At 42.5% G+C, this 72,089-nt stretch overlaps 3 protein-coding genes and 1 long non-coding RNA gene across 4 annotated transcripts; 2 read left to right on the top strand and 2 right to left on the bottom strand.

Moving 5' to 3' along the window:
- Positions 1-23,212: 23,212 nt before the first annotated feature.
- frk (fyn-related Src family tyrosine kinase) lies at positions 23,213-33,005 on the bottom strand. The gene is made up of 8 exons (XM_079216064.1): positions 32,466-33,005; positions 30,347-30,468; positions 28,257-28,420; positions 27,966-28,134; positions 27,444-27,602; positions 25,602-25,783; positions 25,173-25,338; positions 23,213-25,017 (listed from the first exon to the last, which is right to left on the bottom strand). Exons 1-8 carry the CDS (start codon positions 32,852-32,854, stop codon positions 24,809-24,811), a joined length of 1,560 nt encoding a protein of 519 aa, XP_079072190.1. The 5' UTR covers positions 32,855-33,005; the 3' UTR covers positions 23,213-24,808.
- A 10,061-nt stretch (positions 33,006-43,066) lies between these two features.
- Positions 43,067-44,981, top strand: lyrm2 (LYR motif containing 2). The gene is made up of 3 exons (XM_079215133.1): positions 43,067-43,115; positions 43,865-44,005; positions 44,597-44,981. The coding sequence occupies exons 1-3, from the start codon at positions 43,071-43,073 to the stop codon at positions 44,675-44,677; spliced, it is 267 nt and encodes an 88-aa protein (XP_079071259.1). The 5' UTR covers positions 43,067-43,070; the 3' UTR covers positions 44,678-44,981.
- A 1,198-nt stretch (positions 44,982-46,179) lies between these two features.
- On the bottom strand, positions 46,180-53,397 carry ufl1 (UFM1-specific ligase 1). The gene is made up of 19 exons (XM_079214622.1): positions 53,284-53,397; positions 52,958-53,103; positions 52,767-52,795; positions 52,523-52,620; positions 51,970-52,084; positions 51,722-51,852; positions 51,048-51,106; positions 50,806-50,952; positions 50,515-50,690; positions 50,247-50,426; positions 49,760-49,886; positions 49,274-49,399; positions 48,910-49,030; positions 48,651-48,817; positions 48,225-48,355; positions 47,957-48,037; positions 47,794-47,879; positions 47,477-47,657; positions 46,180-46,614 (listed from the first exon to the last, which is right to left on the bottom strand). Exons 1-19 carry the CDS (start codon positions 53,358-53,360, stop codon positions 46,393-46,395), a joined length of 2,400 nt encoding a protein of 799 aa, XP_079070748.1. The 5' UTR covers positions 53,361-53,397; the 3' UTR covers positions 46,180-46,392.
- A 5,956-nt stretch (positions 53,398-59,353) lies between these two features.
- Positions 59,354-62,064, top strand: LOC306734961. The gene is made up of 3 exons (XR_013770979.1): positions 59,354-59,473; positions 61,758-61,846; positions 61,932-62,064. It is a non-coding gene; the product is annotated as an uncharacterized lncRNA (long non-coding RNA).
- Positions 62,065-72,089: the final 10,025 nt, after the last annotated feature.

Here is a 72,089-nt window from a genome sequence, read left to right as displayed (position 1 = left end):
GTGTCGGCATGTTCATACCAGCAGGCACTTGGTGGATGTGTCTCTGTGGAAGAGGTCTAAGTTCAAAACCAACCAAAAAGAGAACAGATTACAAAAAAAAGTACAAAAGAAACAAAAAAGAATTGACATGCATGTCTGAACTCAACTCATAAAGGTCTCAGTCACACAAGGTTACACTGTTTTGACATAATAAGTGGGCTGATATTCATTTTTGGATATTGGCAGAACTATTTAATAACAAATGATTAGGGATTGTGACAATGCAGGTTATCTATTCAAATCACTTCTAAATGTATATAGTAGCGACAATATATTGTGGAACACTACATCCTAAATATGGTTTTACTCATTTGTGGCTGCACTAAAAAGGTTTCATTTCGGAGATAGTTTATTAAGTTGCTGATGTATGATTTAATATTTTCATAGTAAATAATTCAATACATTCATATCGATACATCTATTTATACATTTTTCTTTTACAAAGTTAAGAAAGCGATGGTTACGTCAACCTGATGTCTCACACATAACACAATGATCCCAGTCACGTCCATACAGTGAGGGATACAGCTTATCAATTACAGTGTATCGGATCGGTAACTCTGTGGATCTCTCTGCTTTTGAAGTGCAATGCTTCAGGCAAACATCTGATTTCAAACCCAGATATAACCTCGAGATATATCACATTTTAGGATAGAACCACCACCTTCTGATTAATGCCTTCATCTGACTACACACAGACTTTAGATTCCTTGCAGCCGCTGGAAAGCCTGGGTAAGATTCTCGCTACAGGAGACGAAATTGAATAAAGGAATATCTCTTCAATCTATTTGATGCCATAAGGCAAGTGGCTTTGATGAAACCATTCACCTTTAGGTTTGTCCAACCTTTTCTGTCATCAGAACTGAACATTCCAACACAAAAGAATGTTGAGCAATTGAAGGCAAATAAAGACGCACACAAACAAATCCAGAGAGAGGAGGTTGTACAGGATTCTTTTTGGGGGGTTGTTTGCCTGTTTTAGCAGGTTTACAGAAAAACTTCTGGCTCAATGTTCATGAAACTCAATGAAAGAGTGTAACATGGGAAAAGTAAGAACCCATTACTTTTTGGAGAATGACAGGGCAAATACACAATTTATTTTGGACCGTCGTTAACATTGTGAGACGGGGCATGGCCTTGGCGGAGGTCCCTTCTAGTTACCTCTGCCAAAGAGGTTATGTATTCCGTTTAATTTTGTGTCTGCGGGATTATGTAAAAGCTACCGGCCCAACGTTCATGAAACTGCATGGAAGGGTGTTGGCAAAGGAGGAGCCCATTCAATTCCACAGCGGATCCGAATCAAGGGCGTACACACGCATTGTATTTTACAGAAGGTCTGCGGTCTCCCGGTGCCCTTCTAGTTAGTTCTTCAACTTGATGACAGCCGCACCATTTATTATTTCGAACATCCGAATCAATGGGACAAAGCACTTTTCGCACTGTCAATTTAGCCTTAAAACATTGAATTAACACCTCGGCGACCAATCACTATGCCACCAATTATTCATCGTATAAAATATTCCTCTGGCATTGACATCGGAATACGAAGAAGGGAAGTCAGCACGCCTTATCGACTCCTCGGGCCGGAGCCAAATGGACTGCCGTACTGGCAGCAGCCCAGTGCTCTCGGACTCTCCAGCCTGTTCCACAGGCTTCCTGCTAAAGATATTGCACACCTCAGCTGGCTGACTAATGAGAGAGCACTTTGACTAGCTTGGCCAGCAGAGAATCGCAGAGAGTGTGAAGGGAGGAGTTCTGATATTCGGGAGGGGTTTGTGTTAATTTGTCTAGACAAAGACAATGGGCCACACATTTGTTCGTTAGTGGAAAAGTCACTAAAGAAAATGTGTTGCATTCATACATTTTCTCATGTTTAGAATCTTCACTACAATGTAGTAGCCAACCAGATCTATGGAACCCGTTTGTCTGGTGTTAATTAAATGTCAGAAAAAAACAAACTTCTTGACTCAAAGCTGTGCTTAACAATATTTTCATGTTAATGAGGATTCAAATGACGGAGTATTTGAAAGGGATGGCTCATAGTGAAAAGCCCCACAGAGAATTATCACCTATTCTGCAACTTTATCTTTATGCAGCATTTTAGTGTCTTTGAGCTCATCGTTTTGGTTTTACAGCCCATAACTTCACTGTTTTGGTTCAGTCCCACCGTTCTCATTGCCCTTATTGTCTTCCGAAGCAGGCAGCGGCCACAGAGACAGATATTTTTCTCCAGAATTGGTGGAGACCAAAACAGAGCAAAAAAGGAGAGAAAATATTAAGATTACAACGCAAAATGAATGTTAATGTTTTAGGACGCTGATCCGACAAATACCTCGCGATTCGACAAATACTTCAAACATAATGATGCCTTTACAATAACAACAATTTGCGTACTGCATGAGGTCCAGTGTTGTAATCTTTAGCCTGTTGTGATCCTGGAACATCTGCACAAAGCACATGCAAGTTGTGCCTTGACCGTTTGCTTTACCATGAGGATGCATTGCAGCCAGGCTCGTACTTCCCTCTCTCACCACCGAAGTTTTATATTGCAATGTGATCTCACCCCTCGTCCTCATATTTTTCCGCTTGGGCAGAAGCCTGGACAGTGGGCTCAAGGTTTGTACGTGGTTGATGCTGTGAAATGGTGGCGGTTAGGATGAGGCAACAAACTACTATTTAGGGTTAGAAAAAAAACAACACAAATTAATCTCAATCCTTTTGTGTATGGTTGACACTTTATGTTAGCTGAGGAAACATTGTCACAGACACAATGTCGACCGTGAAAAATCCGTTGCCTTGAGCTTCTAAATAATGATGCGGATGGGTTTACATTGGAGTGAGTTGAAAGCTTGGTGTGTCTCTAAGAACCTAAAAGGTATAAAGAAAAGTGAAACCAGGCTGTGTATTGGCATGAATATTGTACACACACGAAAGGAAATAATTGAAATCATCACATTGGGATTCCCTTCCCCCCCTTTGCCACTTCCTAGACACGGTGTCAGAGACGCCTCTTAACTTGGGCGATGTCATCTCTCAGACAATCCCAACACTTGACCAGATGGACGTAAGGAGTGGCCACTCTGCTCCATCACTACAGATTGGATACATAATGGACCAAAAGTGGGAAATTGTCACCCTGTTGGTGTGATTTGTTTCGGTCGCAGTAGCTGCTTTTTTATATACATTTCTGTGATTTAGCTAGCTGAGAGAAATACAGCTCTGACACCTTGTGAAGCTTGTGATTATTCGTCTCACTGATGTGTAAAGAGAGACAAAAGGTTGAAAGAATGAGAATGCTTGCACCTTCTTTGCAATTCACCGTATTGATGTAAATAGGAGAACCTTGCAGGCAATCTGCATTCCACTCTTCCAGTAATGAATCATACCCTGAAAGACTCTCTCTTTTTTATTGTCAGCAGCCGGTGAGATATGACTACGGGGTGTGAGATTATTCCTGTGGCATTGTCAGTGTCTCTCCCCTCCACCGATCTCCAGCTGAAGAAAAAAAAAAGCTTTTCTCACAATCCCCATTCAGGCAGAACAAAGCGGGGCACTAATCATTCAGAAGCGGCCCGCGCTGTCCTCGGGGATCCGACGGGGCTCGTTGCAAAAAAATCTGTTAAAAGAAATAGTTTTGAAGACGCCGCCAAAGGTCAAGTAGATGGATTAAGTGATAAAAGTCTGATGAGATAGAAGTCAACCACACAAAAGCAATATACCTGGGACGCAGGCCTTGTCTCCGCGCGACCTTTTTCGGAGTCCCTCAAGAGGATCGACGGGCCCCAAAATGAGCGCAATCCAGTGTGACCTTAAACAAAAGTATTCTACTGCTGAGTTTATCAGTGGCAAACTAGAATATTTTATTGGTGGGCTGATGAGACTTTTGATTCTTGCAGGGTTTGTCTACGGATATCAGTCTCTTTCGTGGTCTCCTCTGAAGGAGCAGGAGCGCTGTGCTCTGAAGATCTCACCAAGTTGCCAATTAGAGCAGATGTCTACATGATGGTACCAGTTGCATCGGTAAGAGTGGTTTTGTTGGTCCTGAACGCATTGTAAGATCGAGGAGAAAAGTCATATTTTTTTATTTGTAGCGTGAAAATGATCAGCCACCCCGCCCCCTCGCCAAAGAACTGTCTCTTTGGAGCTTTACCAACGTAATAGGAGAGTAATGAGCAACACTTTTAACACCGTGGTGTACTTTGTATTTAAAATAAGCCTGCATCTACTGTATGTTACAAGCGAATACTGGTGTTGGGCCTTGTCGAAGAATTCTCTTTGCATGTCCATCAGATAGATGCAGAGCTGTCAGCCAAACAGGACAAGGTAAACCTATTGTAGAGGAGGCAGAAAGGGACATTTCTACATTACATTTGAATGAAAATTCAAGTTTTTACAACTTGCGTCGTATGAAAAGTGAAGTGGCTATCTTTCCTATCTGTTATAGTAACATTAGCATTATGTGATGGAGCAAGAATACATGTTAAAAGTGACACCTTTAACACCTTTATGGTAGAACAGCAGACCATTGATCTAAATTCTGCACACTCAGTTTAGAGCGCTTGTGTGTGTGTGTATGTGTGTGTGTGTATGTGTGTGTGTGTGTGTGTGGGCGTAGACTTTCTCTCCCCCAGCGCCTCCCGCTCTTGTCTGCTAATGAATACTAGTGGAATGAGGAGCTCTAATGGAATTAAGCTTTAATGATGTTTGCTGTTTTTTACGACGGTAATTAATTAGATCTGTGTAATCTCCTTCTCCCAAAAATCTTCCCACGCGAAGACGATAAGCGCCGAACAACGCGGCCCCCGCACGCACATCATGAAAGGCAGTAACGACGTACTCCCTGGTCGAAGCCCCCGCCTAATGGAGGTCCCCTCACAGTGGAGGATCCTGGACCGCTGGAGATGTTCACAGACCAATTACCTCACGTCTCCGTGTGCATTTTTATTTAAATTCTCCACTCGGAGCTCCAGTCTCGGCCCGATCAGAGTGTCCCAAAGCACCTCTTGAGATTGAGTACCGCACACAAATCCACACTCAAAGGAGGTCTCACCGAGCTTTCCCCTTCGTGTCACGTTGTATACTGTCAGGTGGTGGCACAACCCTGAAAGAAAGCACACACAGCTCTAAATGGTTAGATGCGAGGCGACAAGGTTTGAAAAGCCACGGTTGTCTGAGAATAGGAAATCAGTCCTAATAAAGACCCTCAGTGACATATTTGTTCTCAGAAGATAACCCCTATCTTTTCAGATATTTGGGAGAGCTCCATGGGTAAACGTTCCTCTGGGGGGAGACTTCCTTGGACTTCCTGAAAGTGGTCGATGAGCTCCTTTTGACAGAAAATGCTGCTTTCTGACGAAGATGGATTTCATATTTTTGCTTCGACTAAAAAAGAAACATCTTGGCATTAGTAGTTTTAATTATGTATTTTAAGCTGCTTATAGCAGCTTTTGGAAGTGAAACAGGCCTCAATTTCTTCTCAAATATATATGTTATATTGCTGTGAAAACATGTCCTTCAAACAACATTTATTCAATATGTGAATACAATATTTAATTCTAACACATGCTGATAGCGTACATTTTTCCTTCACCCAATGCTTATTTTTGTTAAATAGAGCTTGAATGCACCATAATGTAAGTAAACGCAACCTTCACTGTCGTTGGCTGTGTTATTTAGCCAAGCAGCAACATGGCTGTCAGATGAAGGAAGGGGAGTGAAAAGTACAATATTTCCCAGAATATAGTCAAGTAGAACTGTACATTTGCATGAAATGGAAATACTAAATTAAAGTACAAATACCTCAGAGTTGTACTTCAGTAATGTACCCATAGGTCATTTATCAAGTCGATATAAATGCAGGCTCTGAACTGAACATTTAACAAACTCAGAGAACTTCTGGAGAGTAACAGTGTGGATTAAGATGACAATGACGATGGCTTCACTGTGAGAATTAAGCTATCCACTTGTTCGTCTAACTTTTATCTGCTTGCATTGTTTGTCCTTTTTGATAATTTTTCCCTCCCCCAGATGCATTTGACTTGCTTTCAGCGGTCGCCTCATCAGATAGCGCAGAATAAATGTGATAAAAGGATTGACGGAGCAGCTTTCTTGGCACTGAAACAGATAGCGACTGCAGCCATCCATACAGCGGGGACATAGTAGATGCTTGGTGATTCATGGTCTCCTGTTTCCAATTTGCATTTACAATGCAGCCATCAAGTAGATGGTCACCCGGGGAAAGTGGAATGTCGCCCCCCTCGTTCATGCAATTGACATTGCGAGTGGCGCGCCAAGGCAGGTGGAAACAAACACTGCAAACGAGCGAAACACGTGGAGAGAACGACCTTGCTTTATGACTTAAGTGCTGCCCGCCTTCTCCTGTCTGATCTGCCACTTCCATCTATCAATCTAATGACGTGGCGAAGGGCCAGGTTAATCAAGCTCAATTACTTTTGCTCTCATTTGAGAGTGACAGTGATGCAGCGCTGCCCCAGCTGCTAGCAGGTTTTAGGACCGGACGACCCTCAGGGTCAGGATGTTGGACAATGGAAAGGCCCGCTGTTGTCAGGATTTTTAGGATTAATCATACCCAGAAGGGTTTATTTAATTTTTGCCTGACCAAGAAAACAAATGGATACAGATGTTCATATGGATTGTTTTAGGGTTCAGCTTCCTTAAGTCAATTTGCTTTGAGGAATGTTTGTCTTGCATTTTTCCCTAAGAAATGACATTAAAGGTTAACCGAGCGATTGGAGCAAGCAGTCAAAATCCTGCAGAGAGACTGCAGCATCCTGGCTGTTCGTAGTGCATGCTCCATCCATCCATCCTTGACCTTAATATCTTCACTCAAGTTCCACTGCGGTTCAAGCAAACTCCATCAACCGATCAAGTAGGGCAATATGTTTTATTGCACTCTGACATTTAAATAAAAAGAGCACTGCTTTCCCAAATGTTGTGCTACATTCCTAATGATGCACAAAATAGAGTTGCACCACATTGGGCAAAACATTTTTTGCAGTATATATATTGCGATGTGTAGGTATGCAGGAATATTCACCCCTAATTTTGAACATTTTAAAGTGAAATGAAATAATCTGGTGCACTTTGAGAGCAAAATAAAGGTTCTGAATGAACAATGTAGTGTGTTGCTACATTGGCTGTATGAATAGGATGGCAATGACGTGGCAAAAAAGTCACATCCACAAAGTATGGCTAAACAGATGGCCGGAGGGACGAGCCACCTTCACCCACGAGCCTTTTCCGCCCACTATAGCCGTTCACGGCACACATGGAGGAAAATGCCCTGACCTGCCGGGTTGAATCGCCCGGAGAGAGCAGACGGGCAAAACGAGTAATATCCAGGATATTAATCCTCTACCCTGGACTGCCATCATGACATTTAGAAAAGTTTATCATCAGCTGCAGCCGTAAGGCCCACGTGCAGCTACATGGCGGCTCCCCAGAAGAGAAGCCGAAACAAGATCGCCCCCTGGTGGCTGGCTGTTGGTTTAAGGCGCGTTTGATTTGATTGGAAGCACGAGTTTTCTTGGTGGAGCGCGCTTTTCGCATCAGCATCGCAACGCAAACAAATATCGTGATCATGATTAAGATTGGAATCAAAAGAGAGGCGGTTGAGTTGAGATGTTCTTTGTCAAAATAAAAGTAGACGGCAGTTTGTAAAACGTCTTCTGTGGCTCTAAAGCTCTGTCGAGTCGGAGAAAATGGATCTGACAGAAAAGGATCTGATGAAAAATGCAATCGTGTTGCATTATTGTAAAAGAAGAATCCACTTGCTCTCTCATGATTTTCTTTCCATCATATCATTTAGCCACACTTTTTGAATCACCTGACACTCCCGCTGATCTTTATTTGTCTACTTCTACCTCTTCGCGCCAGTCTCTCGTTCTTTGTTCTCCCATTCCGTTGTCCCTGGACAACCTGGCCTCATTAGTGGAAGTAACTGGTGACCCTCCCGTTACGGGGTTTTACTGCAACAGCCTGCAAGCTCCCCGAGGCTCCCATCAGCCCGGCCGGATCATTAGCGAGGCGCTCGCAGCCTTCCTGCCCGTATACGCATCCAAACATCTCCGCCTCCGTCCTTGAGGAGGGCGAGACAACGGGAGCATAAGGTTCAATAAATATTGCATCGCACTGTAGGCCCACCTTGAAACGGAAACGCGGGTGGAGTTGTAAGCACCAGTGGCAGTCAACAGATGTTCTTACATCTCAAAAGCTGTAACTCGAGACAATGGAAGCGAGAACGGTTCCTGTTTGATTTACTTTTGTTGTGCTGCGTGTGTTATTGTTCAGGCTTCCGCAGAAGCCACATTTAAAAGTGGTGATCTTGATGTTTTTTGGCACGACGCCTTTGGGACGAGGAATTGTTGCCGTGGTAGTTTGGCACTTGCCAGAAAATGTGTCAAACCGTGCAGTCGGAACTCTAATGTGCTACTCCGTTAATTTGTGTTGCAGTCGTGAGCGCTCTTGTAGACGCTGCTCTTTCCTCTATTTCTTTCTTTCAATCATTTTGTTTTCAGTTTATACAGGTTACACATTATTTCAAACTAGACAAGAACTAGAGAAGTAAAAAAAGAAATAATAATAATACAATATATATATATATACTTATAATTAAAATGTTCAATAAAAATAACACAGCATAACGACCAACTATACGAACAATCAGACTCAGACAGAAAACATTCATTCCTCTGCTTCTATCTTGCCGACGTTAATGGAAATAACCACTGTTTTTGTGGCCGAATACATCACTTCTATGTTCACTTTGTTGAGGAGAGTGCCGAACAGATATGAACTTCGTGCTGCACTTTTCCCCCCCAGCCTCAGGCCTAGCGGTTTCCCGTGTAGAAAGCAGTGTGAACCAGCCATCATCAGATGGGAAGCAACCACCAGTGAGTGTAGCTTAGCGCAGAGACTGGAAACAGGGAATCAGCTAGTCGGTCCCCGAAGCCACATTCGTGAGCCTCGGCAGATGGCGCGCCAGCTCCGAGCGCACGCGAAGGCATTCATGCTCGGAGCGCTGTTGCATTTTTTTCCTGAAACACCAGAGGACATACAAACAAAATGTCCTGTGAAGAGGCAAGAAGACAACGAGTGTAACGGCAACACCACAAAAAACAACCTCCGTGATGCTGAGGAGGGATCGTAATGAACTCATATGTCCGCCCGTCACCACCGCCGTCTTGCCGTTCCTGAATGAAACTGCTGCTGCTCCGCCTGAACCAGCGCTGGCAGCGGCCGTCATTCAGACGCTGTTGTGGGACTAGGGACAATATTAAGAACCCAGACACCATGGAGTTTGATGTTCCGACGTATGTGGAATTTACACAACAAGTATAAAGCAGACATAGTGGTTATTTCCATGGTGGATGAAGGAAACGGTATCCGTTTTACGGAGATAAGCCAGACACAGTTCCTGGAGGAGTTGGTGGAATTCACCGGGCTGTGTGCGGCTACGGATGGTGTTATGAACCCAAACACATCCTCATTATCTAGTTTACTTACGCAACAAAGCTTAGTTTAAGATTACATTTTTTGGTCATAATGAGTATCAATATTCGTATGTAACTGTGGTTAGTAAAGTATGGAAGTTATGTAACAAAACTAAGGTTAAATGTTGACTTGGTTTCACGCAGGAACCTTGTTGACTCTTTTTACCGTGACACGGTAAAAAGAGTCTCACTGTCACCGTCAACAACTGACAGTTGCTCTGACTGTAACATTGACGCAGATGTGTGCAGACATGAGATCGGTAATCATCTTACTTTTAGGCAGAAAGCTAAAAAAAGCATAATTTCCAAAATGTTAAACCATTCCTTAAAAAAAAAAAACCTGTCTTGAACCCCCGTTACAAAAATAAATTAAAATGTGGCAGTACAATCTAAGAAACAATCTAAGAAACAAGAAACAAATGTGTGGACTGCAGCATATTGATAGCGCATATTAATTATTGGATGCCTGGTTACTTGTTGCACTTGTCACTTTACTTGTGATCAAGGAAAATACAATATCGAGGCTATTGAGCATTTATAAAATGAAGTGCTTAAAAGAAACGTGTATGCGTTTCACTACAGGCAATTATTCATTCAGAGAGTGTCAGTGAGGTCGCAACGTGCAGGAGGACCAAATTAATCAAGATGCAGAGGTTAGACAATTGTTGCTTCCAAAGCCATTAGCCTCACCTCAGGTAATCAGTGTTCCTCCCACTCCACTTGCTGCATATTTCTAATACTTAGCATTAATGAAGTGACCCTCAGACCCGCCACCTACAACACTTCACACATATCACCATTTGATAGGATATGGAGAGGGGGGAGGGCCATTGGAGAGTTTTCTGCCTGAAAATGTATGGGGATGGAGCAAAAAGTGAGTAAAAGATCCACTGTTTGTGCAGATTTCTCTCATTCTACACTTCCTCTTCTCGTCCGAGCACATCGGTTATATACGTGGTTATGTAGCGTCTGCCGTCTGTGCCTCATTTCTGGATTGGGTCAGAAATTATTTCAGCTGAGGCCCTGTTCCGTCAATTATGTGAAACACATCAAGTTAAGCCTCTTCCAATGGGCGACGACAACAACAAAAAGGAGAAGAAGAAGAAAAAAAAAAGCCCTGTTGAAATGTTTGAGCGGTCGTAACAAAAATAAATGAAGTTCATTAAAAATGGAAATCTTGCAGGGGATTAGTGAGGGAGAGCTATTGGGACTTCTCTATGAAAGCCCCGTCGCTCACGGTCGACGTACAAAATGGTGTCAATGCTGTTAATTGCCCCCAAGTCCCTGTCCCGCAGTGTGGCTCTCAGCCGCCTCTCAGCTCCGACCGACTAATCTGCACATGGTGTTAATCAGTGCCACTGCGATTTTATAACAAGGCAAACTCTCGAACTGTGTTTGCAGACAGAGGACTTTATATTCCCTCCGTTCCGTCATTCGCTGGCTGAGGCTGCAAATGTGCTGGAGCTTTAGAGGAGCAGTTGTTCAATCTTGTCAGCGAGGAACCTGAATTACATGAACCCACTGTCGTTTTGGGACAGCAGTTAGAGAAAATATACTTTCAGTGCGGAGTAAGGAGCAGACTTTAATCCACTTTAGGTTCTGAAATAGTTTTTACCAAGCGGTCTTATGTTTTGGGAAAATAACTTGTTTCTGGGTCTTAATCAGACAAAGATGAGGAGATCGATATCAGTGTCTTCACTCCAGTTCAAATATGCAGGATTTAGGGGTGGAGCTAATCCAGTTGACATGGTGAAGGCACTTCAAAACCCATACTAACCCTTATGGACTATTGGGAAATTATCATCTGAGAACACATAAGTTTTAGGTTTAGGTTGTGCAACCAAACTACTGAAGACATGTTTCAATTTGGGGCCCAAATAAGTGTTGGTAGGTCAAATATGTATGTTTCTTATGTAACAAACATAACCAAACCATGTTAAAATAAGTCAACGTTGACTTGAACAACAGTTACCTACTGGGGGAAAGTCCCGTGTTGGTTTGACCCATCCAACCTTCTCAGACATTCCACATCACTTTCACAGATGCTAAAGGGTGTGTGTGGGTATCAAATGCCATGTGTCAGTAATCACTGTGTTTCGGCGTTGTCTCTGGAGGACATATTATTTCATTTTTAATCGTGCTACGCTAGCACTTTACCTGCTAGGCCAAATCAACATGACCCACAAAATCAGCCAACTGCTCATTGTATGCTCAAGATACAATTAAACTAAAACACCTTGGGAGTTGTTGGGAATATGTTTCTCTTAATGTAGACATACAAACAGCCTCTACCTGCTTTCAGTGCTTGTGCTCAGCTTGACAATGGACCTTCATACGTACTGTACTGGACACAACGGGATGAAATTGATATCCAATTGTGACTGAGAACATTTCCCAAAACGTTCGACTGCTCAAATATAATACAACGAATCTATTAATTTCTTTCAAGGTGTGATTTATTAAACCGGTTTGCTGTGGGTTTACTCATCATGCGCTCCAGCTACGTGATACGGGCCAATGGAAAACAGATGTGCTTGTCTCCATATTATCAAGCAGGAGAAAAGGCGTGACGAGGCCACTCGCGTGAAAAGGGAGCCTCTGCTGTATTCCGAAAGTCAAATAATTCATCCGATCCGGGCCCGGAGCCATTTGTCTGTGTCAGAGTTTATACGATGCTCCCAAACACTTTGCCTAGCCCCCCAACTTTCCTGTCTCCCATCCTTGAAAGCCGAATCAATCAAGCCTCCCCATGCAGGAAAGTGCCGAAATAAAGAGACAATGAAGTGGAATGAGTGGAAGCAGGATTGATAGCATTAGGAGGATTTGGGACAGATTGTGAGGAATTTTATGGGCTGCCTTTTTTTGGGGGGGTATGGGGGTATTAGCACACTGCGGAGTCCACGCTGCTGAATAGGAGGTATGCAGATAAATGGAGTCAGAGCGATGTAATCGTACATTCACACCCGTGGAAGCGGCCGCTGGTCTGATGGATGATTGCCTATCTTCATTTCTGGGAGCCAGAAAGACAAAGGTCCACTGCATAACGCAATCGATCATTTCTCTCTCTCTTTGCTTTCAGGGGCGAGGCAGAGCTCCTGACAAACTCCGAATACAGATTGTCGAATGTTTCTTCTTTTAATCACGCTCGAGGGGCCGTTAGAGGGGGATTACTGGAACTGACTTGTTCAATCTTTTCATATACAGACAGAGACATAAAAAATGAGGCTGTTTGTCATAAACAAGCTTTCATGTCGGCAATACCTGTGTTGTATTCTGCCTCAAATCGCCAAACAAGTGACAAAGCCACAGTATTGGATTCGATTGCGTCTTTGATCCGGTCAGCTTGTGTCCCCGCAGGCAAAACAGATGGCCACTGGTTTATTAAATTCCACATCAAAGCACAAACACATGATCTGAAACTGTAGCAGGTGTGTTAAAAGTGATTATCCAGTTATTTCTGAGGATGTTACATTCTGCTGTCCTAGTGCGAGGACACCCGAGTTGAAGGGCGATCTCTTTTTTCTTAACACTCAAAGTCAAAAAGGCCGTGGCAGATGAGAAAATCCGAGTGCTTTCTTGGCCAGCTTTGCCAATGGTCATGGCAGTCCTTGAACACCATTTGATAGACTTGTGCATCTGGTACAATGTCAAAGAGTACTTGGCAAGGCGAGTACTTTATTGTCCAGAGGTGAAGAGGGACATTTTTGGCTGTTGTTCAGGCGTTTAATTTCTTGGAAAAACACAAGCATCTGGTGTCAAGTTCATTTTTCAAATTGGTAGAAGCTGATTAGCACTTTCTAGAGGGCTGGTGCAGTCGGAGCTCCTCTGTCGGGCCTGGAGATCTCAGCCCAGATCTGTTTCAGTAATGTTAATCATTACTTTGATGCAAATCAGAAAGGAGGGGGGAGAAAAAAAATCTGACTTTGAAGCCGAAGGTAGGTAAGAAATGAAATTACTTTACACCATTTTTCTCCACTTCTGACAAAACAAAGCTCAGCTGTGGTCCGTCTCTCTCCCGGATTAATCGACTTCTATCTGCGGGACGTTTGCCTTTGATCTCAGACAGTTAGCAGCAGACTGCTCCTCCACGTGAGCCTCTGACAAAGGGGGTGAAGCATATGGGAGCTCAGTGGGATTCGCATGAGGATGAAGCCTTGACAGAAGAGGTGAGGAGACCGGGCTGAACTGACTCGCGTTACTCGAACATGGCCGTCATTGAACAGTGGCCTCCGACCATGCAGCCGAGTCCTCCGACACCGTGGAGATCTGTAAACACACCAAGCGCTGCTCTCATATATAAATATATCTCTTATAAGTCTTATAACATGTGTCAACACTAATAAAGCCATTAGTGTTAAATCACTTACTTATACTTCATAGTGCAGTTATAAGCACTCGTTTTGGGTTGCCAGGTTGTGAGAACTCTCACTGGATGATATGGTTTGGACGGTTTGCTTATCTCCCACCTCGGTTTTTTTTTTTTCCGATTTTATGATGAGGCCGATTTATATATTTCATCGTAACCTGTATGTTTATTGCTTTTTATGATGTTTTTGTTATAACCATTTCTTTCCTTTAGTGATGGCTTGTTATATCTGGCCACAGGGACTACGGTTGAAATTTAGCCTTAGCTAAGACTGACACATTTACCCCAGGGTTGATTGGTGTGTACGGTCCCTGTTCAAATAAATAAATGAAATTAAAAATTAAATGAAATTGGCTTTTAAAAATGTAGTATTAATGAAAATCATAGCGAATCAAATCAAAATCAAAGCTTTTTTTCTCGCGTTCAAATGATAGTTGGAATTTTTAACAAAATGTGACAGCTCTATTAAAAAAGTGGTGTCCATGTCATGGGGCATACCGACGAAACAATAACAAGAAAACAAGAATTACGACCTCCCAGGAGGGACCCGGCCTGTGGGGCTTCAGTGGCCCGTGCATGGAGCAGGTGGCCACTGTCACACACTGAGGAAGCGGCTTGACTCAGATCTCCGGACTCTGGGTCTCTGAGCAAGTGTCACCGTGATCCGGACATATTACACTTCCCCGATCGTCTCCGATCCCCCCTCCTCCATTTCACCCTGAGACATTTTCAACAAGATGAATCTTATTGTCAAATGATGGATACAACTTTAATGACTCACAGCATTAAATGGGCTAATATAATTCCAATTAAAATGCAAAGATTTCGATCTTTAAATGGGCATGTGAGTGAAAGGAGCCGGATGCTCTAAATGTTTAAACAGAGAAAGGATTGTGTGAGGGGGAGGAATTGTGGGGAGAAAAGATGATACTTTATAGGCTTATTACTTCTGTATCTACATTCATCAATCAGAGCATGAATCTTTAAAGCTGCGCTTAAATTACAAAGCGTGGCCGTGCAATAAGAAACGTGCAGAGGGGTTGGGAAGCAACTCAAGTTCTCATGTCGGTACAATTGTATTTTTCATTTTCTATACTTTGACTTACTTCATTGTACTGTCTTTACTGGTGACGTTGTAGATAATGATGTCCAGTACATTTGAGCAAATCCTAAAATATGACGATGCATTTTTTTGATATACTTAAGTATTCAACAGTGTTTGCACTCCAAACCAGAGCAGGAGGGATTAAAGTGAGGCTTACTTGGCCTTGATTCTAGGCTGAGGTCAGCAACAGGCAAGCAGACAGCAGAGGCTAACCAAAAGAAATGAGGTAGACACAAACAAGAAGCAGCAGCTAGACTGCAAACTATATATATATATATATATATATATATATGTGTGTGAAGGCAGATGGGGTTCTGGGTTCTGGTGACTGGGGGATGACTGGAATATCGTTTTTAAATATTATTCAAGAATAAAATAGTTTAGCTTAACATTGAAAGCATTCCAGCAAGAATAGTAGTTCTATTTGTATTAAACTACATCAATAATAATGATATTTTCATATGTGTGTATACAATTCAGAGAGGCACCATTCTGCATGGTAAAAAGCGGAAATGACTCAAGGCAATGTGAGGAACGTTGAACTGGTTATGAAACCCTGATGCCTCTGGGATGAACATAAGTAAACCAGATCAGTGTAAAAAAAACATTGCTATTTCTTTCATAGTTTACTCTGAAATAATGCCTGTCATCAGGTTGAATTTCATGCAAAATCAGATGAATCAATTCACAGCAGATTCTCCAGAAGCTCCTTCAGCTCAGGCTCCAGCAACAGACCAAGACCCGGCAGGAAAAACAGCTGCTGCTGGAAAAAGGGGGTTGACGAAGCCATTACATCGAATACGTCTTTTCTGAGGTTCCGGACAAACCCCAGTCCAGGACATCAAACCCCAGATGCCTGGCAGTCTTTTCTCTGTTCCTTTTGATCCAACCAGGCTCTCCCCCTGCCCCGTGTTCCTGGTTTCAGCTTTGACAAAATGCAGCACATGCTTCAGCCAGTTCTGCGCCCCTGCAGAGTGGAGATAATTAAATATAGAGGCATGAATGTCAGGTCAGGGCTACCGTGGCTCTGCTAATGAATCCCAGGTTTCCGCTTAAAAAAAGGAGCCCACACAGTTTCTCTCGCTCATCTTTACAGCAACCGCGGCGAGGCGTTTATGGCCGCCGCTAATTGACGCGTGATGGAGACGTGATGGAGACGTGATGGCCCAGGCCGGGGAAAGAAAAGTGGCTCCAGGACTTCAGGTGCGGGTCATTCGTCTCTGAGATGATGCCACCTCTCTCCCTGGGCCCGTGAGAGTTTGAGGGATCCACGTGAGGAGCCGGGGGAGGAAGTCCATCCATCATGTCACCCGCACAGCAGCACGCTCCGACCCCAACAGAGTGGGCTTCCTGAACCTCCCCTCACCCCACGCCACTAATATAATTACACTCTGCCTCGGCCTCCTCGCGCTAAACTGACCCGAAGGACACGCTCATCTCCCAGCCAGCAGGGCTCCAAGGATCTCCTCAGGTTGCCTCCGCAAGGACAAATGATGGGCAATCTGAAGACTTGGACTGTTCTGCATACAACTGACTGTATTTATGCTCATCTTCAAATATTAATAAAGCTCTTCCAGACCAGTGGTTTCCAAGCTTGGCGAACTTAAGTACAGCTTCATCAACCAAAGGTGCTTGACTGGATGCTATCAAACACAATCTATTATATAGAAGTTAGTATGGTGACACTTTTTGTCCCACAAAATGTAACTGTGTTTAGGTGAGTTTGGTCAGAATCTCAGAAAGAGCAGACAAGGACTCGAAGGAATGAAGAACAATGACCAAGTGGCACGAGGAGAAGAGAACTCTGGGAAATATACAAGGAAAGGAGGGTACTAACGAGGGCCGATGGACAGGTGGAACCAATCAGGGCGGAGCCCACGATCACGCAGACAGGAAGTGAAGCCGTCTGCGGCGACAGAGGAGGCAAGTTTTTAAAATGAAATAGGAAACGCAAAGCACAAATGAATAACATGAAAGGCTTCCTTTTAGCTATGTCGACCATTGACAGCGCTCTTTAGCGTAGCAATTACCCATTTCAAACCGTGTGTCCATTAGCCTTAGCTCACTATTTCAACTGCTTATTCAATACGTTTGCTGACGTTATCGACTTCAATCATGTGTCCATTGCTTTCAACCAGGGGTAGGCAACCTTTTGTGCCATTTTTAAAGTGACTTGTCAGAGGTACAATAGGGCGAGACTTCAGGCAATACTCTCATTGGCAGTAAGTAAGTTTTATTAAAAAAATATATAGACATCCAATGTTTCCAAGTACTCCCTGACAAAAGCATACAAGTGTTTGGGAACCGCCGCGTCCAATTGATACAAACAAAACTCTTCTCATGATCCACCGGCTTTGTGGCCTTTGATGGACCGCTGGCAGGGCGGTTATGAGAGAGAGTTTGGCCGTCTCCAACTCGATCAACCCACGGGACGTGGCCATGTAGAGCAAATGGGGTATTGACCTGCGCGTTTGTGGAGCAGGGCGGCTCAGGACCGTGTAGCGTGAGGATGATAGATTTCCACTGTATGTCAACACCGCCTGTGATTTTCTACCAGAATGCGACGCGTGACGGACTGATGTGAGACGCACACACACACGCATGGCCTTCCTGGCTGGGGGATAGAGCTATAGATCACGACGAGCTCCTTTTGAGACGCCGCGCTTGCTTTGAAATGTGCATCTTTGACAGGGAGCGTGGAGAAATAGTCTCTACCTTTTATAATTTTTTGCTCGCTGATAAGGAAAGGCCAGGGTTTAATTGTTTCTCCTCTTGAGAGGCTTTCCTCTGCTTACAGCCCGCAGAGCAATGATGGAGATGTTTATGTGCAGAGTCCAGGCTGCTTTTTTGTTGGTTTGAATTAATTTCACATTTTGCCTGTACAGAAATATGTCCTCCTTCAGTCTCTGACTTTGCCAATTGTCTGTGTTGACTAAACTGGTTTATCAAAAGATGAGCAACTGCGTTGGAAACGATCTGGTTCTTTGATCGTCGAAAGAACAAGCCTTTGTACTCTCCAAAATATGGAGGCAGTGAAGTTAATTATGACTCCCAAGATGCACTTCATAGGAGCTATCGATCACAGATTTGAACATTATGTTACAGGCAGAAAGCTAGTGATTGTACTTTCCAGAAAACAGATAATACATCTATATATATATATACATAATACATAGCAAATTTGGGCATTTTCAATTCACTCTGATTTGCACCTCTTGTTGACTTCCACTCCATAGAGAGGTTAACCATGAATAGATAGAATCAAATAGAGGATAGTATTACATAGTATCAAAAAAGTCTTATTTTACAAACTTAAGATTCATTTGCATATTAACAACTTATTGATATTGAGTTGCATCTCTATTTATGAAACAACAAGGAGCCTCTGAAGCCCGAACCACTTTCCACCTTGACAAAGGTAGTGTAGGCCAGATCCGCACCTTTTGTTCATACCTTTCACAATAAAAGCACTTTAAGGAGATAATATTCGCAGGCGAAGTATTTTGCATATTCACGCTGTCTATTAATTTCCCTTTCAAGCCTTTAAGCAACGCTAAATGGGGTACTAGGCACATAGAGAGCAAGAAATTGTCATATTGAAAGCCCCCAAAACCCCATTGGAAGGGATCTTAACTTCAATACAGTTTTATTGTCTTTCTCATGGCTTGTATGATATAAAAGGCAACATAAAACATGTAAATCACACAGTTCAATCGAGCGGTATGTTCAACAGAATGCACCCTACATTCTCCATATATACTGGGAATGAGTCACAGTCAATCATACGTAGATGCCTGCAGACGTGAGGAAAAGGAGGAGCGCAGACGGAGTCTTGACATCTCTCTGCAAAAAGGGGAATTAACCCTGTGCTCATAAATATGTTGGCTGCAAAAGGAATTACCGGTCCCATTCTCGGCAGCCCATCTTTTCAAAATCCCCTCTTTCTCTATGCAAACAAGAGCAATTCATTTGAATAATTCTCACTAAACCTGTCTCATCCACTTGTTTTCCCTTTGAGAGGCAATCACCCGTTGTCTGCTTGTAATTTATGACCATGGGGCAAATCTGCCGTGGTTTTTACAGGGTTGCATTAGAACACACTCTTGTTATTGCGAAGCATTATGGTAAATGTGGAAAAATACACTTTTTAATAGGCAAAGACAGGTGCTTTCCAAGGTGGATCCTCAGCCTCGTGCGTTTTCTGAGACACTAAAAGGAAGATGGATTATTTTGCACTGCTACTTATTCATTATCCAAATTATGCAAATAGTTTATCACTGTGAAATGTTTTTCAAAAAGCTTTCAAACATTCCAGCCCCGCCTCTCCAGTGAATTAAGATGCATCGGGACTTATGTTTGTTGCACTGAGCCTCTTTTAACAACTTGATTATCGGGTAAACGGAGCTTCCAGTGCTGCGTGCGGTTAGCCTCGTGACATAATAAGGCCTATAGCAACAATCACTTTCAACATGCTCCAGTGAGTACCAGTCCTGAGTTATTATTAAGCCCCGCCGTATTGTCTGCCGTCACCGCCGGAGACGGCAGATAACTCAAACGTAGTCACTTTTATTTTGGAGGAACATTTTCATGCAGTTATGTTGGCATGTCTTTCTTCCAACAAGGATCCTTAAAAGCGTTCACCAACAAGAAGAGTTATTCCCATCTAAACAAACACATGAAATACATGAACATTAGATCTAAAGCAACAATATCACAACCTTAGTTCATAAACAACATGTTCTACATGGGCGGTGGAGGGAGCGGCAGCTGCAAACCAGTGGTCATGAACAGATGGAGACATTTTAAAAGATGGGAAGATGTCATCACTGACATGTAGGCATCAGCACACCGGTGCCTTCATTTATATGACCTTGCTATCTAAGTTCATCAAACCTGTTTTTGGTAGTATGCACCTCAGCTGCAAAACAATTTAAAGTCCATTGACATTTATTGGAAGCACCTCTAAGTTCTACTGCAGATTGTCTTTCATAATGCTTGTGAATGCTGCACAGTTCTCCCCGTGTGTACACTACATCAGGCCCCGCCCCTCTCTATGACAGCAAACCTCTTAGATTTAAGGAGCAGCATGGCCTTTACTCCGGTCCCAAGACAAACAAGCATATCACATTTTTCACATTGCGCCAAGGGGACAAGAAAGGCCCAGACAATATTAGTGCAATAACCTGGCTTTCACTAATTTATAGTTTACAGCGCAGCTGATGTTCTACCCAGAACCATATGCTTGAAGACCCATTGTTCAGAGAAAACGCTTTCAAGGGTTCTCTGTACGACGGAGGATCAATAAGATGTTTCAACCAACCTTTCAAGAGTTCTTCAAGGATTGTTGAAATTAAAAGTTCATCTGTGAAACCCTTAGAATACAAAAGGGTTCTTGTAGAATCCCCTTAGTGGGATCTAGATGAAACCCTTGGAATATAAAAGGGTTCTCTCTAGAATCCCCTAGGTGGGTTCTAAATTAAACCCTTGGAATATAAAAGGGTTCTCTGTAGAATCCCCCAGGTGGGTTCTAAATGAAACCCTTGGAATATAAAAGGATCCTTGGTATAACTCCCTGGGTGGGATCTAGATGAAACCTGTGGAATATAAAAGTTTTCTCTGTAGAATCCCCTAGATGGGTTCTAGATGAAACCCTTGGAATACAAAAGGGTTCTCTCTAGAATCCCCTTGGTGGGATCTAGATAAAACCTGTGGAATATAAAAGGGTTCTCTGTAGAATCCCCTTGGTGGGTGGGTTCTAGATGAAACCCTTGGAATATCAAAGGATTGCCTGTAGAATCCTAGGGTGGGTTTTGTTAGTTACCCTAAGAAGGTGGAAAAGTTCTGGGTAGAAACTCTCCAAGTTGTTTGGAACCACTACACCATAGGGTTCTGTGTAAAACCTCTTATAATGGGTTCTGGGTGGAACCTCTCACAGACAGTTCTAGGTGTAATCCTTTGAACAGGTTCCAGGTGGATCTGACAGGAACTAAAAAGGGTTCTCCTACGGTGACAAGCCAACGAACCCAGTATGGTTCAAGTTAGCGCCTTCATTTCTAAGAGTGTATATTTGTGTGTTTATGTGTATATTCGTGTGTTTATGTGTACATTTCAATTAAGCGCAAGTCTAAATGGAATTCAGGTCATGTTACCGGAAGTGCAACGATATTCTCATGACGATATCTTAATTTAGCCAACCGATCTGTGAAGCATCCCCGGTGAATATTGTTCTGGCAACGTTACTGGCAATGGACATATCTCAAGTCTGATTAAAGGCGGCCATAAATATCATCGCTTCCGTCTTGGATGTTTTGATCTGTGTGATTTTCAAGGTTTTAAACATTCGTGGGCCCTGTGATGGATTATTTTTAAATGACACACATATGTCTCAACTCAACTCACAGTATAATCTGGAATTACCCACAAATTCAAGACCTGTTGATTCTGACCCAAATAATCAAATGTAGAACACATGCCTGTCTACGGCCAGTAAGTAAACCTTCATGAGGTCACCGGGGTCACCGCTTCCTGCCTCCAGCTCTGATTTCATGCTGCTCACACGCTGCCCTCTGACAGAAACAGCGAGCAGGAATACGTATCAGAAGGGTTTTACGTTACGTCGGCACTAAAGGTTGCAGGTTTAAACCGTCACATGGTACTGTGTTTAGTTGAGAGAATGTGGACTGACTCGGCTGGCGTCAGTCGGATGCCAGGAGGCGTGAGTGGGAGCAGGAGTGTCAGCGCCACCGTGTGGCCAGATTGAGAAATCATATGGAGATGAACTAGGAAGCTTTTATGAATTTACAGACTGATATTTAAGCATGCAGAAAATCAAACAAATTAACTAAGTTACTTCTTTTTTACGGTTTCGGTTTTTAAAATGTTTTTTTTTCAAAGAGTATAAAAGACTAATTCTTACAATGAAAATGTAGGTTCTCACAATACAAACATATATAAAAATACTTTGATTGTTGCGATAATTTATATTGTTTCACTGATTTGATTATAGGGATTCTAAGAATTTATTTCAGATATATTTAGTACATATCTGTATATTATTTTCATAATTGTTTTCTAATTTTCTTTTCTATACTAGTTTTTTGGGGATTTTTGCAATAATTTGCAAAAATAATTGTATTTTGTACTTTCTCTTGTTTGTGTTTTATATGTCTTATCTCTTGTATGTATGCTATGCAGCAATACGCCAAAGTCAATTTCCTGTATGTGAATTCAGATTGTGTATATTTATGTCAAGTCAAAGCAAATATATTTCTATAGCCCAGGCTGCGAAAACAACAACACTGCACAAAGTCAACAGTGTGAGATGTGTTTTTTATTATGTTTTAAGATACAAGACCCCCTTCTGGAATGAAATAACTTTGTAGTATTTGTTTTCTGGCATTTCATTTGACAGTCGACAGTGTAGAGAGACAGGAGACAGAGACAGAGACAGAGAGAGAGATGGGTATGTCACGCAACGAAACTCCCCAGCTGGAATCAAACTGAGCACTGGAGTTATGCAGTATGCATATATCCATCAAACCGCCACTGCACCCTGTCATAGTATTTCTATAGATCAAAAATCACGAAAGTGCCTCGGAAGGCTTTACAATCTGCACAACAAATTAGCAAAAAGACAAGAAAAAAAGGAAGATATCTCAGGAAGAGCAACAAATTAGGGAGCGGCAGACCAGATGTCGTAAACACAGGACAGACAGAAAAGACAAAAAGTCAAATCAGAATGTGGAGAAACAGAAAGACAATATTCGGTGAATAAAGTGAAAACACATACGAAGGTTGTGAATGAGAGACGACAACGAGCAACTTGAAGAGTCTCTTGATGGACAGAGACAAACTGGTGGGGTCTCAGAGCGCCACCTAGTGGGCCACGGAGGTACTGCCCTCAGGTTAGATTCAAGTAAATGAGTGAAAAAATTAGTTATATTTACATCTACATTTATATATGGTCAAGAATTCACAAATACTTCAAATTAAAATGCTTAATTTCAATGACCAGCTAAATCATCAGGTAGAGACAATAGCTAATGTGACAATAAATAATAAATTAATTTGTTTTTTTAAACAAAAAGGTGATGGGAGAGACAACCCTGCACCAGAAAAAGCTCCACAGGGTGTGATGAGGAAATATGAATACATCAAATTTGGATTCATGAGGCAGGCAGTGATGGGCAAGATGAATTTATTTTTGTCATTCCAGCCAACAGTGGCATAAGGCATATTTACAGTCCAGTTATTCATTTATCATGCCGTCTTTCTTTTAATCATATTTGGAAAATCCTGAGAGGCAAGTGAGAAATAAGAATGTTTTAGTCCCATTTAAAAACATGAGGTAGTGGTGCACCTCGCCATCTTGTGGACAAAATGTGCATTACATCCCTATATTTATTTCCCCCCCACTTGCCAACTCTTCTGTATGATGTCGTTTACTTGATTCAGAACATAAGCTTTACAATTGCACTTTTGCTCCAAATCAAAATCAATAGCCAAAGATTGTAGTAAATATAATTCATTTAATTATGCCATGTATAAAGGATAATTACGATAAAATACAAGTGATTATACAAACAGTGTCATGGTTAAAATGTACAATTAACAAGATTTTGTTCATGACAATAAAATACATTATATACAATTATAACACGAGATAATCCACCAGGTTCAAACACTTAAGTGTGTGTCATGCATTCGATTAGGATGGTCAGAATGAACGTGGCCACAGATCTGAGAGCAGCGCTGCAGCGTTTAACAAAAATCATTCAAAAGGAGGAATTAAGTCCAGTTTCACATTGTTTAGTCATTGAGCAATTATAAGACAAGTCCTCCATGTGTAAACCCAACAACATGCATTCAATTAATATACCCTTTAACCAGCTTTAAAGATTAGTTAAAACAAGTAATATAATTAAACGTTAGGTTCCAGTAATTTGTGCGCACAAATTATTTTAGAACCATTTTTAAAAGTAACTGAATTAATTTGTTTTTCTTCTGGGAAACTTGCAAGTGGCCAAAAATAAATAAATGAATGCAGACATGTGGTATAAATGAAACAGTTTCAATGTTAGTTAGTCATTAGTTAGTTATTACAGTGGCACAACAAGCTCTGAAGTGAAACTATTTGGTTTTGAATGGAGGGCGTGGACTGAACACAAGCTTAAAATGGTTTGTGTGCCAGCACTGTTTATGAGAAGATAATATCATTCTTCCTTCATTAAAAAAAAGGGCAGCTCTCACTGCTGGGGCCAAAGACGGAATCCTTCCTTTGAAAATCGCTTCTGGAATCTCGGTCGGCACATTCCAAACAGATCGAGCTTACGAGCAAACATGACTCACGGCTCCTCTCGGTACCTACCGGTAAATGCTCGGCAGGTGGTCAGTGGAAAGAATGCGCGCTGTGCCGGCTGCAAGAAGAACCAGTCCGTCGAGATGGTGCAGATCTCGCCCTCTGCCTCGTCTGCGTGCTTCTTAGGAAAGTGGCAAACAAAGTGCGAGGAGTGCTGCTGCAGTAAAGGCCTCCTCACTGGAGCCACACCATTCCTATCACGTGCAGATCAAACATTTTGAATCCTTCATTTCACCGCAAAAGGAGTGGAATTGGAAAAATAAAATTGAAAAAAAAAAAAATACCACATTTCAATCTGTTACGTCATAAAAACACCGACGTGTGTTCATGTTTGGATTCAGGTGATTTTGATTTAGCTTCAGTGCAGAAAGAATATGTTTTGTTTTGGTGGTTTTTGTCCTTCCACGTGTCCCAGCCTGGCCAGGGTGCTAGTAGCGGTTGGCGTCGTCGTAGGAAGTCACGTCAATGTCGAAGAAGTCCTCCAGCTTCCACTGCAGGGTCTCGAACGTGGGCCGGTCCTGTTCGTCCTCCTTCCAGCAGTCCGTCATGATGTCATACATGACTTTGGGACAGTTGGGGGGGCTCGGCATCCTGTAGCCCTGAGAGAGCTTCTGGACGACCTGGTAGTTCGTCATGGCTAAGGGGGAAATCACAGAAGGACATTATAGCTCATCTGGCAGGAGACATTTGTTTCACGTTAAAATGTTTGAGACTATTTAGTAGCTACTTAAAAACTGCGCTTTTTGTAAATGTTCAGAGAATCCTTTGAGACAAAGTTGACGAAGGTCTCACCTTGATAAGGCGTCTGTCCAAACGTCATGATCTCAAACAGCAGAATCCCAAAGGACCAAACGTCTGATTTGATGGAGAACTTGTTGCCGTGGATGGCCTCTGGCGCGGTCCACTTCACTGGGAATTTAGTTCCTTCTTTGGCTTCATACACATTTTCATTCTCTTTCTGGAAACAAAACATCCATCCATTATCAGCCGCTTATCCGGGGTCGGGTCGCGGTGGCAGCAGGTTCAGCAGGCCGACCCAGGCTTCCCTCTCACCCGCAACACTTTCCAACTCATTTTTTTAATTTTTTTTAATTAAGAATCATGGTATAATAAGTTGATTTACTTAAGTATTTCTTTAGTGTGCATTTGGTGTGATTAGGTAGAATAACTATGACACTTGCTGCACGCATTATACAACACCCCTTTGAATGTCAAACCCACCATGAAGACCCTGGCAAGGCCAAAGTCAGCCACTTTGCAGATGTTGTTCTCGCCCACCAGGACGTTCCTGGCTGCCAGGTCTCTGTGGATGTAGTTCTGCAACTCCAGGTAAGCCATGCCCGACGCCACCTGGGCGGCCATCTCAATCTGGTCGTTGATAGCCAGCGTGGCGCCCTTGTCCTCTGTAATCGAGCAGAGAGGCACCTAGTCAGTCGCTGTCCTACCATGTTTAAAAAAAAGGTATCATAGGTGGTGGAGAAAACATAAATATGATGAAGAAAGTTGTTCCGCCCATTGGCCAACCTGACACAGGAGCCCAACGTGGCTTTCCTCTACAAAATATAATACCAAGCAGGCAGATTTGGAAAAAAATACCACAAACAAAAAAAAGAGACATGAAAGCTACAAAGAGAACAAAACAATTACAACGACATGCAAAACCGCTAGAAAAAGACTCACCACTATGAAAAGGGGCAAAACAACCATTACCCAAAGCTACTACAAAATGACCACAAAGAGACACAGAACAACAACACAAAGAGGCTAAACAACTAGGAAGTCCGTGTCTGTGGTAGGGCCTTTTGTGTGTCCTTGCCCAGGGGCCTATTGTCTCATAATCTACCCACATTGGAGCTATTCGCCATTTTAATAACGGAAATCGAATCGCTGTTAGCACCGTTAGCTGCTAGCCGTCGCCGTGTTGAGAGCCACGAAGAGGCAATTAGAGATCTGCTCTGAATGTCAAATGTAGCACCTTTAGAGTAAAATCTAGCCAGGGACTTACTAAAGCTCACCTTTTACAGTCATGCTTTTATTATCCACCACGCTTATGAAAAAAATAAAGAAAAATCTAAACTATAGCCGCTACCGTCTAGATTGCGTGTTATAATTCCTTCCTGTGACTTTGAACACGTCCTAACCATGACACATGTCACAGCGGTAGCGTGCATGGTGAATTATGGCGGCTCGCCACGCAGACTCTCAGGGCCGCAGACATCAGTTCCACATGAGCGCTCGTCCGAGCGACACGCACTCTTCATGGAAGTGACACTACAGCACCTCACACTACTACACGTCATGTCTGTGAGAGGTGAGCACTACCCATGTCCCAGCAAGTACGAAAACCAAAATAAAGCAAATCAAAAGGCTTTTTTTATTAAAAACACTAATCTGTCTACGACAGCTGTCACTGTAAAAACCAGGTCACGGTCACCCAGCATTAGAACACGCTACCGCTGCCCTCAGTTTAAGTCCATCCTGTCGCGATTGTGTCCTGCTGCAACTAACGATAATAAAGATCATGGACAAATCTGCTGATTAAAATTCATTCATTAACAATGGTTGTCGTCAATAAAAATGTCTTTACATAATACAGGTACAATGGTTAAGAGCCCAATATAACAGACGTCCAACATATTTGATGAGCTATCCTGAATTGCAAAGATAAGCATCAAACCAATTGGAAACCAAGGAATAAGCAAACAGTTGCTGTGTAACCAGCTATAACGGGATTACTTTCATTCTGAAGATTCAGATTCTCAGTGAGGTTCTGGAGATATAAAAGGTTTGTCTTTAAAAAAAAAAAAAGAAAAAAAAAAAAAAGAGTGCAAGATGCACTCATTGGTAAATTGGGCAGGCCTGGAATTTAATTTGTACACAGGGTAACTGATTTATAGGCCACCGTGCTACCCTTTGGCCGAGACTAAATCATTCATTAAATGATGGGAAATATGAGCAGCTGGGATCAAAGTTTTGATTTATAAACTGTGATCTAAAACGGTTTTGTTGCTGTGGGATAAATCTCGTAACCACGGCGGAAGAGTTGATGACGGGCCGTCTTACTCGTGAGGAACTCCAGCAGGCTGCCGTTGTTCATCAGCTCTGTGATGATGTAGATGGGCTCCTGCAGGGTGCACACAGCGTACAGCTGGATCAGCTTGGCATGCCGCAGCCGCTTCATGATCTGAGCCTCTCTCAGGAAGTCCTCCGGGTCCATCGTACCTGTGAGAGTCGTTCAGTGATGGCATATTAGGAGCAGAACTTTTTTTATGTGACATCTGCAGTGTGGCGTGTAGTGTTTTGGACACTGACAATTATTTCCTTTTTTCTCCCTTTTTCTTTTCCCCCAAAGAAGAAACTATATATCCTGTTTGTTTGTTTGTTTGCTAGCTTTCTTTCATTTTTGTTCTGTTCGTCTTTGTCTCTTGTCCGTAATGTAAAGCGTCTTTGAGTATCCTGAAAAGCGCTATATAAATTTAAATTAGGGGATAACTAATAAGAGGATCGAATCCTCTTGTGCTTGTACCCATTCCTACACAGTGCGATCCTGTCTTTCGATGAGATAAAAAGGAGGCAATAGCGTACCCTCTTTGAGGGTCTTCACTGCGACTGCGGTGGTGTCGTTCCACAGGCCCTCGAACACCTCTCCGAACTGACCGGCTCCGAGCTTCTTCAGCAGCTTGATGGATTTGCGGTCAATCTCCCATTGGTCCACCGTGTTGTAGGACAGGCCGTGAGTCTGCGGCGCCTCCATCTACACAGGCGGGAGGAGGGAGGAGTTAACGTTTACTGAGAATGTCAATGGGACTTTATGCTGTACAAAAACAAAAAGGCAACGATGGAATTCGGACAATTGACGGGGATGCGTTGTCGGACCTTTTTGCACGGTTCACCGAGGCGCACACAGAGGCCATCGGCATTCTCGGAGTAATGTTTCACCAGCTCCTCCAGCATCTGAAAGGATCTGCTCCTCGACACGTAGTAGTGACCATTGTCCAGTTTTCTCAGCTTGTAATGCTTCACCTTCCCACCGTCCAGCACTGAAAGGCAAGTCAACATTGCTTACACAACCACAGCTTCATGGACAAAAAGTTTCCATTTTAGGTGCTCCACTGCGTCAAAAAAAAATATATATAACTGCCGTTGATAAAGTAAAAATGCTCTTCAAGGACGGGGCAAGTCGTTTTAAAATGACAAGCTTGTGCTTTGTAATAGAATGACTATTTTAACAAGTATTTTCTTTACTAGTTCCTTGATCAACTATGAGGGTGTTATCCTCTGATGAATCACATATACAGAATTAAAGGCTGCTGTTGGAAAGCGGACAATTTTCTAAAAGTAATAACGCAAACAAATTAAAAAAAAAAAAAAAAAAAAGAGCAGATATGTGTTCTTTCGATTCAATTTAAAAATCTGTCAAATTAGCACCCCGATTCTCTCACACACACACACACACACACACACACACACACACACACACACACACACACACACACACACACACACACACACACACACACACACACACACACACACACACACACACACACACAGAATTAACCTCGGGCTAGTGGCTCATCAATGGGCTTTAACGAACGAACACGGAAGGAATGTGGCCTCAATGGAAAGAACGATCAAGGCCGACGTGGAAAGACAGATTAGACGCACAGGGAGATAAAAGTGATCACGCGGCTTTATGGGAGCACAGAACGCCATTTATTTAACTTGATGACCTTCGAGCCATTAATCATTCCAGTCAATTGAGGATAAGAAGTGAGTCACTGAACAATCTGAAGCTGTTTGGAAATGTGTGTACACTGCAGAATGCTAACTGGCCACCGAGCGTGACTTCATCTGGGAAAGTAATATTGATCGAGTGGAATAACACACGAGTGTAATTTAAACTTGTCGGCAGTCCGGCTGCTTAAGATACGGAATGAAGTCATCGCGGCGTCAAACAGGTCGTTAGGTCATAACGTAATACATATTAATTATATAATAATTATACGCAGGCCTGTGAATTGGAAAGAATCTCATGAATACCAGTATAATTAAATATATTGTGGTAAACAGTGGCATCTCAATTTACATTCATCACAGTCCCTGTTAGCACTGGAAGGTATTGATCATTTTAAAAAGTGCATTATAGTTTAAAAAAAAAAAAAAATCAAAAGTTACTTCCTTAAGAAGTAAATATCCAAATAAGAAAATAAGGAGCCACTCATTGGTTTTCATTTGGGGGGGAAAAAAAATAAAAAATTTTGGATTTCTTTGGATACAATAATATTATCTTCCCAAACTGAACCCATTTAGTGGTTTTAAGGCTCCACACTAACTTTTTTCACCACTGTCCCTAAAAATAATTTCCCAAACAGTCAGTGTGAACCATCAAAAAAGTTCAAAATGTCATCCTTTACTTTTATTGTCATATTTGCATACAAACACATGCAAATGATTCAGAAATACATGATTGTATTTTTAATCAAATATTTGCTTCGATTAAACAATCAATCTTGGCATTAATAGCTTTAATTATGCAGTATAAGCTGCTTAGAGACAGTGTTGGGAAGTCAAACAGGTCATAATTCCCTCTAATATTTTTTCCAGATTGCTATGAAAAACTCAACTGTATTTATTCTGGTTGCTCGCCAAAAACTACCTCACAAGATTTCATTTGAACACATCATGACGTATGAATCAATATTGACTCACTCATCTAGCTGAAAGCGTGGGTCTTGTTTACTTTGTAGAAACTAAAAAGAAATGTGTTTTCATTTCATTCATGAGCCACCACAGGCTTCTGCCCCCCCAATAAGTGGTACTGCTGAATTGAACAAGCGTGCGTTTTCCTTACGTCCAAAGTCAACTTTTTTGAAAGAATATACCGCTTTTATGTCGTTTTATCTTTCTAAAATGTACACAGCCCCTCTAGGGGAGGTAGTCCGTCAAAGCGGTTCTTAGCTTACCCGAGAGGGACCGCTCCCCTTTCTGACTTTCACAGTTTCGGATGAGGAAGGCGCCGTGCTCGTTCCCGCCGGCCAACAGAATCTTCTCCGCATCCAGCCTCTTTGTGTCGGGAAAATACCATCTGAAAACAGAGATGAAGCGGAGCAGGTCAAACGGAAGGGCTCTCTGAATTTAAATAATGATTACATCAACCCGTCTGGGGGGCCCAAAGAGTAACTGGTCATTTGGATAGATTACTAAATTGGCTAATCAATTTTGTTGTTCTCACAAAAAAAACAAAAAAAAACATATAGATCAAAATCATCAATGTTTAAAATATAGTCTTGTGAGATTCTACACTCTACACATGCATAGGTTTTTTTGGACTCAGATCTCACATGCACCAAATGTGTATCAATCCACCGCAAAAAGAAAAGAAAATAGTGCCCACCAAATGTAATATTTCCCTCCAGTTTAAGCAGCAGCCGTTTAAAAGAGACAATGCCCAGCTCTTTTAAGAGGTGCTTTAGCATCTTCAAACAACAGCTTATATACACACACAATACCTGTTGTTATTGATTTATCTCCTCAGTGGGAACGAATGGGTTTGGGGCTGAGAGTCGCAGGCGGGCTGTGAAAGTCTGACTAATTATGGTTGGTTTGGTTTTTTCACAAAATCTGTTAACAATAAATAAGATGTAGAATGAGACCATAGCCTTATCCCCGGAGCCTTATTATTTTAGTCTGTGCATCCTTTAATCCCAAATTATTTCCTGACCACAAACTAACTTAAAAACAGACATAAACAGGCAAATGGCCCTGAATAAACTGAGAATATCTACAGAAGCCGATGACATTTAACCGGAAGCCTAGTCCACGAGCCCAAAATCTTCAAACTGATGATTTAACATGATTGAGCGTATAAATTATGCAACGGTTGTCTATCCGGTTTCAAGTTTGTGGTTTAGTAAAAATTGTGACACAAATGACGCCTGGACCCGCATTAGGCAATCGGAACTATTTTTAACCAAACGTGAAGAACCGGCGTGCAGCTGAGAGGAAACGGGTTCCGCCGAGAGCGCATCACAAATACGGGTTGGCCCTTTGGTTTTTGTGATGACGCTCCCACCCCTTTCCAAGAATTTAGCTACACATGATGTAAAGGTTTTTTTTTGGTGAAAACAGTGTGGATAAGTTAGCATCTGTAGCATGTTGAGGTGGCTACCTGCAGCTAAACAGGTTTGCTGCCAAACCAGTTCCTGTGACTTCTCCTGGCTGATGTCACAGGTATTACAACAGAAGGCAGTCTTTGAACCGTGAAATGAGTCAGCAGTTGTTTTTGCGCGTTCGGGTTTCTTGTGTCAAAGTCAATGGATTGTTTGTTACAAATGGAAAAATCCTATTAACTTTTTTTTCCCCTTCTTTTTCTCAAGGGAACTCACTGATGCTCACCTCTGGGTTGGCCTACAAAAACCCCTCAGTTCCTGCCACATTCCATTGCCTATTGTTATGAACTGGTAATGTTCTTGTGTGTGTTTTGATTGACATTTGCTTACAGCATTCCAGCAGTTTATATATGAAAAAAATATAGTAGAGAAGAAGTAGAAAAAATAAAAGACACACAGACACACACCAGTTCTTCGTGTCGTTTCAAAGCTGCAATTCGAAGTAGCCGGCACATTTTGGTTCAAGTGCTTGTAAAGAAATAAAAGATCATGCTCAACATTATAATTAGTTGTCAGAAAACATGTGAATGATTTGCATTCTTTTCACAACCTGTTCTACAACAGTCGGAGTGTACACTTTGAATGAATTGTTGGTGTGCTAAAGAATCTTGTGTAAATGTTCCCAGACTCCCTTCGTGGGAATTATTAACCTGTAAGCATAACCTGTAAGCATACACTTCCTGCTCAGAGGATCATTAACTGGTTTAACCCAAGACTTCCTTCAGCACTGACGACAGAACAACGAAAACAAACATGCTACAGCGTTTTAAACCTTTGGGGAAAGATAAAATAAATCAAAATCACATAAACCTTACATGCAAATATAGGGAACTGTGTTGTGATGCGGTGATTTACGACGCCGGCGAATGCCACACACAGGAATACGATAATGAAAGAGTGATGGGCCACTTACGGTTCCGCGTCAATGCTCTCCACGGGAGCCACGTAATTGGCCGGGATGTACCCCTGCTTGGACGTCGAGACCCCGGTGAGGGCTTTGGCAAACCACCAGTCGCCGTGACTTTTATCGAGCGCCTCCAAAGTATCCCCCGCGTTGAAGCTCAGGTCCTCCTCCGTGCGCGCGGAGTAGTCGTACTGCGCGAGGTAATAGTCACCGGGTTTCTTCACCGGCGGCTGTAATTCGGCTCCTGTACGGAAGCCCGGTTCCGATCTGATCTGTTGAGCGTGTTTATTCTTTATCACTGTGTCGTGCACGGGGGTCGGGCTTGGGGCCCGGTCCGGCTTCTTAAAACACGCCAAAAAGCTCTGCCAGCACGAGGAAAACCGCTGCTGTATCTCCATGGTTGCGGCCGTCAATCACTGCGAGCCATTCCGTGTTCGGGACTGAGAGGAAACGGTTTGGGGGAATCCCTTCTTCTCCTCCTCCTCACTCGCGCTCCACATCACACGGAAACAAAACTCCTCCAAAAAATTATTGATTGAGTGATTTTATAATCCCAGCCGGGTCGGACGGCAGCAGTCTTTGACCTCGGCACTCACCCAGCGAACGCGCACAAACAGTGCCGCTTGACGTGTGAAGTGTTCCCGGTCGGGGTTGCGAGTGCATGTGGCGTTAATCACCTGCACCTGCTGAGGAATGGGGAGCGGCTCCTTTCTGGGAGGGGAGCGCCCCCTAGGAGCGGGAACAAATGCGTTTGTTATAACTGTGGAGGTTCCTTCCTTCCAGGAAATAAATCAAATCAAACTTAAATAATCATGGTGTTGGACAATGTGGTACTCGGCAAAAGTTGTTGTACGTAAAAATGTCGCAAGTTATTCATTATCAGGTAACAAATCATAAATCAAAGCAGAGATGGGGAAGTTACTTTGAAAGTTTCTAACTGCATTGGAAGAAGGAGGAACTGCTTTGTGTAAAAAAAAGATAAAATTGACAAAATACGTGTGATAAAAAAATAACAACAACAAAATATAATGGAGCAAAATAGAAGTAGCATGCCAGCAAAAAACAACAACTAAAATGTAGTTTATTTATTTTAAAAAGTGCCCACTTGTTTCCTGGTCATACATAAACCAAAATAAAATGAAAATATGCCCCACAAAAAAGGATATATAACTCCTATCTGAATGTCCTGAATAGTGTGTGTAGAGCGATTTCTGTCCCTATGAATCTGTAAAAAAGTGCATGTTTTCCCTCAGTTTGGGGCCTCCGTCCTCACGGGGGCCAGATCCCAATGTTTCAAACCCTGAACCCTCAGGGACTCACTGACGTCACATTTGCTGCAACATATCAACGTCCAAAAAATATTGTGTCCAATTGTGAGTGTTTATTCAATACCTTGAACGTCTTCCGGGCTCTTTCCTCACGAGATGAGACGTATTTTCAAATGATCTATTTACTTGTTTTTGTCCAAACAGCTTCAATAATAAAAGTAAATAAATACGTATCCTCTGATTTCATGTTTTTATGTCCCAGCTTTAATCCTTCATGTAATTTGCCAGACTGAACACACACATGTGCCGTCTCTTTGTTTACCTTTCTGTGTTTTTTACATCTCCATGCTTCCACTGGTCACCCCGCGTTTAACGCCACATTGCTATGAATTGTGGGTAATTCCCTTGGGCAAAGGTTGCATATAATGCTGACTTATGGAAAGGGTTCATGAAGGACTCAAAATGTCTGCCAGAGAGCCCTCAAACACTCGACAATTTGACAATGGGACAGACCTAAACAAAGTCTGTGAGTCTGTGATTGTGGAGTTTGGGATTGGGAGACCCCCCCCCCCCCCTGAAAACTAAACTTTGTTAAACCAGGATGGAGCAACCCAGTGTGGCAGTAAGATAGCTTTCATCTCCTCCTGTGATCCCTCGTTTTATACGCCCATCACACGGTACAGCTGCTGGCAATAAACTGCGTTTATCTTTATTTTGTCAGATGATGGTGTCATGAGTGCCGATCAGCACTTTGGCAATGACAGGTGCGCCCGAGCTCACCACTACATCATATTACGCCCTTTGTGTCTCAACAGAAACAGAAACAAAGAGAACGGCTGCAGTGTGAGGTGACGACAGAGAGGAGACTGAATGGAGGTTTAACAGGCTGAGACTCTCTTTCATATGCAGACGTAGTAAATCGGTTATGCTCGTGTGCTCACCACTCGAGATGCTGCTTCTCTGTGGCTGAAGAATGAAATGCCAAGAAACCAAAGAGACAGAATGATGGTAACGGACGTCCCAGCTCTGAGCCTTTGGACACTAGCTCTACATTTCCTGTTTTACCAATAATATAACCTCTGATCAATAATTAAAGCAGGTCAAGCTGCAGCACAATGTGTAACATCACTAAACAGAGATCTCCATCATATCATTAGAAACCTTAAACACTGCTAGAGAAAGAAAGATCACGCAGAGAGATCAGAACACACACAGCTGGTTTATTCGACCGGAACGATATAATAATCACAGACAAACACAAACTGCTGGAACAATACATACAAGTCAGACAGAAGACATTAACAGCTTCCACTGAACAAGATTCAGGCCACATTTTGGAATTAACAGCAAAACAATCAGCATCCAACTATTTAATTTAAGTCCAGTAAGGCTTGTAGTACGGTTTGTGTTGAGTGTTTATAAAGGTTCAAGGATCGTATGTCATAAAGATATGTCATAACGTGTCCCAACGACATGAAGCGAGCGTAGTAACGCTCCCCTCGCGTCCCAAAGGACCCATGAGCTTTACTCATTGTAAACTAACATTAACCTCCTCAACCATTTCAGTTTCTATTGCAGATGAATAAACAAAACAAGTAGCAATCAATACAAAACGTTTATTTACAAAGGGTAATCTAACCTGCTACTTTCCCATTTAAGTCCCCACAAATAAAGGATAGGCGATAATACACATTCAATACATTTGTTGCATTTTTTTAAACAGAATGAAAACAGCTTTAACATTGAAACATTGAATTAAAATATCATCAACAAAGTAACCATCCATCCATTATCAGCTGCTTATCCGGGGTCGGGTCGCGGTGGCAGCAGGTCCAGCAGGCCGACCCAGGCTTCTCTCTCACCCGCAACACTTTCCAGCTCATTCTGGGGGACCCCGGGGCGTTCCAAGGCCAGCCGGGAGATATAATCCCTCCAGCGTGTCCTCGGCCTTCCCCGGGGTCTCCTACCAGTTGGACGTGCCTGGAAAACCTCTAATGGGAGGCGTCCAGGAGGCATCCTGACTAGATGCCCGAACCACCTCAGCTGACTCCTTTCGACACGAAGGAGCAGCGACTCGACTCCAAGCTCCCCCCTGATGTCCGAGCTCCTTACCCGATCTCTAAGGCTGAGCCCGGCCACCCTGCGGAGGAAGCTCATTTCGGCCGCTTGTATCCGAGATCTCGTTCTTTCGGTCACGACCCAGAGTTTGTGACCATAGGTGAGGGTTGGAACATAGACCGACCAGTAAATCAAACAGCTTTAACATTGAAACATTGAATTAAAATATCATCAACAAAGTAACATTGAATTAAAATAGCATTACGATTGCAACAGTTAATTAAAATAGCATCAACATTGAAAGAGAATCTAAATAGCATCAACATTCAAACAGAATTAAAATAGCATCAACATTCAAACAGAATTAAAATAGCATCAACATTCAAACAGAATTAAAATAGCATCAACATTGTGACATTGAATTAAAATAGCATTAACATGAATTAAAATAGCATTAACATGAATTAAAATAGCATCAACATGACTTAAAATAGCATTAACATGAATTAAAATAGCATTAACATTGCAACAGTTAATTAAAATGGCATCAACATTGTAACATTTAATTAAAAAAGCATTAGCATTGTAACACAGAATGAAAAAAGCATCAACATTGAAAGAGAATCTAAATAGCATTAACATTCAAACAGAATTAAAATATCATCAACAAAGTAACATTGAATTAAAATAGCATCAACATTGAAAGAGAATCTAAATAGCATTAACATTCAAAGATAATTAAAATAGCATTAACATAGTAACATTTAATTAAAATAGCATTAACATTGTAACATTTAATTAAAATAGCAATAACTTAGTAACATTTAATTAAAATAGCATTAACATAGTAACATTTAATTAAAATAGCATCAACATTGTAACATTTAATTAAAATAGCATTAACATTGTAACATTTAATTAAAATAGCAATAACTTAGTAACATTTAATTAAAATAGCATTAACATAGTAACATTTAATTAAAATAGCATCAACATTGTAACATTTCATTAAAATAGCATTAACATTGAAACACTGAATTCAAATACTAACAAGAACATTGTAATAGAACTGCATCACAGTCACAGAGACAAATTGCTATATCGTATACAGACAGACAGACGTAAAGACATAAAGACAAACATACAGACACACAGACAGACAGACAGACATACATCTTATTCCACATCAGGTCCAGGCCCAGCAAAAGGCGTGGTGGGATGTGTTGAGGTCGGCTTGTGCCGTTTCACTTGAACCAGGGGCGCCGCTGCATCTGCTCCAGGGTGGCACGACCCCTCGGGTTTATGGCCAAACACTTCTGCAACAAATCCTGGCAGTGTGAGGGGAGAGAGGAGGCAGAGCAAAGCAAACGTTGGGGGGATGCTGCAGTGATCGATTGGAACATGGAAGGAAAGGACTCTGCACATTATTATCATTACAAAACTCAGATACTGTATTGACACGAGCATCGTCTCACCTCGGGACAGTTCACTGCTGAGGGTGGTTTTCCTTTGGAGGAACTCTGAGGTGTTTAACTGTTTGTGTCCATCCAGCAATTCAAAGAGCAGCGCGCCAAGCAGCCAGACCGTGGTGGGGCCGGCCTCGTACCTCCCCACTGAAGAACCTTGGCCTGGTCTTCCCTCAGCGGACCGTTGTTGTTATCCAGGTATGTCAAGAGGTCAACACAGGGGACTGGCCTCTCCATGACCAGGATACCCTCCTGGTCCAGATCATACCAATCTATTATTGACACGGCGGCACATTTCCCCACAGATGCCCGTCCACCTCCTGCTCTCAACATGAGGAGCGCCTCCATGGGGGCCAAGGTTGTCCTCCTTTGAGACACCTGGAGGAAACAATATACATAACTAAATGTTTGAATAGATGTGCTTGTGTTTCCCTCATCAACCAAAAAGTAACTAGAAAGTTCAACAATGACGTTAACGGTCGGTGCTGAGACATCACTCACCGATGGTCGACCCTCCACATCAACTCTGAGGATGCGTTTGATGGCCACCTACAGGACAGAAGCTTCTTCTTCTTGTATATTATATGTATGTATATATATATATATGTATATATATATATATGTGTAAATCTAAAAGTTTGCTTTAAATTACAAAAAGAATATTTTCCCGTTTTGGGAACTACAATTCCTTGCTTTTCTGCTGAGAGTTAGAGGCAAAATGGAAACCACTCTCGCGTCTGTGCGGTAAATATGAAGCACCACCATTAGCAGGTTAGCTTAGCTGCAGACTGTAAGCAGGGGGAAATGGCTGCCATGGTGCAAATGTAGCAATAATCTTTTGACCAGAACCTCTGAAGGTTCACCAATGAAGACATTTGATCTGGTTTGTTTTAATTCGTACGGAACTTGTATTAAAAAAACCTACATCTTTTTATTAGGGAGTTATGTGCCAGACTACTCCTTGGCACTCATCTCATTTTCTGTCACATTATCAGCTTACGTTTGCATATCGTGACTGAGGTGGCCATGCTGCCATTGCTCTGCTGGGAGGCTGAAGGGCTGCTGCAGCTCTTGGAGACGTCACAGTCCATCTCCTTCCTCTTCTTATTGGGTGTCACACTTTCAGCGCCGGCCTTTCTCTTGGTGCCGTGGGCCATCCGGCCCTCTACTGTCACCTCAATGAGTTTTCCGGTGCCGACATTGTTTCTGCCAACCCTCTGCTTCTTTTGGGGGACCTCCCATTCTGTGCAGTACTTACCTTTGGTCCGTTTGGTTTCAGTGGGTCCTTCGGCACCCCTCTTCCTTTTTCTGGGTGGTTTTGGGCAATTAATGCCGGCCGATCTTTTGGTCTCTGTCAACCTGCAGTCTGTTCCCACGCAGTTGTTGGGTTTGGTGGTGCAGCCACTGTGTTCTACAAATGAATGCATTTAAATACAGTTAAACATTTAGCTTTGTACTCAACTATATTTATTTGACAGCTTTAGTTATGAGTGACTTTGCACATTACAATTAAAGATTTTAAGTACTCAGCTGTGACGTTGTAAATGAAGGACAACAACGACACTTAAAAGCCATTGGACCCAACAAGTACTTGTATTTTTGACACCAACTCCATTTGGCTGATAATACTTTTGTACTTTTACTTCAGTCAAGTTTTTTATGTCATGGAAGTATTTATACTTTTACTTGAGTTCCAACTCATTACTAACTCTGATGGAGGACACAGCCTTTCAGTAAAATCATATTATCATCAATCTGCAACTACAGTTCAGCTGATCAAGTTACCTCTGTCTGTAATTAACTGTGAATTAACACTATATAAGATATGAATACTGAAGATATAATCTGTTTCAAGAACTTTCCAGTCAGAAGAAAGAGTGAGGCAACTTACCTGTTTTTAAGGAAAACACACTAAACTACAGGCAAAGTGACTTGATGAGAAACTGTTTGCAGTGCATGAAAAGCAGCTGTTAAACAAGAGTTCACTCTCACCTAAATCCTTCTCCGAGTCCAAAGAACGAAGAGTCTTTAATGTCTTTGCATCCATGTTGTTTTTGTAAAGTTCCTCAACAGAAATATTTGTGAAAATATGTTGCAGTAAAGATCCAAGACTTGTGTTTCCATCTGCTAAAATGTTGAGAATGAGAGTGAATGAAATGGAACCCTGGTTATCAAAGACAAGAACAAGAACTTCAGAACCCACCATGGGTCCTGAAGTTCTGTGACATCACAAATATTAAATATAAACATATACATATAGAGGCTGAAATAACCATAGTAACAAAACAAACCTATAAAACATAAAAATGTCAAAGTCAAAAAGCTGGAAAGGTGAATTACAGTATATATTGGGTTTCACTGAAGACATCCAATTGACTTCAGTCATTGTAAAACCTCCAAAATACATAAACCTGGAGATAACTGACCACTCGAAACAGAGATATGACTTCAATAAGGTAGCCCTGTCTACAAATTATCATTTAGACATCAAGATGTACATAGTTTTCTAAAATTAAGCTGAAAGTGGATACATATAGAAATAAGAGTCATAATCTTGACAGTTCAAAGGTTAGAGTTCATGCATGAGCATAATATGTCCATGATTCCTTAATGCGTTTGCATTCTGTCGAACAGCTTCACTTGTTTAGCAGAGGAATATGTCCATCTTTGTTTTTCTTTGTGTAATTGGGTTGTCCTGAAACTAACATCAAATACTTGAAATACAAAGAGATAATTATTCTGTGTTTTTGATGTTGTGTCATATCTCTATTGACATGCATTTCATAAGGGATCTGCATGTCTTATTGTTGTTGTATAAATACCAAACTGTGTTTTTAAGGCAGTTAAAGCATCTTTGGAGTGTCAAAGTTCATCACAGTAAGACACATTCATGTTTTTGGTAAAAACTCCTGTATTAAAACACAAGATAAAAGGACTTAATAAGAGGCATAGGCTTTTATTTTACTTCCTTAATATTATTGGAGGCACCGCCAGTTATTTCAATTTCCAGAATAAGAGATCAACAGTTGTAAGACTCATTATATTAATTTATAAGAACAGGTAATAGCGACATCACATTTAAAACTACACAGGGTGTGTGTGTGTGTGTGTGTGTGTGTGTGTGTGTGTGTGTGTGTGTGTGTGTGTGTGTGTGTGTGTGTGTCTATGACTAAGAATTGACATCGTCTTGCATATCGTCAACTGATCAAATCATGTTTTATTTTTAACTCATTAAAGGTTCAAAGGTACAGGGCTGCACAACACAATTTAGATTTTAGTCCCAATTTGCTACAAAGGAGAGAAAACAAACAACTAAACGCTATATCCTAAATGGAGGGAAGACGATGAATTAAGGAATCTTACAGCTGATACTTCTGTATCTCTTGCCAGACGGCAGCAGGGGGAGCAGGCTTTGGTGGGTTTTGCCTGTTAAAATCACTTTGCAGGCTCTTCTTGTCATCAATATCACAGATGCTCAGTGATGTTGTGGGCAGTTTTAATCACCCTCACTAACCATACACATCCCATTGTAATGTTTCCAGTCAGGATGCTTTCTATTGCATCTCTGAAAGTCAACACCCCAATTAGATACATGAGAGATACATGTAATTATTGCTTATCCGTTGTTTTGGAACAATGGACAACACTGTAGCGATCCACAAACAGAAGGTGAGAGACAGAGAGAGGTTCTCTCTCTTTCCATCACAAAGAAAAGGTTGTTTCGGTAGCAATCTAACGTTACGTACCTAGCCTACATATTATCTGCTCTGTGATCCACATCGGTCTGCGTGGGCGTTGCTGCTCTGTTGAGTGTCTAGATTTACTGGACAGACTGCCCTGAAGGGACAGATGTGACAAACTACTGTCAAACTTTCTGGGACTTCAACAATTGGTTGTGTAACGATAGCTTTGATTTGTTAGCATCAGTCACTAGCTTGCTCAGGCCAGTGGTACGGGGAAGCTCGACTCCCCAGGCAAGAACTGATTCATTTCATTTACAATTCGTGATCTTGTTGTGACAGACAAATATAACGTGTTCTTTCACAAAACATCTATGTAATTACTCTGTTTAAAGCGATGATATGAACAACTTGATTTCATTTAGCAGAAGGCTAAAAAAAACTAGCCCATTTAACATCCTGACAATACAAATGACTGAGCAACACACATTTATCTGTTTGATTTAAACTTTATTTGAGTAGACAAATGAAAATATGAATTATACAATATTCTCCACAGTATTGTGAAATAGTTCCAGGAATAACTTGTAGCTTTGAAACATTTCAGAACTGTCTGACAATTAATATCATCTCACGTTTATATGAGATCAGTAATTTATTTTTGTCTTCTTCTCTGGGCTCTTTCAATCAGTTGTCACAAATGTACCTGTCAAGACAAACATCAAGCAGGGAGGATGTTCACGGTTTACTGAGTTTATGCATAACGTAAATACTGCGCTAACGTAATAGAGATAAGCAAAGCATACAAGCAAAATCATCAGGGAAAGCTGTAATCTTGATGTGCTGTGTTTAGTTTTGATCAATACTCTTTTAATTATGTTTGTTGAAAGGTGTGTATATAAATTGTGGGCCTTTCTCAATACCAAATATGCCCAGGACAGACTTGTGTACTTGGGAGAAGGACGGGAGGATGCAGTACGGTCATTCTGCACCTGGAACAGCAGCTCACTTGATGACGTCACCACCTCGGCCGGTCTTGGCTCCCTGACTGCAGCGACAACACACACGCTGAGGAGTTAACCTCTTGAAATGCGTCCTCAGAGAAAATCCATTGAATCTCAGTTGTAGGTGACCACGCCCAGCTGGGATGTAGCATTGTGAGTGTGTGAGAGTTGTGGGTGGATTTATTTGTCGTAAAGGATATTTTCTGGTGGAAGCCGATGGCAACTCAGAATCGCTCTCGTCTGCTTCATCAGATGACACCTGTCCAGCGTTGACCTTCATCGGATGACTCCTCTTGCTCAGCTCCCTCAGTTTCAAGTGGTTCTGCTGTTCGTGTGATGAAGAATCTCCAGTTACTTTCATCCTCTGAACTACTGTCAGAGTCTCTGTCCTTTTGCTTTTGCTGCCTTGTTATACCTGTGTTTGACTTCCTCCTTCTCTTGTTGATTCTCTTCCATTGGCAGAAAGTCACAGGGCTCTCATACTCTCATATATATATATATATATATATATACATATATATATATACCCAGGCTCTCTCCAGTTCACTTCTCTCACTCTTCCCCATTGTTGACTCAGCTACAGTGGTGGGGTCAAGTCCAAGGCCGAGGAGATGCTTTCAGGCTTCTCTGGTTATTGATCTGTCCTTTCTGCTTTATTCCTGGATTGTACTGACTGTCTTTTCCTTGTGCTCAGGATTATTCCTCGTCATGCCCGTTTGCCTGCGAAACTCGAGCCTAAACCACTTCTTTTTTTTCACCCAGCCAAGCCACTTCGATGTGTCACACAACTGCCTGAACTCATTTAGAGGGACGCTCTCAACGTAAAGTTACAAAGAATGCAGAATGTGCTCATGTGCTGCCAGAAACCCAGGGAAAAAAGGATAAGACGGGCTCAAAATACTTATTTTATTTAGATAAGGCAGTAAGGAAATGTAGCCTTAGAGCAGCTGGTGGCGATGCTATAGGATCCGTTACATTGACTATTACTTAATTTACCTACTTCTATAAAGCAATCCGGGGTGCGAGCTCTCACACTACATACTCCGGTACAGTAGGTGGCGGTAAGCATCTCCATTGGCCACCGTTGAAACCGGCCATTGAACGGAATCACAACATCCGACTTGTGACGTCGTGCAAGATGGCAGTCTCAAGGTTGCCGTCTGCAGCTCTCTCTCTAAAACAGGTAAAATAAACACAACGACAACAACGGAAGGAGCGGTGAACTTCATGCCGCTCAGAGCCGGACTGCTCGTCTCCCTATAGGCCACTGCGCAGCCGCAATGCGACCCCAATGCTGTCCTCCGAGCGGTTTTAGCTTGTTGGCTAACACTACGTTAGCCAACAAGCATCGCTAGCTACTATTTTTTTCCGTCTTTAATCGTATATACAATTCAAGGAAGACGTTTTGTCCGTTTTGCAACTCTTTTAGGTGCACGGCGACTTAAGTCTGTGAAACTAGTTGATAGTTGTTGTTTTTATGTGGTCACCAGTGTTGTTTTAGTGGCAGAACCTAAGCTAGCACCACGGAGGGATAGCAAACAATAACGCCAGTGCAGACACTCAAAACGTCTTATACACGCCCCATGTTTTGTTTTAAACGTTTTTATGAATGTGTCATTTTGTGTATATTATTATCAGGTAATGGAGTTAATTTCAACTTCGCTATGACAAGACAATATGATATTGTGTTTATTCCCTAGCCAGCCTTTCCACATGAAGCCCTGCTTTCCAGGACTTTTTTTACCCAGTTGATAACCGTTGACTGTTAGGTGGAGATGGGGCTGATGGTAGTGCTCATTTTGGAGCTTGAAAATGTAAACATTGCATTCATAAGCAGGCTTTATTTGAGCCATCAGTAATTTTGTTATTGTTAATTAGTAAAGAAAATTAGTTTTTTTTTTGCATCCTGCTAAACTGTTGGTTCTTTGACAGTTTTTACAGAGACAAAGGGTTTTGGGGATTTACAGAAATATGATGAGGACCATACGGAGGGTACCAGACGAGGCAGACAGGAAGTACCTCAGTGACTGGGCAAGAGACGAGTTCAAGAGGAACAAGAGTGCCACAGACAAGGTAAAGAGATAAATATACCCGGAAATAAACATCACGTGACTATACACGGACACTGCAGGTTTAAACAGGAAGTAGATTAGTTGCTTGGTTCCAGGAAATTACTCTTTTATCATAAAAGGTCGTGCTTGAGACGTAAGATATTCCTCTATAAACCCAGACACATTTCCAGAATAGTATTATTATTTTATTGATTTTTTTTTTTTTTTTACTTGGAGAAAGATCTGCAGCATTGACTATCTCTCTCAAACACACGCACCAAATGTTCTTTAAAATGAAATGACTTCTCTCTTCCTCCGCATGTCGGCAGCAGTAGCATTATGAAATGCTGAATTTAACTGCACAACAGCTGCAGCATTGTGTTGCATATTGTTGCAACGGGTTATAATTTGGTCTAAGTTAATTAATGAATTAAAAAGTGTAGTTTTCCCAAAAGAAACCATCTGAACTCAAGGTCTTCTTACTTGCCTTTTCTGTAGCTTTACACCACATGACAACTTTGGAGATGGAACACGTGTAGAGACATTGAACTTAGTTTCCCAGCATCCTCTGCTCTCTCCTTCACTGCTGTTTTTTTCCTCATTTTTCCTTCAGGATGCCATCCGTATGATGATCACGCAAGCTAACAACCATTTAGAGGAGCTGCAGAGCTCTCTGGCTTTGGCCGGCAGTTAAAATCCTGGGACCTGCTGTGGACTATGGGCTGATCTGGATCTCTGGAGACTTTGAGTGTGGACGGGGAGAGCCCTGATCAGGGCGTGTCATTGTAAGTGACCGATACGGAATGTATCGACACTCGTCTTCGGCTGGGCATCTTTTTGATGGAACTGACCCAAAGGCGTCATCCTGGAAAACTTCCTGTGCTGCTGTTCAGCATACGTGGTGAGGACCATCATAATGGAAACTCATTCATCTATTTGCCAGACTTTTATTTGTGCTGTATATTATATATATTGTAAGTATTAAAGAGGAACTAATGTACATGAACTCGGAATCTTTTTTTTTTATACAAAATGTTTTCTGGTATCGTCATACGAGGTGCATTAATTATATCCACAGAATCACCATTTGTGAGCATCACTGCATCAAACTTAAAGCAACACCTCTTTTTTAATAAAAGGGACAATGCTTCCTTAGGCACCATAACCCTAAATAGAGGATCGAATAGTGTCGCATGTATCAAATGTAATAATGCATTTATAGGACTTCATCAAGCTCGTTAATAATGCATGACAACTTATAACAAGGTTTTAGAAAGTATTATACATGGTGGACATAATGTATTATATGTCCAGCATTCATAAGTTCTTCATAAAACTGACAATATTAACTTCCATAACTTTATCCAGGTATAAATATATACGTATAAGGGCTTATACAGTCCAAGTTCCTCAAATGGAATCATGTCTTCTAAACAATGACAGGCCATACATAGCATGACTATGATTTCTTTAGTGAAGTGGCAGCACTGTATGTGGTTACACATTGAGGACTTGTGAGCAGTATTTGCTGGCTCTAGTGTAGTGAAAGACAAAAGGAAAAAGTCCCAAAGATTATTAAAGCCATGTCAAGTCTTTATTTAAAAAAAAAATCTCTTTTCTTGGTGAGGATGTTTGTAATTGTGACGTCTCCGCCCCGCATGGTCACGACGACTGAAGTCCATGCTCGTTATTCATGATCTCTAAACGTTGAAAGAATTTTGAAGCCTTCCAAATGTTCATAATGCATTATAGACATGAGCTTCATTTGGTTTTACTAGAATATCTTCAAATTAAATATAGAAATGTACACGCTGGATTGAGCACAAATGTCAGAGCTTTGGTGGCCGTGTTTTTGGGAGGGCGGATTAAACAGCAACAGTGGTGCAGCCGAAAAAAGAGACGCTGGCCGACTTTGCTATTTCTGGCGCTCCGACCAAAAAGAGTTAAAGCCCCAATAAATCCATGTTGGGATATGCGTTCTGGCCCATATGTACTGTATTGAAGTTCTGCTTTCGGAGATCCATAAAGGAAAGTCTGATACAATTAATTAATTTTTTTTTTCTAAATGAGAAAATTGGAGAACTGCGCAAACTCACACACGCCGCTTCAGAACTCGGTAAGTACCAGTGGTTCTTGCACGAGGCCCATTGACTGCACAACCGCTTCCAATAAATAAGTCAAACACAAGAGTTAGAGGAGAGCTTTAATGAAAGCATGAAAAATCAGAACCTCATTGAGGATTTTCATGTCAAATTGGCTTTACAGGATGTGACATCCCGGACAGGAATTTCCTTTTAACAATTCAGTGTCGAGTCCACATGGGATAAATCACACACAGAAAAACATTATTTTAAGATTCCTCCTCAATCCGGTTCCCGGCATCCTTTTTCTCTAAAACGTAGAAAAGGTTCAGTCCTCCGTGACGGACGCCTTCCGCTGGATCAGCATCAGATCCTTGAGTTGCGGCGTCAGGGCCACGAGCTGCGTGCGGACGTCGCGGGCCTCCTCGTCCTGCTCCTCGGCCTTCTCTGGCTCCTCCCCTTCCTCCTGATGCTGCTTCCTGCTCTGACTCTGGCTCACCAGCTGCTTCACCACCAGGCTCTGGTACGCCGACAGCAGCTGCTGCTGCTCCTGCAAACGAGCACACGGGGAAAAACATATCAGCGGTTTTAACCCCGCCAAAAAAATCTGCTCTACTGCGCCCGACACTGCAGCAGATGGCGAGGACAGGCAGCTGCGGAGTCTGGGGAAAACGGGCAACGTTTGTTGAAGCATTTAGACCAAACTGAATGCATAAACATGGCTGTGGTGAGGGAGCTAAAGCTGCACTATGGTGGGTTTTCATGGAGATACAAACCGGTCAATCACAAACTAGGCACTGGGCTCCAAATCCAGATGACGTCATGGGTTTCATGGTTTTGCTTCTTTCAGTAGGGAAAATTATTCTCTATGAAATGTGATGAAGTTCTGGAATAGTGGATCCAAACATTACAAAATAATTATAAAAAAAAAAAAATCGGATTGTCCCGCAGCACAATGTGCAGATAACACCGTCGCGAGATCTTGATCAACACCACAGAGTTTATATTTTTTTTAAATGAAAAAATAACGTTGTTACTGCCATGAGATTCCCTGTGATGCAGACTCTATTGCGCACTAAACCAGAGGAAGTTGATCCGGTTTCCCCATTGAATCCTTTGAAGTATCGGACACCTGGAGAGACTTCCATCCACTCAGCCACAGAGTACATGAGGGGACTGACGCTTGGAGGCAATTTGAGCAAAAGTAAAGTGTGATTTTGGTTGTAGCTCTCGATTCTAAAATAGATCTGGCAACCAAAGCGGCAAAATGTCGAGGTTTTTTGCAGAGTGTTAATGTCCCCCGCAACGGTAGTCTGCAACTACCACGCAGAACGCCGACAGGCTTTCGAGTCACCCCTCGCACAGAGTGGACCCGTCTCAATATACGCCCGTTTTCGTGCGCCGAGACGTACCGTGGATATTCGTCCCGTGAGGGTGCCGATGATCTGGGGCACGCAGCGCCCGGGGGCGTGCAGCATGCAGTGGGTGCTGGCCTGGAACAGCAGCACACTGGTCAGGTGGAGGACCAGGGCCGGATCCTCCGCCTCCTTCAGCTGCTCGGCGAGAGCCTGGCGGTGCAGGAAGAGCGCCTGCCTGGACGACACGCAGGGCACCACATACGTCAAAAAACTACAAAATGGAAGCATTTCTGGTTTTGAAGCTAATATATACGCTAATCAAACACTACAAGTAAAAAAAAAAAAAAACACGACAAAAGCGTCGTCCTTACCTCTCCCTTTTCTTGTCTCCCTTCTTCAGCATGAACCCGCACACCTCTGCACACGTCTCTATGTTGGTCAGAAAGTCTTCGACGGTCTGCGAAGCACAAAGAGCGAACAGCTTCCCATCACTGCGTCTGAGCCGACGGCGGCAGCGACAGGAGACATACTCACTTTGCCGCTCAGGCTGTTGTGCAGCTTCGTGAGGGGTCCTTTGGTCTCCTCCGACAGTTTGCCCAAAATCTTCACTCGGACCTGAGGCAACACATCAGAGGGGTTTAAGATCAAGTCAGAGCTCTAATAAGTCCCACAGTGCTTTTCAAACAATGACACAACAGTCCTAATTAGGATTTGATTTAAATGTGATCTCGGCTCTTTGCCTCCCCACCCGGCTGAATGCTGTTATTTAAAAGCTACGAGAAAAACAGAGCAGGAACCCCACCTCGTTGGTGATGGTGCCGGGATTCTCCACGGACATCATCAGGTCGGCGGCCAGGAAGTTGACCAAGATGTTGGCGACGTCGGTGCACAGGGTCTTGAGGATGTGCTTGGCGATGTTGACCTGGGTTTCATCTGCACGAGGAAAGACATTTTTTTATGAACAGATTCATTGCAGTGTGACGCGTGGGATTGGCAGCGTATCAAGTTACTTTTATTTACTCCTTAATATCATTACTTTACATAATATTGCTACCAAATTACACCATTGCGCTGCCAAAATCAGATGCTTTGTGCAAAATTGACGACGCATCTTTGAAAAGCGCAGAGACATGACAATAATTCCAGCGGTCCAGGTGCACTGATGAACTGGAGTGTGGGTGACTTAGTGGCATTTCCACTTGCCCAACGAGACGAGAGCAGACCTTACCAGAGAAGAACTTGTTCCCCTTCTCGAAGAGCCGGATGTTGTTGTACAGGCTGCTGATCTCCTCCTGCAGATCCTTCATGCTCTGCTTCTTGTTGGCCCTCGACGGAGCGCTGGTGGAGGACATGAACACCGTCCGCAGCACCTCCTGGTAGGTTTTGGCCAAAGGCCTGGAGAGATGCTCGCGGTGAGATGACTGACTCGTAGTGTCGGCAGAAAAGGAAAACGCTAACTTTCGACGGGGAGCCGTGTATTATATTACCTTACTAAATGCTCTGCCAGCTCGGAGAGGATTTCTTCGGGGCAGTCGCTCACTCTCTCCTCTAAAACTGCGACGATGTCCTCCTGGGCCATAAAGGGGGCTTCAGACGGTTTATTGCGATCTTCGCGGAAGGTAAAGCAAAAGCTAATTAGTCTCACAGGGATACCGCAGTTACCTTTGTCTTCCATGAAAAAAATACAAGTAAAAAAAGAGCGCTTAACAACCCTGGGGAGAGATTTCTAGCCAACCAGCCATTACGCTCTTGTTACAGTAAAAACGGCTCGCTGAACAGGCCTAATGTGCACACAGAGACGCTACGTCCCCGTGAAGATTAAAAGCAAGCTTGGCGGGGACGGGACCCTACTTTGCTGCGACGGCGGTCCGGTTTCCTCGTCGCTGTCCTCGTCTTTCCTCCCTTTCTTCTTGGTTTTACGGATGCGGAACTCTCTGGCGTTGCCTCCACCGCCGGATTTCACGCTGCCGCTGCCCTCTGGGAGACAACCGGTGCAAACGGGTCAGTGGATTTTGGTTTTGGCAAAACAAAAAAAAAAAAAAAAACATTTGAAGACATTGCTTCGGCTTTAGCATCGTTTGCTTTTTGATGACATTCTATAAAACAAATGATTATTATAATCTTCAGTGATAAATATAAACCAGTGATTAAAATAACATTTTCTTTTCAGAGCTAGTTTGTTAGTGTGCCTGCTGCACAATAAATTTGATGCCAAAAATCAGATGCGTGTCAGAATGTGTCTGGGGACAGGCTAATTGTAGCAAAACCATTGAAGTCTTCACTGGATTTCACAGTGTTTCCTGTGTGTGTGTGTGTGTGTGTGTGTGCAGGACCAACCTGTGGTCTTCTTCTTGCGCTCTGCGTCTCTCTTTTCCTTTTTAGAAGTGGCTGAGCTCTCAGTCAGCATGGATGCTTGCTTCATATCATCTTCAGTGATCAGAAACACCGGATTGTTCTTGACTTCCTGAGAGAAAAACACAGACACTCTAGTTTAAAGTGTTTTTAAACTAGAGTATCCTATATAAAGTATATATACACACCTCCTGCTGGGGAACGAGGGAGCATTTTGCCCACTGGCAACTTTAATAACGTTTGGTCTCACACAACTCTCTCGCTGTTGCTGCTGCTGTAACTGACCTGGAACCAGCAGGCGAGTCCTCCAGCTCAGACATTTAATTTGCGCTCCCCATAGAGTGACTGATCGCACTAGCTTGTCTCGCTAACATCAACACCTTTTGCTTTTTTTTCCTCGGTTAAAAAAAAGAAACAGACTATGACGGAGATGAGGACATCTTATAGAGACGCGTGACCACGGCGGCGCTACCTTCTGAGCTTTCTGCTGCATGGCGTCGTCGAACAAAGAGAGGCAGTTGCTGATGAACTTCTCGCTGACGACGACCGTTTCTCCCAGCACTCTGGCAGAGGACTGGACGTTGGTGTTCCTCATCGCCTGGTTGATCAACATCCCGACGTCCTCCATTGACAGGCAGCTGGGCAAAATCGGCTGAGAGAGCGAGAGCGGGAAATGAAAAACGGGAAGCAACTACGATTTTTCACCAGAAACAAAACAGTGACTCAGGTAGAGGCGGCACCTGTATGTCCGTCCATGTGGCGGAGTTGACGGCTTCCTCCACGGAGGCCTCCACCTGGTCCACCAGAGCCTGGCCCACACAGGCGGCTCTGAGGAACAGCAGCTTGTTGGACTTGAAGCGCTTCCTGATGTAGGCGGTGGGGTCGGGGATGCCCAGTCTGACCAACGCGTCAAACTCTGTCGGAGACGGACATCAGCAGTGTCATTAAGACCGCAAGGTTACCACCAATCATGGTAACAACCTGCATTAAAACTTGACTTTAATAATGCTAAAAATACAAATAAAACATACCCAGATATCCGTTTTGCTGGAGGAACGAGTCCACCCAGGCGTTCTGCGTTTTGGAGTAAATGTCAGGGATGTACACAGCTTTGTCCTGCCGACCCCCAACCACGCTGCCCCTTAGGCGTCCCGTGTTCACCAGCTCCTCCAGGACAGCTGGCGACGACAAAACCCAAACCGCAATGTCAAGAAACCTGAGCTGCATCACACAATAAATCAAATAGATAACCAAATCAACCGGCTCTCCTTACAGTACAGGAGATGTTCCTGGAATCCGAACGCTCCGATCATGCTGCTGACGGGCGTCGGCCTGCAGGATGAAGGACAACAGGAGGGAGGTTCAGTGAAACGTTCAAAAGAACACAGTTAAAAGAGGAGCCTCACGCAAGAACATCTTCATAATCATATCCTACATGATCGGCTTGTCAACTCTGCTCGGGTCAGATTCACTAAACTCTCTTAACGGTGCTTTGTTGTAAACCGCTCAGTTGAGTCGTCGCCTTTGTGAGACGGCGTGAAGAGCAGAATGGACTTTTTCTTAAAGAAAGCACGGAGAATTTAAAAAAAACTGAGATGATCCCGGCTGAATTGAAGTGAATGGGGTCGCCGTTTAACGATAGCAAAAGTTTACAAACGCGCACACAACTCATCTAGTTTAATCCCAGTCGTATGCTCACTACTTCCCAAACACTGGGATTTCGCCAAAAAACGTAGCATTTAAAAACACCTATGCAGGTGCATGTATTATACCTTGATGCCATTTACCTCAATTCATCAAGGACTTTGTCTGCGGTGAGTAATTTGAACGCAAATCTGTAAAAAAATTGAGGGTGAAATATTCCTTTAAATCCCAGATTGCCCTCAAACCTTACTGTACGCGTCGTTCTCGCATGAGGCCCAATGTGTGAACTTCTGCAAAGTTGACCTTGTAATGGCGCTGAACAGCCCTCGTATCCTGGCTTTGTGACGAGCAACAAAAGCCGGAGTGAATATCACCCCCCTGTTGTACTGGTCCATTTCTCCTTGGATGAGCTTCCCAAAACGCTTGGACAGCTCCTGAGATACGTTAGAAAAAAAAACACGCACGCATTCATTTGAGTCAGCGAGCGGCCACACATAAAAGCTGAGGTCAATTGTCTCAATAACCGCGTTGCCGAATTTCTCTGGACTCACCTCGGATAAGAAGTCTCCCGGGAGGTCGTAGTTCTTGCACAGTTCTGCGATGCTGATCAAACCGGCCTCCTGCAGCTTGTCGTTCACATCCTCGGCCAACCGGTTCAGGTACGTGCTGCAGGAAAGACGAGACAACCGACACACTTACCTTCTGAGGATAATTTGTGATTTGGGGCTGTACAAAAAAAATTCAGCATTTGCGTTTCAATTTGCTTGTTGCCTTTTTGAATTTAGATCTGCCTAAGGTTGGTACTCTATTGATCATACAAGTTAACGTTTGTATTCTATTCTTTTTTTTCTTATTCATCTGTTGAAATCTTAGATCAAATCAAACTAAAATGAAATGATTGTGCCAGTGATTGATCGGTGTAAAAAAAAAAAAAAGATACCTTTATTGATTGTTCACGTTTAATGTCTACCCGTGAAACAGACCAGATGTCTTTTATTCCCATGTGTCGTCATATCGGATGCTTTGACTTTACGGCCAGACAGACGGACTCACATTGCCTCGGGTTTCGGCACTAATGGGATTAAAGAGTCCCTCACTACTCACTCGTCAATAAGTTGTCCAAGCACAAGTTGCAACCCTTTATCCGATTTGGCCATGTCACTTGCTCGATTTTCAACATGGACCCAATCCACATTTAAAATCTGAAAAGGAAGGAGACAGAGACACGATTCTGTCACTTGTCGTCTTGTTTTTTTAGAACACACTAACAATGTGTTGCAGCTTCCTACAGGTACGTCACACACACACACACACACACACACACACACACAAACTTGCTAATACACACCTGCTGGAGGTCCACAATGTTGATTCGCCCTGTGAAATACAATACCATGATGTGTTCACTGTCATAAAGCCCAGATCTCAATTGACAATGATTCAGATCTCCTCATGTTAAGCACTAATGGGTATGACAACAGACAGACCCGGAAGTGATTCATTCCCATATATGAATGCTACTTTGGCTGCGGAACCGACCTCCGTGGACGTACAGCTCATCCCGGATCTCCCTGCTGATTTGCCCCGGAGTGATGTACTCCTTCCCGTCCAGCGTGTGCATCACATCCAGCTTCTTGTCTTGGACCAGCTTTGTAATGATCTCGATGCAGTTCCTCTCTGACAGCCTGAAAAAAAGGGTTAATGTTGTTAAAATGTCACCAGGGCCATTTCCCCCCATATTCATTAGAGGCTGTATTGCTAAAGACGGCGGGTAAAAAGCAATTAAAGAATAAGATAATTAACAACTGGCTGAAAAGTTGAGTGCAAGCTGGCGTTAGCTTCGCCGCTAACAGCTGTTAGCTTACCTTTGCACCGTGTCTGCAAACTGCGCCCTCTGAAAGTCCGCGGCAAGCCTTCGGATTTCTTCCCACTCCGTCGCCATTATTACAAGTTTTAAGTGTTTGCACAAAAAAAACTGTCGATGCTTTAACAGTCCGCTATCAAAGGAGCAGGGTCCGGCTAAACCAGCTAGCAAGACAGCTCTCCTGCTTAGCCACACGTCAACGTTTACAGTGACGTGCAAGCTACCGAGAGCCAGAAGGACCAAACTTCCTAAAACGCGCTGAACCGAAGATGACGCGCAGGTAGTCTGGAGCTGGAGCAGCCCAGTTATTTCTGATTTAACCAGTGATTCACTTTGGGGACAAATGTTTGATTACAACATGATATTTATTTATGTTTTTACATCAGCATTTTAGCAACACAGTCTACAGATATTGAATCTCTAAGCAGAGGGAACCTATCAGTAAATAAAGAGGGGATACGAGTAATGCATGAAGTGAAAATGTTATATTATGAAATATAATAATATAAACATTTTCAACACACATAGGAAAACAAAGGCACTATACACTTGCTGCCTACATAACCATCCAAAGCCTTATTTTAAATATATGTATAGTCTTTCAAATCTGTTAAAGATGTCTTAAATTTTACCAGCTCCAAAGCAATTCTACTTGAAATTCCCTGACATGAAAACAATTTTGGAAAATCCCCCTCCTTAAAACTGCATTCCTGCCTTTGCCACATACGTGAAACATGATATCAAAGCGAATGAGGCACGAGCTGCAGTGCACGCCTGTGACCGCTAGGGAGCAGTAGACTACAAGCCATGAAGCTCCTTCCAGGGAGCTAAACAGATGGCTCTGTGCTGTATGAAGCACTCCATCATGCCGGCAAAGGACCTGGGTAGGAGTGAAATACTCTAATTATATGTCATATGCACATTCACTGCAGGCTTATATGTAATTAATTGCAAGATGATTTTTCAAAAAGCACAATCTAGATGAGAGAACCGCCCCTCTCTCTCTCTGTGTGTGTGTGTGTGTGTGTGTGTGTGTGTGTGTGTGTGTGTGTGTGTGTGTGTGTGTGTGTGTGTGTGTGTGACAAAAGTGTCTCACAGCCGTGAAGACTTTAATAACTTCTTGGAATGCCCCCCACCCCCTTATTCATAACCAGCCTCCATATAGTGTGTGTATATAGTGTGGCTGTAGCTGCATACTGTATGACATACACACTTTCTATGAGAGTCAAGAAGAAAGGAAACCAGTAGCCTGGGGCCAAGTTTTAGAATGAGGAGAAAAGTTGTAAGTGGATTTGTTCAAACTTTAGGATATATTATATGATTCTCTGCCTTCAAGCTCAGATTTAAATGACCAGTCAAGGTAAAGGAATATTATTAGATTAAAGTAAGTTATGGAAGGGAGGGCTGGTTTCAGAGGAGTGTGTGGGTGGGATTTGCAGCCTCGCTGGAAGTAAAGAAAACAGAACAGAGGAATGTCGCAGTCCGACCCGTTTGAATATTAGATCACTTGTTAAAAAAAAAAAAAAAAAAAAAAAAATGGTGGTCCGTTGCAAAATTCGGGCCTTTTAATGGAATAGCTTAGAGTGTGCCGGACCCACCGAGGGGCGGCTAATAATTGATCATCCCATTCCAGCGGCTTTAGAGCAGCCAACGTACATAAACCTGGTCTGAGGGGACGCACTAACTCAGGGGGAAGATGGATGTTTCACGTGAAACATCTTGATGTTTTGTGGCTGCGCCGAACTGTACGCATCTGTGAGTCAATTGCCACAGGTTTGTGTCAGCACAGTTATGGGAGGGTTCAATATTTATATAAAAAAGTAAAAATGAAATCCACCACAGTAGGAAAATATGCACTTTCGTACACTGCTGCAGTTTCTCTGGGATCTCTGAGGCAGCTGAGAGGGAAATGGGCTTTTAACCCCTTTAGGACCGACATGGAAACAAGCTTTTATTAGCTTTACTGCGTTTTGTGCTCGGTACTTGTAACACTACGGGGCCGATTGCAGCCGTGCGTTTACCTTTATTGCTGGCAAACAAATCTTTGAAGGAGTTTGTGAACAATTTTGAATATAACTTTGCTCAGGGATCAGTCATGTATGTAACTGATCAGGCACTTTTAATTAGCTTTTATGGAGTGTGTTTTTTAACTGTGTCTTGCTAATGTTTTCCTGTTGTTATTGTGTTTGCAAGAAGGCCAGTCCAGTCAAGCTATGTGGCATTTGTGTCTGAATGAAAATATATTAATTAAAGAAATTGCCCACAGGTACAGAACAATTCAAATTAATTAGCAATTAATTAATTACAAATAATTGCAAATTAACCTAGTTATCTGTTTTGTAGTTCAGGTCTAAAGTAGACATGAAAGATGAAAACCGATTCTATGTCTCAAAAGTAAAAAAGAAAGAAAGAAGTAATATGCAGAGAAATAGCCACTGATTCTTACATTATTATACAGTCTTTGCAGCTATGATAGTTATTATATAACAGCCTATATCATTAGATTATTATTACCAATGCATTGGTGTGTCAGCCTTTTATTATAACAAGTAGTTTCAGCTTGTCAAATACATGTATTCAACTAAAAGTACAATTATCAGCACAAAATGGAAATTACAAATACAAGTTTATTCAATTAAATGCAGATTTACATTTGGGATTTTTTACCCCATCTTGTCTGACTTAAGTGCAATTTTCCCATACATCCCTTACATGCAGGACTATGGAAATATGTTTTTCGCTTTATTACATTAATATCCTTAAAGTATATTTGTACAATTAAAGTCACTGTAGAAATACATCAAATCCTCCATGCCCAGTTAAACTCCATTATTCTGGGATTTAGTAAAGACACCTACAGATGTCTGAATTGTCTATTTGCACAGAGAATATGTGGAATATTTGGACTTTGCCTCTCTTCATCCCCCCATGGGAACCTTACGTTTCCCTCCGTCATGCTGGTTACAGCAGTGTAACCAGAGTGGCCCCCTTAAACAGATTGGAGTTAGATTGGATTTATGCACACACCCAACAACCAGATGCTCCATGGTTTATGTTGCTGTGTGATGGTGCGAGAACCCTGAATGATGTCATTCACAGAGCTGTAATGCTTTACGAGCATGCTCCATCCCTGACACAGGCTGTTTATGCATCCGATGAGATAGTGGGCGGTAACCACTTAAACAACCAGTTTATACCACAGGCCCGTCTGCAATTCAGCTCATACGACCCTCTGTTACATCTCAGCCTAAAGTAGCTCCGTAACAAGCTAATTGAGTGCTCAAAAGCTTTGATATTGAGAATTAAATGAATAAAAAAGTGTATTTGATTAGCCATCTTCTTCTTAAAAGTTCCTCAGTCTAATTTGAAACTTCAAAGCTTTCCCTGATAAGAATTGAGGTCATATTTCCTCAGTGAATAAGCACGGCGAGGCTGCTTCTTTGAATTGTAATCAAGTTGTCCGTACGTAAACACAATCGTCTCCGCAGCGGCAAACGCGTCTCTCCTGCGAACTTGGGATACCGTTGATTGTGTGGAACATTTGCTTTGAAGGAGTCACTGAGAAACAAGCAAGATGCTTGTTGAACAATTATCTGATTTGTTTGGTTAAATGCATGAGAAATGTGTTACATTCAGTAGGATTATGCGCCCAGATGAAGCCAGGCTGCTGTGAACGACAACCTGGATACTGTACAACCCATGTGTACATGGAGCAGACCAGTGATCATGTTTCTCCCCTATAGCCCTGGCTTTAACCAGCCTTTTAATATACCACAGCAATGTAGCTGCACTAATCAACATGCAATGTTACAACTGTACTAATGCTTGATGAACCCACGGATAATTAGACTACCGCCTGACATGCAGTTCCCCTCAGCTCTAATTTGGACTTTTTATTGCTGCATATTTCAGCTCTTTGTTTGGGTTTTGTGACCCCGCAACTGGATCATTTTTCACCGTTCTTATCAGTGTTGTTTCCAGGCAATTCCCTTTCTCCTATAAAAGTGCGCTCCATACAGCTAAACGACATTTTCAGCTACATCTCGAGGGATTGTCCCGCATTGCCGTTTTAAACACATGCTTTACGTGGCTAATTGAAGAGAAAAAAAGCGCAACGTAAATTAAAATAATTCAACGTTGACTTTTGGTTTCCCACTGGACATGAGCAGCGTTTTTTAGACCCGAACCACCCGAACGTCCTCCCTACACGGACTTCTGCAGATTGTGATTATGATTACAATGTATTTGGGATACATCAAAAACTAAACTTATCTGGGAGAAAATACTTGATAATGCATTTATTATGTATGGAAACAAAATTATGAACAGAACAGAGTGTCCAGCAGCAAAAAAAACTCTAATGTGCCGTATACCTTGTGTTGGAGGAGACCAAAACAGAGGAAAAAGAAGAGTGGATATTGGATTTAAAGTCAACTCCAAATGGTTGTCTGTTGGACAGGAAGCTGTTTGCTAACATGTGCACCACAACAAGGCTATACACTGATAATATGTCAATGTTTACAGTTTGTTGTGCCGCTCTCAAATGGCCCAAAAAAAAAGAAATCTCATTACTGCACAAAGTCGAGAGCAACACGATAATTATGATTTATTACATTGGGTTTTATTTGTGTATCTCCGGCCATGGATTGTATTGGTAATACAGGAAGTAGTTATGTTCAATAAGCCAACATAGAACCAGGAAGTCAGGATGTTCACAATAGAGAGTTTGGGGAATACTTTTTTGAAAACAAAACCCCAACTTGTAATGAACCACCGTTTGCCTTTGAGTGCAGGTAAACACACAGATTTCCATGGTGTGTTGTTTGCTCATTCGACTTCTGAAAGTTCAGCCAACCGAAATCTGACTCAATCTCGCCCCCATCTTTGTAGGCTAAGAATAGAGCAGGACTAGCGTGAAGCCCGATACTGACACCAGGCAGCTCCAGGTGGATTCTGCCTACTCAATGGTGTTGACATCTCTCTCTCTCTCTCTCTCTCTCTCTCTCTCTCTCTCTCTCTCTCTCTCTCTCTCTCTCTCTCCTCGAGGTGGAGGTGGAGGTGGGTGGTGCTAGCTCCCTGACAGTGATTATAGCGGTGGAACTTATTCATTCAGGCCAAGTCTATTGGCGAACAGACACAAACCGAAATTCATTTCCTGTCAAAGAAAATAAATAAATAGGTGCAGAGACAAACAAGTAGAAAACACATTTTGGAGCAATTTAGAGTGTTTCTGTCAAAGTATGTTTTCATGAAAGACTGAGCTCTTAGTCAAGTTAAATTGAGGTCCTTTCATGTATCCACTTCAAAAGACAGCAATGCAAAATGTGTGCTGCCCTACGGCTAAGAGCCCCAGATAGGTCAGAGTTTAAAATTGATAAAAAAAATAGAAAAAAGCTTCAGAGTGCCTTCAGCCCTCGGCTAATTTCACTGATTGCAGTACAAAAAGGTGTGCCGAGGTCACGGCATATACAAAAGGAGCCCTTCCAGGAGAGACAGTCGGCTGTATACTTAGCTAATTTAACAGTATTTCAATCTCGTGTAGCGTATCTGCCGAATCAGACCGCGGTGGCGGTATAGCTGGCAAGAGGAGCAGCGAGCCGGAGAGAGGAGGGGCAGACAGAGAGAATGCGTCAGCTGTCCAAGAGGTTATGGTTATACACGCTGCTGCCAAGTGTAATGAGGGCGCTGCGCAATGACCACCAGTGCACACACACACACACACACACACAGGCTTCCAATGATTTCACTAAACTTTCTCTTTCTGTTTGGGAACACTCAGTGACCTCACAGCACCGAACACAAGCGCTTCTTAAGAGATCATTCCATTCAAACCGCTAAAAGTACCCGCTCATTTGAAGATGCCATATAAAGGAACAGCTTTCAGTCATCTCAACGAGCGACTGATGTCATCTCACCTCGAAACAGGTCTCCAAAGACGCATTGTAGGGTTGGATTTTCATTTTTATGCTGTCCTCGATTCCCCAAATTGTAGAAATGTTATTTCATTTGTAGCTATCCAGATTTAAGAACATTCTTCTTTCCTCCTGTCACCGCTTTACAGTAAATTATCCCAGGAAAGGAAACCTATGGGAAGGAAAAGAACGCAAAAGGACAACAGGCAAAGGAAAGAGGAGAAAGGCATGGAGAGAGGAAGGAACGTCTTCAGGGATGGAGAAGAAAAGAAAGACACGGTGAGTCAAATTGAAGGAAAGTATGTGAAGAGAAAGAAAAGAAGGAACAAGAAAAGGTAAGGAAAGGTGTTGAGACGGTTTTCAGCACTTCAGTCCTGGTTCATGAGAGGACGAGTCTATCATTCTCCTTTGGCAAGGTTTATGTCCCGTGTCCTTGGGCTCTAGATTGCTTGGATCTGTCATACTGGGCAAGAGACAAATTCCATCAGCAGATGTCATGGTACTGTTGTGGGTAAGGGACCTTGAATGGTGGGTACATAGTATTCTGTTGCACTCAGCCCACTGGAAGGTGAGCCAAAACCACAGTGAGGCATTTGCTAGAAGAAGAGCGAGCGGATCGTCCGAAACGCGACGGTAAAGAACTACCCAACCATGGATTACGCCCTCCACTGACCACCAGCTCAGACCACCACTACCATCTTATCAAATCCAATAACGATGCAAAGCCTGAGCTAAAACTGGGCTGTAGTTACTTATAAATAATTTACTTTTCACCCTCTCAAAAGATGCATTGGCTCAAAGTTTCATTTGAAAATGATAACCGAAGTACAGACACTGAGATTATTATGATGACACTTTCTCCTCTTTTAGTTTCGGAGCAAAACGCAGAGAATAGTTTATATACACATAGTGTGCTCCCCAGATTGCTTATCATAATGACATCAACTGTTAAAGAGTGCGTACAGGGATCGTGACTGACTGTATAAAGATGGCCGACGTGACAACTCCCCCAAAGTGAAGCCAAAACATCTCCGTCGCCCTCTGGTGGCTGGCTGCAGTTTAGGTCATAAAGCCCCGCTCCCTTCCATGCTAACTAATGAGACATGCATGGGCCAAACTAAACAAATCAGAGTCCGTAGAACGTAGAAAGTAAGATATAGTGGGCGTCCAATATACAAAGAAAGAGTCCTTATTGCCGCGGCCAAGGTTGAACTCCAACCCACGGCCTTTTGCAGCAGCATGTTGTTGCACCCCCACCACACGCTGGTGTATTCATTTCGGTTATTTGGTGCCATACGAAAAGGGGCCGGGACGTCAGTATTCCCAGCCTTGATTGACAGCCGCTCTGAGTGAAGTGGTCCCGGCGCCAGAGGCTCAGAAAATGTACTTAGAACAGCAACGTCGAGAGGAGACCTACTTTAACTTTCCACTTTCCACAACCGCCTGTTTCTAACATAGACTGTGTATCTAGATCTCTGGCTCACACAGTCACTGACCATGTGGCGAGCTAGCTTAGCACCATCACCACCGACTTGGAAAAGGTTAGCCGGCGCTGTCGGCCTCCGTCTGTGTCCATATCGCACACGTAGAGTATGTGTGAATACATGAATATATTCATACAGATATAATGGCTGGCTGATGGTGCGCCGCTCCGTCCCCCGATCACTACTGTGCACACTCCGGCTCCAAATGACGTCACCGGTGCAGAATTGCGGCGTCCATATCCAAGATGTCTTGGCTTTACTTTTGCACATTGGGAGGAAGAAGGAGACGCGGGGTCCATCTATTTATACAGTCCATGTCAGAGTCGGTGATACTGCTACAGGCTGATGCAATGTTGCCAATCCATCTCAACAGAGCCAGTTTAAAAGTGCACCCTGCTGTGAGGCTTGTGTAACGCTGCGAGCAGCATCAGGCCCATAACATCTTTTTTTGTAAGGAATGGATACAGATTTGTTGCCTCTAATTCCCCCCCAAAAATGTCGAATTTTTGTTCATTACCATATTTATTGCATGTACTAGTAAATAATGTATTCTGGCACCTGTCGCCTCGCATACAAACTAATTAGGAGCTCAGCAAATCTAACTGTGATTTGGGAGCACATACTGCCGAGTGTCTCTACAGCACACTGAGGCTTGGCTGTTGATTTTTTAAAACCTTTTGTTCCTCTTCTGCTAATGATAGTTTGGAATTAAAGCTGAAAGCTCTCTCTCTTCTCGCCTGCTCCCTGTGCTGCTGTTGCAATTGATCTTACCCTGCAGGATCAATTAACTTGTCTTGGAGAACTGATCAACCTCTCCCATGATTTGGAGAAACTCCACGTTTATATTGCTTAAATAATACCAGGTTCACAAAGGTTGGTTTAATAAATTAGCAATTCAAGGTAAACCACTAACTCCAGCACCTCCATTGATCTCCTTCTGTAGTAGTTCATATGAATAGAGTCCCGCAAGATTCAGGACCTTACTACCAAGGAAAGGTGTGGCTATAGGTCTTCAGACATGATTAATGTGAGTATATGATGATAAATATATTTCTTTCTTTCATATAATTTTCCTCCAGAGACACGAAGCAATTAGAATATCCAACGCCAACAGCTTACAGGCTAATGCCTGTGGTTGTGGGTACCAAAGTGACTTTCCCAATACAAGGTAATTAGGCAATAGAGGGATTCATCTTCTGATTTTTTGTGTTTGTATGAGCCAATGTTATTCTCACTTTTTATTTATTTTTCAGAGTTTCCAGAACTGCAAAGGCGTGCACTTTGAAAGATTATTTAAAATTCTATTAATTCTCATGAGGATGAAAAACACTTCAGTGTCTGTTTCTTCGTGTCGACGTGAGCTTGGGTGTCAAATCTCAGAACACGGCTTTGAAAATAAATATGCCATTGTCTGAAAACGTTGAACGGTTGACTTTTCTTCTTCATTTCATACTTGACATATTCTCAGTCAATTACAGCTGATGCCTGAAGATGACCCCCAGTAAACCCACATAACCTCAGTGAAGGTCATACAACTTTCTTTCCATGACGCTGAATATTGTCTGAGACTTATTTACTGTGAATACTGATATCATTATGATGGCATGCAGCCTTTCTCAGTGGCCCTACGCTGTGAAATGTGGTCATGGTAAATGATAAATACTTGTACGGCACTTCTAGTCGCCCTGTGATGCTCAACGTGGCCGTAGTTACGATGGGAGTAAAGGAGGAAGTCAGGTAAAGAGCGATGGAGTCCCCAGATGTGGGGTAAAGTGATAAATGAGCATTTAATGAGGTTTTCAGGCAGTACTTTTTTTTTACGAGGGAGACGACTTTTAAAAACCATTGCGACCCAATTAACAAAAGGCCTAATCTATAAATAAGCAATTTTGTGCATAAATGAACGGTCCTTACTATTTCCTCTGCCATTTCCCCATCGCCTTATTATCTTGAATGTTACTAAACATTTCCAAGAGATAAATGTTTTAAAATCCCAACTTAGTTTTGTTTTATTGAAAACGTATACATAAATACTTTATAAATGAGACTAAATAAATGTGTTTAGGCAGCGTTAACAGGCTAACTCATTATTTAGATTTCTCATTTCTATCATCAGTAAAACAAAGAGAATGTATGTGAGCCTTTAATGGTGGCATGAACATGCAGGCTTCGTCTTATGAATAAAAGGTTTGCTGCAGAAATAAATGATAAATAAAAGACAATGGAAAAAATTCAGCATTCAGCATCATTTGTTTTGACAACTTTAATAAAATCTTTAGGAATGACAGTTTGGGATATAAATCGTAAAAATAACAATATAACATTACACTAACTCATGAATGACTGTAAATTTGACCTCAATCCATTCAAAAACAACATATTGGTATCCATACATTTTTTCTATTAAATAATCTCACATTTATTTCCAAAATTTAAAATGTTTTTAAGACCTAATAACCCCATGGCATTTAACAGAAGGCACCAAACCCAATCGTGGACATTTTAAGGTATAAATGAATGGTTTTTATTGAGTAAACTTTTCTGTTTTCTTCTTCTTAGCCCTTCAAATCTGAAAACCTATTACAACCCATTCATTAATATAATACATACAAATTCCTTAAATACATTGCTATTCATGGTTACATTCATAGATTTTTAAGGTAAATGCTGAATGAGAGATCCCGTCTCAAAGTTTAAACAGTTATTGGACCCTCTTTTTTTGGAAAGGAAAATCCGCCTAGCAACCATTTTATTAAAAATCCCATCCTGATTTGCTGACATGCCTTCCAGTATTTCTGTTGCTCTCTAGTAATAGCACATTAAGTTTCATCTTACAATACAAATGCAAGATTTTCCACCAATCTAGCAGATTCATTAATTTGCTCATCACCTCTAGGGTATGTAGTCATTCCGTCTTTGGGGAAAAGCAGAGCATGAACTCACAAAGGTTGTGTTTCCCACACAGACGGGAATCTGAGATGGTAGTTATCTTTTCATATGCTGACAGGAGAGAAAACACAACCCACGCTCTGAGGTTGAACCCCTCTCAAACTCCTAAATCTCTGGAGAACAGCCAGTGTGATAACAGGCTACACCCACTTTTTATTGGCTCACAATTTACTACGGGGATGGGATGAATCCTGGCCCAGGTGCTCATCAATAGCATGCCCGTGGACAGCAGGGCTCCTCACAACCTTGTCTAAAGTCTGCAGATTGTTTGTATTTTCCAGTTTATTTAACCTTTATAGAAAGAGGTAGACCCCCAGAGATTTTCCTTTTTGTCACGCTGCCTTTGAAAGCCACATCAAATCCGAGAGCAGTGCAACCTAATCAAGACCAGAGTGTGTTTCTCTCAAGATACACTATATTGGCTTTTGGCTTCGGGGCCTCGAGGTTTTAAGATTGCGTCACTTTTTGTGTGGTATGCAGGCGATTGATTACAGTCACAGGAATTGTTTTTTTTTGGTGGCAATTTATTGAGGACAAGACTGTTCGCATGTTCCGCTGGCATCGCCAGTGACGGCACTATTGCGTCTGACCTGGCATGTCAACGCTTTCCGTTAGCTACTCGCTGAAGGATTCTCTTGACTGGCCATGTGGACAGCTCGAAAGGCTCTGTCCGCATCTACTTCCTTAACAGACATCCACATTTTCTTGCCTGTTAAGGTGGCAGTGCACACCCTTAGCTTAAACCATGACAACTTGTCATATGGTTCCCTGGCTCGAGAGTATGGATGGATTACTGATGGGTCTACTCGGCACATGCCCAGGGGCCCAAGGCCGTAAGGGGCCCTTGGACCCCTGAAGTGACTGTTAACATTTCTTGCTGGACAGTCAATCAAAAAACTACCTTCTCTTTAAGATATGCCAAAGCCACAGACACAAAATGACTCAAAGAGACACAAAATGACCAGATGGAGACACAGAACAAGAAATGCAAAATTAATAGAAATACATGCAAGATGACCACAAAGGATGAAAAACATCTGCAGAGACACAAAGGGACAACTATAAATAGATAGAAAACATACAAAGATATATGCAAAATGACTTCAAAGAGACAAAAAAATAACTGAAAGATCCAAAAGGATGCATGACATCTGCAGAGACAATGGCCAACTACTGAGAGATAAAACAACTGCAACGTTACACCAAACAACAAAGTAGTTACTACAGTAAATACTACAAGGAGATAAGCAAAATTATTATTAAATGACCACAATAGATTGGCAAACTACAGAGACACACAACAGCAGCAACATAAAACTACAATGGGATGCAAAAGGACTACAAAGGGATGGAAAACAACTACAGACACACAGCAGCAGCAACATAGAACCCCTCCTGCCTAAGATGTCTCCTAAACTGTCCATGTTGAGTGTTGTCTGGGTGTTGAAAAGCAAGACCGGATCGTCTTCTCACTGCCTGTGAAGAGAGAAAATAAGCCGGTGCTCATGCTACATGATTACCTCATGAATCATTTACATTCTGGAAAAGAAAACACAGAGGGAGAATTGATAGAAAACTAGCATAGTCTGCGCGGGTCAAATTTTCCATGTATAATTAGAGCTGTGAATCAATACCTGTAATTACTTTCACCGTGCTGCTTTTGACTCTTCGCCTCGCAGTGAAAAGGGAATCAGTGCTTTCAAGCTTTTGTTTTGCACCGCGTCGGATTGGTAACGAAATACAGACAGGAATGTGTTGCAGTGCAGAGCCCTCAATAAATGAGGGTCAAATTCCTAATTTCAGGATTATTTTGAAAAGGCCGTTATGTTATTTTCCCTGTGAAGTTTTGACATCTGAACTCATACCCGCTTATGGTAATATGAATCCAAAGTCGCAGTGTTCCCGAATGAGTGGGTTATGCTTAGAGGACCTTTCCCCCTCCTGGTCTAGGGAAAAGAGCACGTTCACATGAAGCCCTCCCCATGCTTTACTTACAGTATTTCTGACGCGTGGAGCTGCAGGCTAACCATCTGCAATGGAAGGGGCAGCTCACAGAAGCACTTTGTTTCTCCACAACCCTTGTATCAATACATAAAAATGTGGCAATACTTTCAGGCTTCATGTTTATGCATGACTGGGCCTTAGCTAAGATCTTTTTTGCATGGCGAGAAAAGCTTGCGGTTCAAGAGTCTGTAAATAGTCTTTTAGCTGTCCTGTGTGGGAGGACTGGTGGGGGTCCGTGAACCCAAAAAGAATGTCGAGCTACACTAAATGTCGTGCCGGTACACCTGAATCGCATTAAACCCATTATCTTTGGTCATCCGCTCGGCCTGTATCTATTTTTCATAGCTGGTACATCAGAGGATGGACTGGAAATGGATCTGCCATTCATTGTGAAGTAGAGGAGCTTATTGAGTGTCACATCTTTCAATGTTAGGATTATGTGAGGTGGACAATTATGGACATCTATTGGATAATATATGGAGGATTTAACATTGATTTTCAGTACAGCTATATTTTACTGGCTGCTAATTGTTTTTTTTGAGCCCAGTGGAAATTTGTAAAGAGCTCCAATGGCACTTACAACTCATACATTGCACAGCCCAACCGTAACCTTTAAAAAAAAGCTGCACTATAATCAATATTTTTGAAATTGGCTCGATTGTTTCAGTGTGATGTGAAAGTTTTCATGCGTCATGACAACACCGTACAGAATGATCCCCCAACTCAACAGTTTCCCTCAGAGCTAGCTTTTTGGCCTCTTTTAGTTCATTGTTTTGGTCTTCCTGCCCACAAACTTTGCTTTCACCAACTTCGTTTTCAGCCCAGCAGGTAGCTGCTTTTCAGAATAAAAGCTCTGATGAACCCGCTGTACTCTACCTTTTCAGCACCAATCCACAGACACAGTTAGCGACATAGTGGAGCATTTAGCAGCTAAAGATGCAGATATTTTTCTAATGTAATGCCCCGGCCTACAGGGGAAACCTGCCGTGGCATGACAAATGAGACTCCCCTCTTTGCAACCACCACCAACAAGAGATTTCCAACCCTCAAATTATTTATTGCTCACAACTTTTTTGGGACACTTAAGCTTCAGGGTGGGCCAGCAGCAAAGTAACAAACAAAATGGAACTAAATCAATTCAACCTATAATTACCTCCCCATAACATTAAACTCCTAACACAGAACCTGAAAAATGAAGAATCATATAAAAATGCAACCCAGCCCTATAGATCCCAGGGCTGCTACACACTGCAGAATACGATATATGCAATATTTCCCCTAATGTGGACAACAGCATGTGGGCTGGCTGTTGTCCACATTTCTAAATGGAGAGTGGAGAGATAGTTGGAGAGAGAAGAGCCCACAGAAGCCGGCCCACCCATTTTAACTGGGCATTATCTGTGGTTTACCGCCAATGTTCTAACGCTTCAGATAGGGTCAACGCTGTGAAAGTAAAAGTTGTTGATTGAAACCAAACTTCTATCAGTTTAGAAAAGACAACTTTTTCTGTTAGATTTCAGAAAAGATTGTCTGGGTTTGAAATAAGTACCGTAAAAGTCGGGTTTACGCCGCTACTACCTCCGGTCAGTGTCCCGCTGTAGCAAGCTAGGAGCAGCGCTAGCTAGCTCCCCACTCCTGCTGCTAGCTCCCGTGGAAGTTAGCACGGAACTAGCATGAGCGCCAGCTGGCTACAGCTGGGTGCAAATGGGGACAATGACCGAAGGTAGTAGCGGTGTATAACCCGACTTTTACGGTACGTTTGTTAGTTAAGTACACAACACAAGTATGGTAGAATATACTCCTATGTCTGTTTGACCCATCCAGCAATCCCAGACTGTAGCTATTAATAATTGGTCGTCTGACTACCTTTGCTCCTGTCGTAAGTACTACATCCATTATGGGCTTTGTCGTCTAGGTTCCTTGTATTTGTATTGGAGAACAACCATGTGAATAGATAATAATGGCCGTCTGAACCCTCTTAGGTGTTGCAGGCCTCTTCTAACCCACGTCTATTGGACCGATTACGCCCATTGAATTGGCTGGTAACATTCAAAGCCGGTGGAGCCCATTAGACACATGATGTATGGACTGCTGTCGGGATGTAATGAGAAATTCAACAGATACAACAACATTACCCACCCCCGCTTTACGTTACTGCGCAGAGAAGCTCGCGCTATCTAGCAAAGCGAGACATTTGGAAGAAGTCAAAGACTTTTGCTTCCTCCTAACAGCTGAGATTAATTCTGCCTCTCGAGTCGCCCGACCTCCACGTAATGTTTGTTAAACTAAAAGTCCGCCTGCTCTTTGACTCCCCTCGAACTACAATCATTTCACTCACCACCAAACCCAGAGAACACCTGCAACCTAAGCCTAATGCTGCTGCTTTTTCACCGTTAACCCTGAGGCGACACGCACAATTAGCTCTGTGATTTCTGCTCTTGCGGGTTGCGATTGGACCACACGTGCACACTGCAGAAATAAAACTGCACACGTTGCCCGTGTACCGGAAAAACCCGGAAGGCCGAGGAGTTTGACTTTACACTAAGGTGGGGCTGGTGATCCTCAAAGGAAGTGTGAAGAGTTCACTTAGATTTATTAAAAAGGAAGAAGAATAAGAAAAAAGAGATCTAGAGTGAGGCGATAAAGGGATGTGGTCCCTGCAGGGACCGGTATCTTCTACTTGATTTGCATAAAGGTCTTGCACATCAAACGTCATGGATGCCCTCTTTAAAATATTGAAATGCGGCTTGCTACAAGCTCCATCACCGCTTCTATCAAACAGAGAAAGGGAATGCGGAGAGAGAGCTTTTTTTTTCTTGTTCTCTCTCTCGTTTCCTTCCCCATCCCCTCACTGGTCAGATGTACTGTTCTCCCGCCTGCCATGCGGGCCTGACACACTGCCGTTCCATAGAGCATCCCTGCCTTATCTCCCAGGAGTCTACCATGCTGACAAGCAGTAGCTGAAGTGAGAGCATGACAGTGGACGTGTTGAGAGAGATGCCCCTCCTCGACCCCTTTAGAGGAGCTGCTCCGTCCACACTGTGTGGAGGGGAAAAACTGCCGCCGCAGCACTTTGAGCGGCAACAGACCGACCGGCGGGCCGGCGTCCCGCGCTGCACACGGCACGGCGCTCCTCCTGCGGCCGCGAGCGTGTCAAAATATTGAATCGGGAGCGTGATTGACGTTGTTTGACTGCCGCGTGGGCCGTGAAACGTAATCCTGCTAGTTCTGTTTACCAGTTTATTTGGACGTCTTTGTGGGGTGTGAGCAATTAGATGAAGAAAAGTGGTGTGTGTGTGTGTGTGTGCCAGGTGCTCCACCGTGTGGGTTGTGGATTATTTCAGACCTCACATATGCTCGGACTAAAACACAATAAATCAAATTAAAAAGTAATACTTCTGCGGCGTTTGCAGGCAAAGCAATCTCGAGCATGTATCATTAGCACAGATTGGCCATTCATCACGAGCTGTTGTAGGTTGAACAGCATTGTCAAGTACGACAAATATCAGGTAAGGAGTGAAGTTAGACTGAGGCCTTTGTTAATGAACATACATTTAGAAAAATAGATGGGCCTTGGATGACTCTCCGGATTATTACTACAGTCTGAATGGCTGTTTGGCCATTAATCAAGCTGATTAATCAGCTGCAATTAACTTTAAAAGGGAGAGAGCATTCTTTTATGGCGCGCTAACTCATTTTCCTTATTGCTGGGATTGTTAATGATAAACTCTTCCCTAATTGTTTCTCTTTTTCGTTCTGTGTCTCACAGGATTTTAAATGCCACCGTGAAGTTTCATTCATTATTTCTCTGCCATACAGGGGAAGTAAAAAATGCATCCACAAATGCAACACCGTCTGTGTTTTTTTTGGCGTAGAGAGCCAGAGATCGGCTCTTTGAAAATCTGAAGAAAAAAAAAAGAAAAAAGATGCTGTTTGGGAAGTCACGTCACGATAGATAGCGTACCATTGTAAAGTAGGGTCATCGTCACCAGGACGGCGATAATACCACATGTATGTATTCTAACCGAAACCACAATGTCGTGTTTGTGCAGAAGCACAACGGAAGCTCAACCACAGGGCTCCACGGTGAACAGGGGCTTTCGTATGTCGTCCTAGACCAGTGGTTCTCAACCTTTTTTCAGTAATGTGAAATATTTTAGTATTTTAGTAACCCCTGACCAGTACAAAGCATTTTTGGTTGAAAAAAAGATGGCGCTGTGCCATCAGTGTCTGATTTAATATAGAATATATACAATTCAGTTTATGAACTTACACTTATATTTTATTGAAAACGATTTTTTATTGGATGCTCATTTTAAATATATAAAAAAAATCTCACATACTCCTGGAGGGCCTTCACGTAACCCCAGGGTTTACACGTACCCCCATTTGAGAACCACGATCTAGAGGACCTGGACAAGCAATGTGTTTCGTCATTGAACCTGGAGGACTCGCTGGTAAGTGTTTCCGGGACACTGAAACTAGTAGTATCAAGATGTTCTTGTCAAAGTTAGAAAAGAGAAGATATATGAAGCTTTTGTCATGTTGACATGCAGTGGTGAAACGCAACTCAAGTACTGTACTGACGAAAAAGATCTTCCCCCACTGCTGATGAGTTTTGATGCTATTACTATTTGTATGTCCACAGTCGGAAGCACACAAAGCAGAAATGACTTCTTTCAGCGTGAGGGGGCTTGTTTTTGTGTTCAGGCTGGAAGAAATCCTTAGTGACATACAGGTCAACAGCATGTTACAAGAGTCAAAGGCCCCTCTTTACTGATTGGCAGCGGGTGACCCCCAAAATGTCGTTTTGACAGAATCAGAAGCTCGGAGCGACCGCTGCCATTTCCACAGGTCATATTGGATCAAAAATGTAAAGCTTTGTGATATGTGATAGGGATACATTTGGATTCATAAATTGAATGGGATATTATGGCGTTTGATTACGTACTCCTGACCCACCCGAACACAGTGACTTTCTATTTGCGAACCAGGCTGACCAAGTGAACCCTGGCATCCAGTGCACTGCGGAGAACTAAACATGTTCCTTTTAGTAAGTCATGATTACTGAGCCAAGTCTTTTTCATCAAACACAGTATTTTTTTCACAATCAGGCCGTGTTTTCATCCATTTCTGCTCAATTGATAAACGTCTGAAGATATATTGAACACGTTGTTTCGTCTCTCTGGCCTTGCTGATGTATTTTTTTTCCCATGTTCCGTTAAAAGCTTTGCTCACCTCAGACCCGGGTTGCTGCCCTTCAGGGTACACGCACCTTGAGCAGAGGGGCAGCGGTTATTCAAGTTTAATTGAGGTAATATAGTATTGATTTCTTTTCCCTTTTCCTCACAGGCTGCCTGGCTCCAGGCGTTCGAGTGCCCGACCAGCCGGTAACACGCAGGCCTCGGTGCACCAGGAGCTGTGTATCATTGCTAATGACCCAGCTAATTATCTGCACGATAAACATTATCTGGTCATTTTTCACCTTCCACAAGCCTAGCGGACATTGGCTATTGATATCTGAAGGCGTTACGGGAGCGCGTGTGAGATAAAACTCTCAACTGCTGGAGAACTAGCCTGAAAGTGATTTTCTCTCAACACATTTATGGCTTGGGATAGTTTGCTCAGTGGATTTTGACCAGCACCTTCTAAATCAAGTTTTAATATCCAGAGAGATGGTTGCTCTCCCTCTTCCACGCGTGTGTGAACAAAAGGAACAAGGCTTTAATTTATGCCTACGATATCCCAGGAAATAATCGACCTTCAGTGTGAAATGAGAAGGGCTGGAGGCAGCCATTCATCAAACCCAAGTGAAGGGCATTTCCCCCCCAAGTCTCTTTAGTCTGGGGGGTCTGTGCTTTAATTGACCTCTTCCTGTGAAGTTTAATAACATAAAAATAGTCTCTAAATGAAATGTATGACTACACAGACGTAAAGCAATAGTAACATGGATATTGGGTATTTTATAAATTATGAAATAATTAATAAAGATTTCTAAATAAAATAAGCAATTTTTTTTCACCTTTCGTTGCTTTCTAAAAAAGTGCATCTCAAAATAATGCTAAGCAAGAGTTCAAGAGGAATATATTTTTCTACAACATTCATATTTCATGGGACGACAGTATTTCCAAGGCTTTAGACTCAAAACAGGTTTGGTTTTTGGAATCATAAAACCTGAAGTTCAGGTGCAGTGCAAGCCTGCAGATGGAGGCTCTGCTGAAAACACTCCAAAGACCAAAGACGGATTTTGAGAACCGCCTTCTTCACATTTTCATTTCCATCATGCCCGCATGTCGTGAGTCTGCTGTGTTTGATTCTGCCACAACACATCGTGTCAAAAGAACTCTGTTCGGCAGCCAACTCTTATGATTTCAAAGCTTCTTACAGCACGTGAACGCAGCGCAGATCAGGAGAACACTTTTCTAATGAGCCTGCACTACTACAGTGAGTTCATTTCG

Source organism: Taurulus bubalis (assembly GCF_910589615.1).
Source record: "Taurulus bubalis genome assembly, chromosome: 3".
NCBI classification, from domain to species: Eukaryota; Metazoa; Chordata; class Actinopteri; order Perciformes; family Cottidae; genus Taurulus; species Taurulus bubalis.
This window is presented reverse-complemented; position numbering and strand designations above follow the sequence as displayed.

Coding starts and splice junctions, on each gene's coding strand:
- frk (XM_079216064.1), bottom strand. CDS start 32,854: ATGGAGATACAGCAGCGGTTTTCCTCGTGCTGGCAGAGCTTTTTGGCG. Junction 25,784..27,443: donor CCTGCTGGAGTTCCTCACGA/GTAAGACGGCCC, acceptor GCTCGATTACAG/AGGACAAGGGCGCCACGCTG. Junction 25,339..25,601: donor GCCTTGCCAGGGTCTTCATG/GTGGGTTTGACA, acceptor TTTTGTTTCCAG/AAAGAGAATGAAAATGTGTA.
- lyrm2 (XM_079215133.1), top strand. CDS start 43,071: ATGGCAGTCTCAAGGTTGCCGTCTGCAGCTCTCTCTCTAAAACAG. Junction 43,116..43,864: donor CAGCTCTCTCTCTAAAACAG/GTAAAATAAACA, acceptor GTTCTTTGACAG/TTTTTACAGAGACAAAGGGT. Junction 44,006..44,596: donor ACAAGAGTGCCACAGACAAG/GTAAAGAGATAA, acceptor TTTTTCCTTCAG/GATGCCATCCGTATGATGAT.
- ufl1 (XM_079214622.1), bottom strand. CDS start 53,360: ATGGCGACGGAGTGGGAAGAAATCCGAAGGCTTGCCGCGGACTTTCAG. Junction 49,031..49,273: donor CGGACCGCCGTCGCAGCAAA/GTAGGGTCCCGT, acceptor CCTTCCGCGAAG/ATCGCAATAAACCGTCTGAA. Junction 48,038..48,224: donor CCGGCACCATCACCAACGAG/GTGGGGTTCCTG, acceptor GTGTTGCCTCAG/GTCCGAGTGAAGATTTTGGG.